Source organism: Ranitomeya imitator, chromosome 4 (genome assembly GCF_032444005.1).
Source record: "Ranitomeya imitator isolate aRanImi1 chromosome 4, aRanImi1.pri, whole genome shotgun sequence".
Taxonomy (NCBI): domain Eukaryota; kingdom Metazoa; phylum Chordata; class Amphibia; order Anura; family Dendrobatidae; genus Ranitomeya; species Ranitomeya imitator.
The window spans coordinates 19761465-19832869 of NC_091285.1; the positions used below are offsets into that span (position 1 = coordinate 19761465).

The 71405-nt window shown below is 44.5% G+C and overlaps 4 protein-coding genes across 5 annotated transcripts; 1 reads left to right on the plus strand and 3 right to left on the minus strand.

Moving 5' to 3' along the window:
• Positions 1–11077: 11077 nt before the first annotated feature.
• Positions 11078–16242, minus strand: NDUFB2 (NADH:ubiquinone oxidoreductase subunit B2). 2 transcript variants are annotated; one of them, XM_069763252.1, is made up of 4 exons: positions 16085–16242; positions 14113–14257; positions 12769–12854; positions 11078–11142 (listed from the first exon to the last, which is right to left on the minus strand). In XM_069763252.1, exons 1-3 carry the CDS (start codon positions 16171–16173, stop codon positions 12780–12782), a joined length of 309 nt encoding a protein of 102 aa, XP_069619353.1. In that variant the 5' UTR covers positions 16174–16242; the 3' UTR covers positions 11078–11142; positions 12769–12779. The 2 variants fall into 2 exon arrangements, with proteins under 2 accessions (XP_069619353.1, XP_069619354.1); XM_069763253.1 differs by lacking the exon at positions 11078–11142 and adding an exon at positions 11282–11345.
• Positions 16243–16622: 380 nt separating this feature from the next.
• Positions 16623–34700, plus strand: LOC138675210 (uncharacterized). The gene is made up of 12 exons (XM_069763249.1): positions 16623–16687; positions 18437–18698; positions 19562–19888; positions 20016–20113; positions 20651–20816; positions 20912–21140; positions 24168–24640; positions 24769–24850; positions 26561–26727; positions 27352–27512; positions 32086–32335; positions 33461–34700. The coding sequence occupies exons 2-12, from the start codon at positions 18498–18500 to the stop codon at positions 33683–33685; spliced, it is 2379 nt and encodes a 792-aa protein (XP_069619350.1). The 5' UTR covers positions 16623–16687; positions 18437–18497; the 3' UTR covers positions 33686–34700.
• Positions 34701–34776: 76 nt separating this feature from the next.
• Positions 34777–37489, minus strand: LOC138675212 (E3 ubiquitin/ISG15 ligase TRIM25-like). Its single transcript, XM_069763251.1, has one exon. The coding sequence runs from the start codon at positions 37472–37474 to the stop codon at positions 35840–35842; it is 1635 nt and encodes a 544-aa protein (XP_069619352.1). The 5' UTR covers positions 37475–37489; the 3' UTR covers positions 34777–35839.
• A 22688-nt stretch (positions 37490–60177) lies between these two features.
• LOC138675211 (E3 ubiquitin-protein ligase TRIM39-like) lies at positions 60178–62924 on the minus strand. Its single transcript, XM_069763250.1, has one exon. It carries the CDS (start codon positions 62903–62905, stop codon positions 61295–61297), a length of 1611 nt encoding a protein of 536 aa, XP_069619351.1. The 5' UTR covers positions 62906–62924; the 3' UTR covers positions 60178–61294.
• Between the last annotated feature and the right edge of the window lie 8481 nt (positions 62925–71405).

Here is a 71405-nt window from a genome sequence, read left to right on the forward strand (position 1 = left end):
GGTCCCTGGTATAGGAGATCCGAGGCATCTGGGAGGATCCACGGGTCCGAGATAGACATGCGTCTGAGCCATGTGAACCATGCCCTTTTCGGCCAAAAAGGAGCTATGAGGATAACTCGTGCCTTGTCTTCCCGAATTTTCCTGAGGACTGTCGGGATTAACGGTATTGGGGGAAATGCGTATGCCAGATGGAAGTTCCACTGGTATAGAAACGCGTTTACTCCCTCCGGGTGTTCTCTTGGGTTGAGAGAATAAAACTTCTTCACTTTCCGATTTTGTTTTGTGGCGAATAAGTCTATTTCTGGAACGCCCCAGTTGGCACATATTTTCCCAAAGACTTCCTGGTTCAGGGACCACTCCCCTTGATGTAATGAGTGACGGCTTAGGAAGTCGGCTACTTGGTTCTCTGATCCTCTTAAGTATGTTCCGGTTAGAGAGAGAAGGTTGCTTTCGGCCCACATAAAAAGCTCTTTGGCTTCTGCCATGAGGAATGGAGATCTTGTGCCCCCTTGGCGATTTATATAGGCTATCGTCGTGTTGTTGTCGGACAACACCACCACATGTCTTCCTTGTATCTCTTCTCCTATTTGAAGAAGTGCTTGCCTCACTGCCGACAGTTCTTTTAGATTGGAAGATGCTGCTGTCATTGAGGCCTCCCATTGACCCTGTAGGATCTGGTCTTTCACGTGAGCCCCCCATCCCCATGGGCTTGCATCGGTAGTGAGGACTACTGGATTTTGTATTGTCCATGGTACTGCTTTGATTAGATTTTTTGTTTCTAGCCACCATTGCAAAGACTCCTGAACCCTTGGGGATAGAAGAATCTTCCGATTCAGATTGTAAGGATTCCTCACTTGTTCGGCTAGTATCTGCCATTGTAATTCTCTTGTGTGGCTTTGAGCCCATCGCGTTGCTGGAATTGTCGCCGTTAGAACTCCCAGGAGCGACATTGCATTCCGTAGAGATATAGATCGTTGTTGAAACAGTCGTATTTTTTGTTGGATAGACTGGATTTTCCTTTGTGGGAGGATACACTCTTGATTGACGGAATCTAGTAGGATCCCGAGGAATTCCTGAGACTGTGTTGGAATAAGTTTTGACTTCTTCCGGTTTATCAGCCATCCTAATCTGGTTAGCACGTCTAGCACTCTTGTGATCGTTTTCTCGCAATCTTCTTTGCGGTTTGCTATTATCAAAAAATCGTCTAAATAAGGCACCAGTAATATGTCTTCTTTTCTGATGAAGGACGCTACTTCGGAAATAATTTTGGTAAACACTCGGGGTGCTATAGCTACCCCAAAGGGAAGACATTGATACTGTAGGTGGGTGGGGGTTTCTCCTAGGTTTACCAGTAGTCTCAGATATTGCTGATGTTGGACTGCGATCGGCACATGGTAGTAAGCATCGGTGAGATCGATTACTGCCATATAACAGTTTGGGTTGAGTACTTTTATCGCAGTTTTTAGAGTTTCCATTTTGAATTTGTCTATTTGAATATAACGATTTAGAGCTTTCAAATTGAATATCTCTCAATGAGCCGTCTGGTTTCGGCGTTAGGAACAAGGTGCTGTAGAACCCTTTCCCTATTTCCTGAAGAGGAACCTTCACTAATACCTCTTTTTGTATGAGATGAATTTCTCTTTCTAGCGTGGCCTGATTTGTTTTCCCTACATGGGTCATTATCACACGATTTGGTGGGAGGCTGGAGAACTTGAGTTTTAGACCTTCTGACAATAGGTTGGTTATCCATTGGGAAGCTGGTAGTGCCGCCCAGTGGTGGACAAACAATCGAAGTCTTCCCCCCCACCGGAATCCTGGCGTCATTGGTGTTTGGGATCAGACTTAGGGGGAGTCTTGTTGAATAGGAATCCCTTTTCCCTTCGATCCCTCCAAGGTCTGCCTCGGCCAGACCTGTCATCTGAACGACCGCGGGTCCCTCGGTATCCAGATCCCCGAAAGGACGAACGGGAAGTCTCCCACCGGCGCCTAGGAAAGGAAGGAGGTGGAAATCGTTTCTTTTTGTCTGACGCTTTCTCAAGAATCTCGTCTAGAGCTTTGCCAAAAAGATATTGTCCTTCACAAGGTACCCCACAAAGCTTGACCTTCGATTGGAAGTCAGCCGACTAATTCTTCAGCCACAATGCTCTACGACCTGAATTGGACAAAGCACAGGCACGTGCGGCACTTCTGACAGAATCGATTGAGGCATCTGCCAGGAATTTTGCGGCACCTTGAAGGGAGGGCAATGCCTCCAGTAGCCTTTCTCGTGGGCACTTATTTTTGATTTGGTCACTTAACTCTTCCAACCACTTGACCATAGCACGGGCCGTACAAGTGGCAGCAACCCCGGGTTTAAATGACCATGTTGATGCCTCCCAAGCCGATTTTAGAAAGGCATCTGCCTTTTTGTCAAGGGGGTCTTTTAGGGCTCCCATATCCTCAAATGGCAATGCTACCCCTTTAGAGGTGCTGGCTATAGCAGCGTCTAATTTGGGAGCCTTTTCCCACTTCTCACAGACCTCTTCATCAAAGGGGTACTTGCGTTTAAGGGCTTGAGGGATGGACATCTTTTTATTGGGCTTTTTCCACTCTTTTTTAATTAGATTAACTATATTATCATGGAAGGGAAAAACCTTACGCTTCTTCTCCTCTAAGTTACTGAACATGCTATCTTGAATAGATCGTAGCTCCTTTGGGGTTTCAACCCCCATAGTTGCTCTAACAAGTTTGAGCAGTTTCCCAATATCTTCGGATTGAAAATATGGGTGGCCATACTCCTCATCCGAGGAGTCTAAGTCTGAGGCATCAGAGGGGGTTAATGCTCCCGGCTCATCCCCTGAATCCATGCACGAACCCTGTTCACTTGTTGGAGGAGGGGGGGTTTCTCTTGTTGTGTGATGTTTCAGTTGTTCCTTAACTGTAGTTTTAACTTCTTCCCGTATTATTGTCTTAATATTCTGTAACAAGGAAGATGATTCTTCTGCCACTGTCTTGTCTATACAGGTCTGACAGATTCTTTTATTATATAGCCTAGGGAGCGTTTCCTTACATAGTGGACACCCCCTATTCTTTTGTTTGCAGGTGGCTTTTCTTCCCTAAAAGACACAGTATACAGGGTATCAGTATGTGTGGATTGCCTTACAGAGGCACTCACCCCTCCAGGACCCTGGATACCACGGTAACTTGTGCCTCTTCAGACATTCTGGGCGCAGGCATCTCAGGATCCATCGCTGATTCGGTCATTTTAGCAGGCAGACTCGCTTGCAGAAGAGAGACCAGCGACCATACCAGGTTGCTTCTGTTATATTGGAAAGGAGCGGTGTGCGCGCCTCTGGAGCAACTTCCGCCCGGAAGTGTCCAGCACACCGGCTCCTTTCGGCGTGTGACGTTACTTCCGGCGCGACCGGAAGTAGTCTTCCTTCACTTCGGCGGCCGGCGTCAGTGAAGGACACGCCCCCCGGACCTGCCTCCTGCCCAGAGCGGTCGCCGGGGAGTCCGGCGAGGGGAGAAACAGGCGCGCACAGAAGCCTCTTCACCCGGGCAGCACCGCACGCAGCGCCGCCGAGCATGGCTGGCCCCCCCCCGCGGACCTCGGCCTCCGGACCGGAATCGTCAGAGGGGTATCCCTCCGGAGGTAGGAGCTCTGCCACAGGCGTCCACCTGCAGGAACAGGAAACCAAAACTGAGGAGAGAGTGGCCGCCCCATTCTTTTATCTCTGCTGCAGGTTTCCTGTTCCTGGGGGCGGATACCATCTCTCATGTGCGGTGCTGTCATGGTGAAGGGAAAAATTAAAAAATTCTGGGCTAAATAATTATTTTTGAGGAAAGAAAACGTATTTATTATTTTCACGGCTCTGCGTTATAAACTTCTGTGAAGCACTTTGGGGTTCAAAGTGCTCACCACCCATCTAGATACACCAAGGTTACTTACTGGTAGCCGGTTTTTCCGGAGCCCATGACAGCACACCTGAGAGAGGGATCCGCCCAGTCGGGACAGGAAACCTACCGAAACAAAAGGGCGGTACCTCTCCCTCGCTTCAGTTGGTTTTCAGAGCATGAGAGGCCTCCTTGGTTAGTACACATGGTAATCCATCACCACATTATAATAATAACAAAAAACACCCAACTAAAAGTGCGCACCAAAGGGTGACAAAAGAGGGGAGGGAACATACAGGTGCTGTCATGGGCTCCGGAAAAACCGGCTACCAGTAAGTAACCTTGGTGTTTTCCAGTCTCCCATGACAGCACACCTGAGAGATTTTTGGAGAAAGGAACACCTTAGGGAGGGACCACCGCTTGCAGCACCCTTCTACCAAAGGTAAGGTCAGTTGAGGAGGATAGATCTAGCCGGTAGTGTCTAAAGAAGGTAGACGGTGAGGACCAGGTAGCGGCCTTACAGATTTGATCAATCGATACCTCTGCTTTTTCTGCCCAGGAAGTAGCCACGGCTCTGGTGGAGTGAGCCTTGATGCCTTCAGGGATCGGGGCACCATGAGAAGCATAGGATAAGGAAATGGCCTCCCTAATCCACCTAGCAATAGTACCCTTGGATACCCCATAACCCTTCCTGCTACCCTGGAAAGCTATAAATAGTGATTGATCCTTCCTCCACTGACTAGTCAGAGATATATACTGTAAAATAGCTCTTCTTACGTCAAGCGTATGAAATTTCTCTTCCCCTGGGTTTTTAGGATTATTACAGAAAGAGGGCAACACAATTTCTTGACTCCTATGAAATTTAAGAACTACTTTCGGCAGATATGCCGGATCCGGTCTGAGTACTACTCTGTCATCAAATATCTGTGTGTAAGGAGGGGAGATGGACAGGGCTTGCAAGTCACTCACCCTACGGGCTGATGTCAACGCTACCAGAAGTACTGTCTTAAGTGTAAGTATTTTTATTGAGGACTCCTGCAAGGGTTCAAACGGAACACTAGTCAGAGCCTCTAACACCAGATTTAAATCCCATGGAGGAACCCTCTGAATTACCACTGGTCTAGACCTACTACACGATTTAATAAAGCGGGACACCCATCTATTGGAGGCCAGATTACAGTTATACAAGGCTCCTAATGCCGACACTTGTACCTTGAGCGTATTAGTTGCTAATCCCAACTGCAACCACGCCTGTAAAAATTCTAAAATAGTACCCACAGGAGCTTTGTCCCCCAAAGGTTGCCCTGAAAAATCTAGAAACTTTTTCCATGTCCTGCCATATATCCTTGATGTAACTGGTTTTCTACTTTTCAACAAGGTGGAGACAAGCCCTGGTGAAAACCCCTGCCTACTCAGTAATGCCCTCTCCAATTCCAGGCTGCAAGATGGAAGCCCTTCACTTGAGAGTGGCATATTAGACCCTGAGTAAGCAGGTCCGGAATTTCTGGCAGGATCCATGGATCGGTCACTGACATTTGTCTCAGGAGGGAGAACCAAGGTCTTTTTGGCCAGAATGGAGCAATCAAAATTACTCTCGCCTGCTCCATTCTGATTTTTCTCACTACCGTCGGAATCATCGCTATTGGTGGAAACACATATGCGAGACTGAAATTCCATTGTATGTGGAGGGCATCTACTGCAAAGGGTTTTTCTCTTGGGTCTAGTGAACAGATGTTCTCTACCTTCCTGTTGTTTAGGGTGGCAAACAAATCTATCACAGGTAGGCCCCAAGCCTGCACTATCTGTTGAAACACTCGGGGATTCAAAGACCACTCTCCTTGTTTCAGTGTTTTGCGACTTAGGAAGTCTACTTTCGTATTCTCGACTCCCTTTATATGGAGAGCCGAGAGGGAGAGTAGGTGGCGCTCCGCTAGTTGTAGGAGGACAGATGCTGACTTCATCAGGGAAGGGGATCTCGTCCCCCCTTGGTGCTTGATATATGCGACTACAGCGCGATTGTCTGACATGACCCTGGTGTGATGACCCTGGAGGATGGGTAGGAAATGTTTCACAGCTTTTTCTACTGCCCATAACTCTCTCAGGTTTGACGCTTGTTGTGATTCTGATTGGGACCAAGATCCCTGAACTGAGAGAGTCCCCAAATGAGCTCCCCATCCTGAACCGCTTGCATCTGTGGTCATGATTTGATCTATCGGAGTTATCCACTGGACCCCTGATATCAAATGGTCTCTTACCGCCCACCATTTTAGGGAATCTGTTACATCTAATGAAAGGCGTAGTTTCCACTCTAAATGCCCTTTTAACCACCTCTGCGCTGACAGGACCTCCCATTGTAATTGTCTTAAATGGAACTGTGCCCATCTTACTGCCGGTATACATGAAGTCAGAGAACCCAACAGGGACATTGCCCTTCTCAATGTCATTACGGGGTGATGAATCGCTGACTCTACAAGATTTTGAATTTTGACCAGTTTTCTGGCAAAAGACAAAGCTGACGCCTGGAATCCAGGACTAAACCCAGAAAAGATTGCACTAGCTCCGGCGTCAACCTTGACTTGGCAAGATTTATTTTCCACCCCAACCGCTGTAGCGTTGATATGACTTGTTCTATTTGTGTTTGGCAATGTGTTGATGAGTTCCCTATTATGAGGAAGTCGTCCAGATACGGAACTATAACTACATTCTGAGAGCGGAGGAAGGACATGACCTCTGACAATTTTGTAAAAATTCTCGGTGCTATTGATAGGCCGAATGGTAGGGCAGCATACTGATAGTGCCTGAGACAGCCCTGTACATAAACCGCCACCCTTAGGTATTTTTGGTGGTCTTGATGAATTGGGACGTGGTAATAGGCGTCCTTTAGGTCTATGGCTGCCATGAAGCAACCTGGGAATAAGAGTTTTATGGCCGTATTTACTGACTCCATTTTGAAGGAGCAGTTTACTATTGACCGATTTAGATTTTTAAAATTGATAATAGTTCTCAGGGACCCGTCTGGCTTTCGTATGAGAAAAAGAGGAGAGTAAAAACCTTTTCCCTGCTCTTCCCCCGGGACCTCCACAAGAACCCGTTTTGATACGAGCTCCAGTACCTCTGCCTCCAAGGCTAGCTGCTCCTCTGGAGTCTTTCTTTGGGGCGTTAAAACAAAAGTTTGTCGCGGTGGAAAAACAAAATCTATTCTTAGGCCGTGTTCGATGACCTTTAGAGTCCAATGACTGGGGGAGATGTCTACCCAGGCTGGGAGAAAAGATGAAAGCCTTCCCCCCACCTCTGGCCTGGCGTCATTGGGAGGGCTTTTTTGCCGATGTTGAGGGACCTTTAAACATGTATCCAGATCCCCTTCTGTCTCTGGAGTCCCAATTCCTTCTATCTCCCGGGGGGCGGCCTCTACTAAATTTGCCCCTCCGAAAATAAGGCCTTCTAAAGTCCACAGGAAAACGAGGGAATCCCTTTTTCCTATCTCCTGCTTTCTCTAAAATGTCTTCCAATTTTTGACCGAAGAGGAAATGGCCGTCACATGGTATAGAACAAAGTCTATTTTTTGAAGGTAGATCCCCCGGGCATCCCTTCAACCAGAGAGCACGTCTAGCTGCATTGGATAAACTTGCAGCCCTAGCTGCCAGTCTTACAGAGTCTGCAGAGGAATCCGCTACGAAGGCAGCTGCACCTTTAGCCAAAGTTACATTGGGTAGAATTTCATCTCTCGGGGCTTTAGACTTCAGTTGCTCCTCTATCTGCTGCAGCCAGACAATAAGGGAGCGAGAGACACAGGTTCCTGCGATTGCTGGTTTCAAGCCCCCTGCGGTTGCTTCCCAGGTGTGTCTTAGGAACCCATCCGCTTTTTTATCTAAAGGATCCCTTAATACGCCAGAATCTTCTAAGGGAAGGGATAATTTTTTAGACGATCTAGCCACCGCACCATCGATTTTCGGAACCTTATCCCAAGTCTCAGAATCTTTATCCTCAAAGGGGTAACGTCTTTTAGAAGCCGAGGGAAGATTACCCGATTTTTCTGGTTTCCTCCACTCTTTTTCTATAAGGGCTTTTATTCTGGAATTGACTGGGAAGGTGCGTTTTCTCTTTTCCTCTAAACCCCCAAACATTATGTCCTCCAGGGATTTGGCCGCTTTCTCATCTTTAAGGCCCATTGAAGCTCTAACGGCTTTTACTAGCTTGTCCGTGTTCTCAGTAAGAAAGCACGGACGGCCCCAACATCACTATCAGAAGAGGAGCCAGAGGACTTAGGAGAAGAGGAGCAGGGAGATAACGGTTCCTCCTGACCTTCCTAATCAGAAGGAGATACCTCAGAACCCGAAACTGGTTCAGGGTGCTTACCACCCTTTTTCTTAAGGGCTGCTTTAACAGAGTCTTGTACTTCGGCTCTGATTATTGCTCTAAGACTAGAGGCAAAGTCAGGGCTTTCTTCCTGGATAGTCTTTTGAATACAATCTATACAAAGACTTTTCTGCCACTGAACTGCCAATGGGACATTACAGAGGGCACATTCTTTATTCTTTGTCTTGGAACTAGCCTTCCTCGGCGCCTGCCAAGTAAACAGAAAATGTAGCCCATTACCACCAGGGTGACATTCACGTAGATCACTCACCACCCGCTGACCATAAAGGGTACCGGATTCCGAGGCGGACTGGGAGCACGGGGAACATTCCTCCTGGATGTCGAAGAGTCCTGAGACGTCCGACTAGGATGATTGCTGCTCCTTCCACTTGAGCGGCTATTCTTCTTAGGATGATGACGAGCAGATGTATCGCCTGATAAGGGCTCTTGCTGCTGCTGCTGCTGTAATAGCTGCTGCTGCTCCATACCCTCCATCTCTGGAAACTGTATGGGAACGAGCAGCGATCTATTGCAGCCACCCCCTTAATAAGGGGTCGTTCCACAGCGCTCCCCGCCTCTTTCGGTAACAATTCTTGCTCCTCTCCCCCTCCAGAACACCGCCGGAGAGCTCACATAATTACCGGCGTTTCAATCCATGGGCGCCGCCATCTTGGATCCGGCGCACCTCTCTGACGTCACGCAGGCACGCCCATACCCAGCGTGCTCTGCACTGAACGCCAGCCGCGCACCCGGAAGTCGCTCCAGCAGAGGGGGAGAGAGCGGCGTGGCAGCCGCAGAATGGCTCGAGATCCGGACTGCGCTGGACCGACGCCCGCACGTGCGCAAGAGCCCGAAGGATCTGCGGACGGCGCTACCAGCGTCCCGAAGGCCGACATACAGGCGTCCTGCCTGCTCTTCAAGTGCCGGGACGGGAGTGGGTAAGTGGATCTTCTAACAACGAAAAAATAAAAACAAAAAAGTACCGCCGTGATTCAGCACAAGGGTTCCCGTCAGGACAGGAAACCCAACTGAAGCGAGGGAGAGGTACCGCCCTTTTGTTTCGGTAGGTTTCCTGTCCCGACTGGGCGGATCCCTCTCTCAGGTGTGCTGTCATGGGATACGGGAAAAAGTTCCTTTCGGGGTCTAGTTTCCAAAATGGGGTCACTTGTGGGGGGTTTCTACTGTTTAGCCACATCAAGGGCTCTGCAAACGCAACGTGACTCCCGCAGAGCATTCCATCAAAGTCTGCATTTCAAAACGTCACTACTTCACTTCTGAGCCCCGGCATGTGCCCAAACAGTAGTTTACCCCCACATATGGGGTATCACTGTACTCAGGAGAAACTGGAAAACAACTTTTGGGGTCAAATTTCTCCTGTTACCCTTGGGAAAATAAAAAATTGCAGGCTAAAAGATCATTTTTGAGCAAATATTTTTTTTTTAAATTTTCATGGCTCTGCGTTATAAACTTCTGTGAAGCACTTGGGGGTTCAAAGTCCTCACCACACATCTAGATTAGTTCCTTTGGGGGTCTAGTTTTCAAAATGGGGTCATTTGTGGGGGATCTCCAATGTTTAGGCACACAAGGGCTTTCCAAACGTGACATGGTGTCCGCTAATGATTGGAGCTAATTTTCCATTTAAAAAGCCAAATGGCGTGCCTTCCCTTCCGAGCCCCGCCGTGCGCCCAAACAGTGGTTTACCCAACAAATTTTAGGATCCATTTTTTCCTATTGCCCATGTGAAAATGAAAAAAATGAGGCTAAGAGATTTTTTTTGTGAAAAAAAAGTACTTTTTCATTTTTACGGATCAATTTGTGAAGCACCTGGGGGTTCAAAGTGCTCACTATGCATCTAGACAAGTTCCTTGGGGTGTCTAGTTTCCAAAATGGGGTCACTTGTGGGGGAGCTCCAATTTTTAGGCACACGGGGGCTCTCCAAACGTGACATGGTGTCCGCTAAAGAGTGGAGCCAATTTTTCATTCAAAAAGTCAAATGGCGCTCCTCCCCTTCCAAGCCCTGCCGTGCGCCCAAACAGTGGTTTACCCCCACATATGAGGTATCAGCGTACTCAGGACAAATTGGACAACAACTTTCGTGGTTCAGTTTCTCCTTTTACCATTGGGAAAATAAAAAAATTGTTGCTAAAAGATAATTTTTGTGACTAAAAAGTTAAATGTTCATTTTTTCCTTCCATGTTGCTTCTGCTGCTGTGAAGCACCTGAAGGGTTAATAAACTTCTTGAATGTGGTTTTGAGCACCTTGAGGGGTGCAGTTTTTAGAATGGTGTCACTTTTGGGTATTTTCAGCCATATAGACCCCTCAAACTAACTTCAAATGTGAGGTGGTCCCTAAAAAAAATGGTTTTGTAAATTTCGTTGTAAAAATGAGAAATCGCTGGTCAAATTTTAACCCTTATAACTTCCTAGCAAAAAAAAATTTTGTTTCCAAAATTGTGTTGATGTAAAGTAGACGTGTGGGAAATGTTATTTATTAACTATTTTGTGTCACATAACTCTCTGGTTTAACAGAATAAAAATTCAAATTGTGAAATTTTCAAAATTTTCGCCAAATTTACGTTTTTATCACAAATAAACGCATAATTTATTGACCTAAATTTACCACTAACATGAAGCTCAATATGTCACGAAAAAACAATCTCAGAACCGCTAGGATCCGTTGAAGCGTTCCTGAGTTATTACCTCATAAAGGGACACTGGTCAGAATTGCAAAAAACGGCCAGGTCATTAAGGTCAAAATAGGCTGGGTCATGAAGGGGTTAAGACGAGATATTAAATGGCTCATGACGATTGAGGCAATTTTAAAGTAAAAAAACCACAAGATCCATAAATAGAATTTACGTTTATTTACAAGAATCTGGAGGAGCGCCTCACGGGGAAGAGCCGGTACCTCTGCAAAAGAAAAGAAAAAGCGTTACAATACAAAGGCAGGTAAATCTAGAATTGCCCTATATCACATCCGCTCCGCCCCATTGTCAGTGCAGCGGAGGACAGCAATGACGTCTATTGTGAAACAATCCGCTCACCTGTCCGGGTGCACGACAAAATACTCCAGGAATAGCCACAGTCCAAACGATAGCCGGCACTCACATCTTCTAAAAAAAATAATTCATATTATTGATCCAGTGATATAAAAAGGCAAAAACATGGTAGAAAAAAAAACAATTAAAAAAGGGCAGAAATCTCTATTGCGCTCCCAAGCAACATGTGTCAGGCCTGCACGGTGCTTTGTCGAGCCTTGGCCACGCAGGTCTGAAACATGTTGCCTGTTTTTGTGCCTTTTATACCACTAGATCAATAAAGCAATTATTTTAAGATGATAAGAGCTCTGGCTATCGTTTGGACTGTTGCCAATAGTGACATCTAATAGATTTATGGGATGGAAAAACACGGCGTCCCCGGCTATACAATGGACTGATACCAGTTAGGACTCCTGTCTGAGCACAGCCCTCAGTGCGTGGACTGTTCGCGGCTCTCCCGATACGAGGATGGACAGTTCGGGTCGGGAGATCTGCAGACAGACCGCGCATCACGGTTCTTGCTGGGATCGAGGTGACAGATGTCTACGTGAGGCCCAAGAACAATGTTGTGACGGAAATCCTTCAATCTGTTCGTGACCACAAGCCGACATGGGTGGAACCTTCCTGCGATCGCTGTCAAACCTGGCGGAGAACCCATCTATGTCCCTTATTCACTTGGGGCCGAAACGGGTGATCATTAGAGGGTTAAAGCGACCTACATAAGCCTTAGGCTAGGTTCACATTGCGTTAGGGCAATCCGATAAGCGCATATCGCTAGCGGATTGCGCTAACGCAATGTTTATTTTGGGGCCGCGTTCACCGTCCCCGCTAGCGCAGATCCCCGATCTGCGCTAGCGAGGGACGGACCTCGGACGCTGCAAGCAGCGTCCGAGGTCCGTCACAAAAGAACGGCACATCGCTAGCGTGTGCCGAAAATGGCATGCGCTAGCGATGCGCTACAGGTACAAATCACATTGCTGTCAATGGGTGCGCTAACGGACCCGTTGCACGGTATTGTGACATTTTCGCCGTGCAACGCAGTCCGTTAGCGTTAACCCATTAACGCAATGTGAACCTAGCCTTATGGATGTAATAGAGACTATTAAAGGGAAGCGGTCAGCTGATTCAGGCTGCACAAACCTCGGACAGCATGAATCCAAAGAATGTAGTTAGAGGATCCGGCCGGGGACCATAGGCAGAGACTAGACTAGTCCGGCTCCATCCCTGGCCGGCTGTTCCCAGCACCGCTCCAGGAGATCACCGTAACAGAGAATATAATATATCCGCAATCATACTGCCGGCTCGGCTTTATTCTTGATGAATTAAGTGACTGGTTCCCTTTAAACAGGGCAGAGAGCAGCTCCTCTCCTGCACTCCCCGGCCTACTGATTTTAGGGGCTGTTGTGTAACCCAGAGCGTCGCCCCTCGGTGCAGAGTATTCCTCAGCTTAGGGGGCCGCCACTGCAGGATGTCTAAGGAGGTCACGCCTTGCTCTTACTGGAGAGAGCGTCACTCTTCATCTTCGGGGGGTATTCCCAGCTCCTCGTCAGTCCACTGTGAGGGGTCCGGATATGGAAAGTGACCCTATAGAAAAAATAAAATAAAGAGAAACTTTGTGACCTCCACGTGTGATCATTAGGTCTGATGAGGCTGCTGTAGGCTCCTCAATAGTCGCATATTACAGCACTCGCTGAAGACCCCAAGTCTTTCTGGTCCTAAAAATCTCTAAATCTTCTCCCAGTAGATTCTCGATCATCTCTGCCCTCCCTGCACTGGGGCAGGAGTTTGTGCCCTGCGTGTGCCATGCTCCGGCCTCTCCTGGGCCTCAGCCCTGTACCTCTATGTCTCCGGCACCCCGCTCACAATTTGGAATCCTCTCTATGGCAAGGCATAAGCCCTGCGCTTAGTATCCCGATGTTTACCCTGGTTACCCGGGGACTTCGGCATCGTTGGTCGCTGGAGAGCCGTCTGTGTGACAGCTCTCCAGTGACCACACTACGACTTACCAACGATCACGGCCAGGTCGTATCGCTGGTTGTGATCCTTGGTAAGTCATTAAGTGTACTGGTACCTTTAACCTATCAGGCCTGTGTTCTTTTGTGTGATGTCCTTTGTTTTAGTGATAAGGCAGAGGTGCATCTACATACTGAGTGAATATTGGCCCTCCAACCTAATGGAGGATATAGGTGTCCACTGTGGAAATCTTGAATCAATAGCCTCCATCCTGTTTGTGACCTATCATTATCTACACATGTACACAACTCCTGTGGGTTTCCATTATAAGCCAGTGCTCATGAGATAGACATTCTGTCTTCGGCCTATGGATATGTATATGGATACACAATGCCTGTGGTGTTCGGGTGACGAACCATTGTTCTGTGAATGGACATGTTGGAGCCAGCCCAAATGGAGTTGAACCTGTCCTACACAAAAACTTTCTTCCCAAGTAAGAGGACGCCATCTGCAGGAAGGTGATGATTACTGCAGCCAATGACAGTGTTCACATTGCGAGAAGACGATTGGACATTTGCAATGGTGGAGTCATGGCTTGTACGTGGGTGTGGATGTGTATTGGTTTAATATATATGTAAGGATCAGTTATGTATCTTCTCCTTCCCACATCCCAGTTTCCTCTACCCTCTCCTATTACCTCTTCCCTTTAATTGTACCCTTGTCCCTTAGTTAGACTTCCCTCATGTATGTCATTGTAAATACCTTGTTGGTAATAAACCCCCTTTTAAAGATCCAGTAGCTCTTGTTAATTAGTATTAACTGGCTCCCCAAAACTCAGCAGGTTCTACAGAAAGAAAAACGCATCCCAAAGTCAGCAAATTACTCTCACCAGCACTGCATCGGGGTCGTGCCAAAAATGCCAGAGAATCCAGAACCACATGAAGCCCCCGATCAGCTCGGCCTGAATGTTCTGGGACTTGGTCAGTTCCACCATTTCTCTGTATCGTGGCGCTATGTGAACCTCGCCCCCCGCACTAGGAGACAAGAGGAGCAAAAAACATGAAAAAAAGAGGGGGACGCAAAAGGAGGGGCAAGAGGAACAGGGAAAAAAGGAGAAGGGTAAAAAGGGGGTGTGGGGAGGCTAAAAAAAAGGGTGAAGGGGACAAAAGGGGTGGGGGTGAAGGGGACAAAAGGAGGGGGAAGGGGACAAAAGGGGGGGGTGAGGGGACAAAAGGGGGGGAGGGGAAGGGGACAAAAGGGGGGGAAGGGGACAAAAGGGGGGGGTGAGGGGACAAAAGGGGTGGGGGTGAAGGGGACAAAAGGGGTGGGGGTGAGGGGACAAAAGGAGGGGGAAGGGGACAAAAGGGGGGGTGAGGGGACAAAAGGGGTGGGGGTGAAGGGGACAAAAGGGGTGGGGGTGAGGGGACAAAAGGGGTTGGGGTGAGGGGACAAAAGGGGTTGGGGTGAGGGGACAAAAGGGGGGGAGGGGACGGGGACAAAAGGGGGGGAAGGGGACAAAAGGGGTGGGGGTGAGGGGACAAAAGGGGTGGGGGTGAGGGGACAAAAGGAGGGGGAAGGGGACAAAAGGGGGGGGAAGGGGACAAAAGGGGTGGGGGTGAAGGGGACAAAAGGGGTGGGGGTGAGGGGACAAAAGGGGTGGGGGTGAGGGGACAAAAGGGGTTGGGGTGAGGGGACAAAAGGGGGGGAGGGGACGGGGACAAAAGGGGGGGAAGGGGACAAAAGGGGTGGGGGTGAGGGGACAAAAGGGGTGGGGGTGAGGGGACAAAAGGAGGGGGAAGGGGACAAAAGGGGGGGAAGGGGACAAAAGGGGGGGAGGGGAAGGGGACAAAAGGGGGGGGAAGGGGACAAAAGGGGGGGAAGGGGACAAAAGGGGGGGGGAAGGGGACAAAAGGGGGTGGGAAGGGGACAAAAGGGGGGGGGAAGGGGACAAAAGGGGGTGGGAAGGGGACAAAAGGGGGGGGGAAGGGGACAAAAGGGGGGGGAAGGGGACAAAAGGGGGGGGGAAGGGGACAAAAGGGGAGGGGGAAGGGGACAAAAGGGGGGGGAAGGGGACAAAAAGGGGGGGAAGGGGACAAAAGGGGGGGGAAGGAGACAAAAGGGGGGGAAGGGGACAAAGGGGGGGGGGGAGGAGACAAAAGGGGGGTGAAGGTAAATGCATCTTAGAACAAAATTAACTTTGGAGTATAAACCTGCTACCGTTTTGTGTATGCAGTCCCCATGCACATCTCCACGGTAACAGACCACCATTTGATTTGGCTTGCGTTTCAGCTGGAAGGAACCATGGAAGTGCATAAGTCTGCATAGGGGCTGTATACACAAAACGGCAACTAAGGACGTCCACGGTAAATCCCCAAAATGAGCGTTTATGGTTTTACCCCACCCTCCTATGTCAGAAAAATATTATCCCGCTGTGATGTGCGTCCAAAAACCGTCGCCTTCCCTAGAAATACCCGCCCAAAAAAAGATTTCTGGCAGAAAAATGGCCTAAAATCAGCCAAAGTGCTGAAATCGTGAGGATTCCAGTCACTGACAGCAAGAGGAGATCTTACACAGAATCATACATGTAAGAAAAGGTTGGATTAAACGTGACCTGAAAATTCATGGAAACCCCCTTTAAATCCTCCATTACCCAAAGACATACTGATAGGGATTCTAGATTGTGAGCCCCATTGGGGACAGTGATGATAATGTGTGCAAACTGTAAAGCGCTGCGGAATATGTTAGCGCTATATAAAAATAAAGATTATATAAAAAATAAAGATTATTACCCAGAATTCCCGGCGCCAGCCCTTTTTGAGCGTCCTCCCCCCTCGTCCTCTGCCCCCCGCGGCCTCACTCACTTGCGGACCCCGGTTCTCCTCCTCACGGCCCCGCAGAAGAGGCGGCTCCCGGCTCTCAGCGCTCCCCCGAGCCGCACCAGCGACGCCATGACACCGCGAGCAGCAGCAATGTCACCTTCCGGCAGGACTGCGCCGCCGCCGCTGATTGGCTGCAGGAATTAACGAAATCTCGCGAGAATCCCGCATTTCCCGGACGCGACCATTACCAAAAAAGGGGGGCATTTATAATTTACTTCGTTCTAATATCGCTCTCCGATGATCCCTCTTTATACCTACAGTTTCCCTGCCCGGATAATTGCGTTTTAATTCAGTTTTAACCACTCAACGCGCGTTATAACACTAGAACAAAAATAACCGATATTGATACAAGTATTGATCTCATGACAGGAAATCTTAGTGCTGGCTGATTAGTAGATTTATATTATGGATTTTATGTAAGGATTCTGCTCCGAAATTGAATAGAACACCGTGCTTTTTAGACTGTAGTGCTCCCCTGTAAATAAGAATGGTATATCCCGTTGTCATGGTGTCTGTGTAAACAGAGCGTCGTACACATACCGTATGTCCGGGGTCCTGGCGCCCGGCGGTCCGAGATCTGAGCAGGTGAGTGTGACTGCTGCATACGGGTGTAATATGCGGGGCGCTGTGTATTGGGGTCTCAGGGTTCTTGGGGTCTAGTTTTGGCTGCCCAGTGTGTTATATGACATGAGGGATTTAATAGAGAAAGGGGTCACTTTAAGCTCTATGATAAATATGACGCCCAGGAGCGTCGCCCTCCGCAGGACCAGACGGGTCCGTGTGTTTTATGGATGAACCGATCATTTTGGTACTTTTACGTTATCCGGATTGTCGCGTCTCTCGCGGGTTGTCGCATAACTCCTCGGACCCCCCTTCCCCCGGAATCGGTTCTGAACCTCACGGGAGATGGGTCTTCATAGGAGGTTGAACTTAACACTGGTAGGCTATCGATCAACATGGCCGCCATGGGTTGCAGCCCCCCGGCCTGATGCACTGTGTCCTAGAAAAGTGTAGGAGACCATTCAGTCGGAGGATCCAACACAGATGACTATCCAGTGGGTCAGTTCTTCTAGTAGGTAGCTGAGATGGTTGCCATCAGGTCAGGTAGTCTTTATCCTGGTAAGCCACCAAACATAGGTGAATAACCAGGAGGTCAGTTCTTCTAGTAGGTAGCTGAGATGGTTGCCATCAGGTCTGGTAGTCCTTATCCTGGTTAGTAGTTAGCCACCAAACATAGGTGACTAACCAGGAGGTTGTGTCTTCCAGTAGGTAGCTGAGATGGTTGACCACAGGTCCGGTAGTCCTGATCTTGGATAACCACTAAACACAAGTGGCTAACCAGGAGGTTATGTCTTCCAGTAGGAAGCTGAGATGGTTGACCACAGGTCCGGTAGTCCTGATCTTGGATAACCACTAAACACAAGTGGCTATCCAGGAAGTTATGTCTTCCAGTAGGAAGCTGAGATGGTTGACCACAGGTCCGGTAGTCCTTATCCTGTTTAGTAGTTAGCCACCAAACATAGGTGAATAACCAGGAGGTCAGTTCTTCTAGTAGGTAGCTGAGATGGTTGCCGTCAGGTCTGGTAGTCTTTATCCTGTTAAGCCACCAAACATAGGTGAATAACCAGGAGGTTAGTTCTTCTAGTAGGAAGCTGAGATGGTTGCCGTCAGGTCTGGTAGTCTTTATCCTGTTAAGCCACCAAACATAGGTGAATAACCAGGAGGTTAGTTCTTCTAGTAGGAAGCTGAGATGGTTGCCGTCAGGTCTGGTAGTCCTTATCCTGGTTAGTAGTTAGCCTCCAAACACAGGTGACTAACCAGGAGGTTGTGTCTTCTAGTAGGTAGCTGAGATGGTTGACCACAGGTCCGGTTGTCCTGATCTTGGATAACCACTAAACACAAGTGGCTAACCAGGAGGTTATGTCTTCCAGTAGGAAGCTGAGATGGTTGACCACAGGTCTGGTAGTCCTTATCCTGGTTAGTAGTTAGCCACCAAACATAGGTGACTAACCAGGAGGTTATGTCTTCCAGTAGGAAGCTGAGATGGTTGACCACAGGTCCGGTACTCCTTATCCTGGTTAGTAGTTAGCCACCAAACACAGGTGACTAACCAGGAGGTTGTGTCTTCCAGTAGGTAGCTGAGATGGCTGCCTACAGGTCTTGCAGTCCCACCTGTGACTTGTGCAGACTTGCTTATCCTGTGTCGTGTATCCAGGAGACTGCATCCAAATAACAACACGGATGGGAGCATTGCTCCTCTCACTAAGTGCTGCGTATCTCTAGGAAGACGAGAGACGGCTTGTTTGTACGTTGCTGTTTTCCTCACTCTCTTAGAGACCGGTTTGGATTATGTGATGTGATCTTATGTGCTCACATCAGAAGACACACACGAGACATGTCCAGTCTCCACCATCCCAGCTGCTTCTGCTCCCGGTGTCCTGAGAACCTCACTGGAGCTGTGACATTCGCGGTGGGCACATTGGATGGAGACCCCGTGAAATTGAATCTTCTGAAGGATTATGTCTCCAAGGCACTCTACAACTTGGTCACCGGCTGGAGAGCGTCATCATTCAATGTCATCTACTTCTCCGAGGAGGTACGAGAACATGTCCTTCCATGATAAAAAAAAAAATACTTAAAATGATATCCTCAGGTTGGGAAGTTATTCCCTATCCCAAGGGATAACCTCCAGATCGCTGGGGGTTCAAACCCCACCGATGCTGAGAACTAGGTGAAAGGAGCCGTGATTAGACATGTGCACCTCCGCCACATCCATACTTAATGGGAGTGCCCGACGACCAGAAAAGTCCTTTGGCTATCTCCAGTGATTCCATTAAGAAGGAATTGATCAGGAAAGTGCATGGTCAACCACCAATCCATTCTCAAGAGTCTCGGTTCTCAGGATCAGTGGTTGGTCCAGTAGTCCCCAGTGATCGGGAAGTTATACATAACTTTGAAACTTGGGAATAACCCCTTTAAATTGATTGTCTTGTGATATCAATGCTCTATTCTTTGAATAGGTCATCAATACCAAATCGGTGGTGGTCCGGCACCCCACACCCTAAGCTGATTAGTGGGGATGACAGGTGTCAGACTCCCACCTATCTAATATTGATGAACCATCCCAAGGTTAGGGTGACAATATGGATGTCCTGGACAACCTCTTAGTCATCTTTATTCTTGATCAGATCCATTGGATGATCAGAAATGCCCATATGTACAGCTTCTGAAAATGTTAAAGGGGTTGACAATTGTGTGATTTCTGGGTGACAGACCACTAGGATCCCCCACCAAGGATCGAGAGAACCTTGTGTAAGAAGTAATAATGAGCATGTGCGACCACCACACCATTCAGGGTCTACAGACGTGGTGGCCGCATATGCTCACTACAGCTCCATTCAAATGGGGGATTCTTGGCTTGGGTAAGTTTGGTAACGAATCTAAACTACTTTCTGCTAGATCCATAAGTGGTGTGATCGCATGGTGACGTGGACCCCAGATACCGCCAATCAGGCTGTTTCATGGATCCGGACTCTTACCTGTGATTCTGGTGCTGACCCTTCTGAAGCTTTGGCTGCAGCTTTCGAGGACCCATCATGTGAGATGGTGTACCTTGTGATGGACACCCTACCACCCCGAGTTCTGCAGAACATCTACAACTTTCTGGCCAGAGATGAGAACCCCTGCTCTGTAAATGTGGTGTACCTGCGAGAGGAGCCGAATGACTGGACGAGAGAAGGAGCCTTCCGGACAATTAATCTGAAGCCTCTGAGATCTTCCTATATGGTAGGTAATAAAGAATGGCCACTGTGACCTGGGGATCTGATAGATCTTCTATATGCTACACCACATGGGAGAGCTGACAGACCTTTTATAATCTCCATTATAAAATATATAAATCCCTTGTTTTCAGACCAGAATTAATGGTCATCAGAGACCTCGTCATTATTGCCCATCATCATCATCTTCATCTTCCTGCACTTTCTCAACAGTCGTTTCCTCTGAACCTCAGTAAGTATCACTCCCATGACATTTACACCCTGTTTATATCCATGTAATATTCTAGATTTATATGCATTTTATGACATATCTTAAGGAGTAGCAGCAGTGAATAGAGATGAGCGACATCTTTGCCTATAATTTCCGAAATCCTACATTTGGCCATTTTGAGCCCTTGACCTCTAAAACTGTAGTACCTTTCCTTCCATGCTTTTGTACATGTTGAGTGCTGTATGTAATACATAGATGTCTGTCCCTCTACATCTGCTCCTCACTCCCTCTCACAGCATGCTGTCTTATAGCGAGAAGCTGCAGCCGCATCCCCCTCCTCCCTCTCTATTTACTGTACTACCCTAAAGTTATTTCTTAACGGCAGGCCGAGAAATGGGATCTGCATGTTAAGCTGAGGTAGAAAAGGTCTAAATTCACCAATGATAGTAACATGTGTACATCAATGCAATCCTATCATCTAGCACCATAATACCAAAAAATGAAGGAACTTACGTTGGGTTTGGGTCAGATATTTCCCCTTGATTTAATGTTTCTCAGGTTGGAACCAATCAACTGCTGTGTCCATCCCAAAGAACTTCCATCTCCCGTAAGCCCTGTGCAATTAGCACCGGAGGTATTGAGTTTGTTTAGAGGGGCCAGGGTATTGGCCCGCAGGGACGCTGATGGACTTTATTACATGGGGCACATTGCCCGAGAGGTGGAGGTGAGTATCAGCAACGCCTTACATCTCTGAAGTCCCAATCTCCATTGGATTGTCTACTAAGTCAACGATTGTGTCTCGCTTAATCACGACTTCAGGGCTTCAGTGACCGATTCCTTGTGGAGTTTGAGAAATGTCGCTCCTTAAAGGGTAAAAGTCAGTTCCGCATGCAGGAGACACCAGTTTGTGACATCATCCACTATGAAGATGCGAGGTGGAGACCCCTATCTCCAGGAGACCATGTCCTAGCACCAGCAGATGCTAAAATGGAGAACTATGGACCTGGTACTGTTCTGCAAGGAAAAGAAACCCGAGCGCGTGGATTAGGTATGAATGTGTGGGAGAGTATCGATCTAAAAACAAAGTACTTTAGTCTTCAATATTCATTCAAATGAAATTTTCACCTTTGAATACCTGTTTAAACATCTAGAACATCTCATTTGCGTATCACACTTTTGTTTTCGTACGTGTGATTTTCGTCGTCTTTTTTGCACCAAATTTATCAAAATAGTGCCCTTCAAGAATTTTACTCAAAGGTCAAAATTGGCTTTTTTGTCTGTCTTTATCTGGTTTTGCATCGACTTAGTGGAAAAAGACACATGTATCGAAAAATATCGCTAAAATAACTGGCGTACATAAAATCTACCCAGGAGGAACCGTAGTAAAGTTGTACCATGTTTTTGCGACTTTTAAAAAAAGTCGCATTTCATGAATCTGTCTAAATCATATGGAAGAGCCACATTGATGTAAAAATCGGGAAACTAACTAAACCACAGAGACAACTTGAAAGAAAGCAGAGATTGTTTGATGAATTTGTTGCAAATCAAAAAGTCACTAATTTAGAGGTATTCATGCCAAAAAAGGGCGGAAATGCAATGATGAATCAGATCCCTAATGTTTATGATGGTAATACTTGTTTTTTGTTATTTTGTACTGATCCTGAGTTACCTCCTGTATTATACTCCAAAGCTGCACTCACTATTCTGCTGGTGCAGTCACTGTGTACATACATTACATTACTGATCCTGAGTTACATCCTGTATTATACTCCAGAGCTGCACTCACTATTCTGCTGATGCAGTCACTGTGTACATACATTACATTACTGATCATGAGTTACCTCCTGTATTATACTCCAAAGCTGCACTCACTATTCTGCTGGTGCAGTCACTGTGTACATACATTACATTACTGATCCTGAGTTACATCCTGTATTATACTCCAGAGCTGCACTCACTATTCTGCTGATGCAGTCACTGTGTACATACATTACATTACTGATCCTGAGTTACATCCTGTATTATACTCCAGAGCTGCACTCACTATTCTGCTGATGCAGTCACTGTGTACATACATTACATTACTGATCCTGAGTTACCTCCTGTATTATACCCCAGAGCTGCACTCACTATTCTGCTGGTGCAGTCACTGTGTACATACATTACATTACTGATCCTGAGTTACATCCTGTATTATACTCCAGAGCTGCACTCACTATTCTGCTGATGCAGTCACTGTGTACATACATTACATTACTGATCCTGAGTTACATCCTGTATTATACTCCAGAGCTGCACTCACTATTCTGCTGGTGCAGTCACTGTGTACATACATTACATTACTGATCCTGAGTTATATCCTGTATTATACTCCAGAGCTGCACTCACTATTCTGCTGGTGCAGTCACTGTGTACATACATTACATTACTGATCCTGAGTTACATCCTGTATTATACCCCAGAGCTGCACTCACTATTCTGCTGGTACAGTTACTGTGTACATACATTACATTACTGATCCTGAGTTACATCCTGTATTATACCCCAGAGCTGCACTCACTATTCTGCTGGTGCAGTCACTGTGTACATACATTACATTACTAATCCTGAGTTACATCCTGTATTATTCTCCAGAGCTGCACTCACTATTCTGCTGATGCAGTCACTGTGTACATACATTACATTACTGATCCTGAGTTACCTCCTGTATTATACCCCAGAGCTGCACTCACTATTCTGCTGGTGCAGTCACTGTGTACATACATTACATTACTGATCCTGAGTTACATCCTGTATTATACTCCAGAGCTGCACTCACTATTCTGCTGATGCAGTCACTGTGTACATACATTACATTACTGATCATGAGTTACATCCTGTATTATACTCCAGAGCTGCACTCACTATTCTGCTGGTGCAGTCACTGTGTACATACATTACATTACTGATCCTGAGTTATATCCTGTATTATACTCCAGAGCTGCACTCACTATTCTGCTGGTGCAGTCACTGTGTACATACATTACATTACTGATCCTGAGTTACATCCTGTATTATACCCCAGAGCTGCACTCACTATTCTGCTGGTACAGTTACTGTGTACATACATTACATTACTGATCCTGAGTTACATCCTGTATTATACCCCAGAGCTGCACTCACTATTCTGCTGGTGCAGTCACTGTGTACATACATTACATTACTAATCCTGAGTTACATCCTGTATTATTCTCCAGAGCTGCACTCACTATTCTGCTGGTGCAGTTACTGTGTACATACATTACATTACTAATCCTGAGTTACCTCCTGTATTATACTCCAGAGCTGCACTCACTCTTCTGCTGATGCAGTCACTGTGTACATACATTACATTACTGATCCTGAGTTACCTCCTGTATTATACTCCAGAGCTGAGCTCACTATTCTGCTGGTGCAGTCACTGTGTACATACATTACATTACTGATCCTGAGTTACCTCCTGTATTATACTCCAGAGCTGAGCTCACTATTCTACTGGTGCAGTCACTGTGTACATACATTACATTACTGATCCTGAGTTACATCCTGTATTATACCCCAGAGCTGCACTCACTATTCTGCTGGTGCAGTTACTGTGTACATACATTACATTACTGATCCTGAGTTACATCCTGTATTATACCCCAGAGCTGCACTCACTATTCTGCTGGTGCAGTTACTGTGTAAATACATTACATTACTGACCCTGAAGTTACATCCTGTATTATACTCCAGAGCTGCACTCACTATTCTGCTGGTGCAGTCACTGTGTACATACATTACATTACTGATCCTGAGTTACATCCTGTATTATACACCAGAGCTGCACTCACTATTCTGCTGGTGCAGTCACTGTGTACATACATTACATTACTGATCCTGAGTTACATCTTGTATTATGCCCCAGAGCTGCACTCACTATTCTGCTGATGCAGTCACTGTGTACATACATTACATTACTGATCCTGAGTTACATCCTGTATTATACTCCAGAGCTGCACTCACTATTCTGCTGGTGAAGTTAATTTACCTTGTGTTGATATACATTCTTTGTTAGCTTTTGACAGCACTGGGGTCCTGGTGACTTTCTGGAATGGAAAGACTAAGCAAGTTCCTCCTGGCCTGGCCATATGGATCCCTCAGACTTTAGGTGACCGCATCACCTTGGAGCTCTATATTCCTCCAGAAACTCGAAAGAAGCTGATAGAGACTTGCACCAGTTTCCCCTTTATGGGCACTAGTGATTATCACCAAGTGTCTCAGGCAGAAGAGAAATTTGTTGGCTCTGGGTCTCATACTTGTCACTATTGTGGTCCCGATACTGGTGTTTGTCAAAAGTGTCATGTTCCCGAGGAGTTATGGGTGGCTCTCAGGAATTCACTGAACCACATTAACCGGATCACGGCAACTAAAGAAAAATCTACCCAAAAGGACAAAGCTCCCCCCAAAAATGAAGAACCTGACAAGGAAAAACCCAAACTCCAGAGGAAGAATGTACGGTACCAGGGATTCCACCAGATAAGTAGACATGTATGTTTAGGCTGTCAGTTGACCAGAAGTCCCGTACTGTTTATCACATTGGTGTTTTTAGGAATCGAGGAATTCTTGCAGACGGAAGGCGGCTGACACTTCTTCTTAGGTGATTCTTTTTGTTTCAGAAGGAACCTCTCATCCATAGTAGAGACACTCAAACGGAAAACCTCATCGACCCTCTGGAAACGTCTTATAATAGAAGAGAAGGTAACTATAAAATGTACACCATCTGAATTCTAACTGGTCAAATCCTACTTTACCCGACATCATCTGTTGGAAGGTCCCCATACCTATTAGATACCAAAAATTGGAAAGTTTGTCTGATTTTAACTGTTTGGGGTGAGAAACGTCAAAAAGATTAGATTGGTTTGGAGGTGACCACTAGGACATTTCCCGTTTGAAAAGCAAAAGGACTAAAGCTGGTGTGACGACACAGCATCCAGACGTCTGTTTTCAGTAGGCCAAGAGACATAGGCTATTATTCATGAGTCTGAATGTTGACTCGAAAATTGATGTGTTTTTCTTTCGGTAGGTCAAGAATCATAGACTATTGTTTAAATTTTTGTTGTTTATGAATTGATGAATGGCTGCTGTTTACATCTTATATCAGCTCCTACGGGTTATTGTCTGCTATTTTTGCAAGACAGGGACATAGGGCACTATAAAAAAGATGTTTGCTAATATGTTGATTACCCATTGTATAAGTCCAAGTAGTTTGTTGACTTGCAAAACAGAGAAGGACGAACTATGCAGATTGATTAAATGCTCACATGATGAGAGTTAAAGTCATCCCACCTCTCCCCTGACATGAGAATGATGACCTGAACCACAAATGTGGGTATTTTGCTGGGATGTTGTATATGTTATTGTCTGTTGGTAGTTTAATAAAGTATTGTCACACTGTGTTACCCTCTCACTCAGTGTTGTCGGAGTAGTATTCTGCCCATGGGAAAGTGGGAGGAGCCCTGGTCTTTTCGATCTTTCTTAAGACAGCCGGGCCAATGGAGGAGAGCACCCACTGACCCTCATGTCTCCATATTTGGTGGTACCAGTGGGATGTGTCCTGGTCCATGCAGTATCGGACGAGTGCATCCACTGACCCCCACACGTGTCTTCACAGCTGGCAAATTCACATTAGATGGCTGTTGGATGAACAATGCTTGAGCCGATTATTTGGTTGACGACCATCTCAGTTGACTCTCTCATACACAGGAGTGCTCTTTCATCTGAGAACTCCTGTGTTCTCTATGAGAAAGCCACCGAGTGACACAACGGCTGGTACCTTACCTCAGATAGAACAATCCGAAATCAGTCATGTCTGATCGACATCTCTCCAAATAATCAGTCAGCTGGCGATACCACACACATCAGACTGTCGGCTAAACCAGTTGGCCATGTGTACGGGGGCATTAATGAGGTCTCTTCCTAAGCAGCAGTTAGTAAGTGATTGATTGGGCACTGACCACCGGAACGAATGATAGAAAAATAAAAATATTATTTATGTAAAGCGCTGCTGAATAAGAAATATAAAAATAAAGACTATTATTATTTACGTTCTCAAGGTCAAAATTGCTTGGGTTTAAAGGTTAAAAATGAGTTCTCTGCATTTCACTCAATATGGTTCTCTTAAAATAAGTTGATCTGGCCTAAGATCGCTGGTGATCGTCTGTGGAGGAAATCAAAAGCCAGTGTTCAGTTTTACTGCAGCACCACCAGTGGGGAAATGAAGCATTACACGGTGCTTATTGAAATCAGTGGGTTGTCCATCTAATGCTTGGACGTGCTGGGTCCTCCAGGGTACGTCATGGAGGCACTGAATAAGGGAATCCTTTTTATGATATAATAGTACCCTAAATATGAAATATCAATTATATAAAGGGCTTTTTGTTTTGTTTTTCTTTTTATTTTATCTCATAGACGTGGGTATAATGGGTTCATCACTTAAACCCTCATCGTCAAAACTCGGCAACGTGACTCATCTCCAGAAAACTTTGATGCGCATTGAAAGAGCAATGAAAGAGGATCGCAGGACTATGGAGTCTGTGATTCTTGATCGGAGACCACGTTCTACCCCTCTAAAACTAGTAAGTTAAGGTGACAGGTTTACCGAAGACCTATAGGACGATAAACATGGGTACCGTCATCATCTTTTTTTCTCCATCGCCTTCATTTACAGCCATGTTCTTCTCTATACAGCTGTATGTGTCGTCACGGTTACAGACTACAAACAAACCGTCTGTAGTCAGATGCTGTCATCATAAACCCTTCATTCTGCTGAACGTTGTGCTGCACAGCACAGCTCCAACAATGGAATAGTGGCCACGGCCGGGTACTGCACATCCATCCCCTATTAATTTAAAAGGGGGGTGGATGATCAATACCCCGCAGCGGCCACTATAGAGCTGACGTAGCTGCGCTGTGCAGCTCTGTGACTGAGCAGTTCCAGCTGCCGCCAACACCGGGAACAGCTGATCGGGGCACCGGGTGTCGAACCAATCAGACATTGATGACGTTTCCCAAGGATAAGCCTTCAATGTAAAAGTAGTGGACAACCCCTCTAAATCCTAGGCCAAACAATACAAATCTAAGCATTCTTTCCCCCTTTTGGATAAGACTTATTGTCACGTGAGAGATATGGGGTTGAGCTTTAGGTTGGGGTTCATCCCACACATTTAAATCTCAACACTGTATATGTTTTATCTCTCTAGAATTATGAAGCTAAAGTCAGGAACAATCAGGAACTGAGAGAACAAAAGGAAGAGGAGACAGCAGAACTACAGAGGACGCGAGTGGAGGAAAGACAGAGGAAGAGGGAAGAGAGGATGCGGGAACTGGAACAGAGAGAACTGATGCTTCAGGATAACAGACGGTATAGAGTTGTACATCCGTGATTATTAATAGCAACTCTCTCAATGTTATGGATTCTCAAATTGCTATAATATGCTTATATATATGAAAATATAACTCCTATAATAGTGCCCTCTATGTACAAGAATATAACTACTATAATACTGCCCCCTATATACAAGAATACAACTAATAATACTGCCCTCTATGTACAAGAATATAACTACTATAATACTGCCTCTATGTACAAAATATAACTACTATAATACTGCCCCATATGTACAAGAATATAACTACTATAATACTGCCCCTGTGGATAAGAATATAACTACTATAATACTGCCCCTATGTACAAGAATATAACTACTATAATACTGCCCCTATGTACAAGAATACAACAACTACAATACTGCCCCTATGTACAAGAATATACTATAATGCTGCCCTTATGTACAATAATATAACTACTGTAATATTGCCTCTATATACAAGAATATAACTACCATAATACTGCCCCGATGTACAAGAATATACCTACTATAATACTGCCCCCTATGTAGAAAAATATAACCACTATACTACTATAATACTGCCCCCTATATACAAGAATACAACAACTATAATACTGCCCTCTATGTACAAGAATATAACTACTATAACAATGCTCCTATGTACAAGAATACAACAACTATAATACTGCCCTCTATGTACAAGAATATAACTACTATAATACTGCCCTATGTACAAGAATATAACTGCCATAATACTGCCCCTATGTACAAGAATATAACTACTATAATACTGCCCCCTATGTACAAGAATATAACTACTATAATACTGCCCCTATATACAAGAATACAACAACTATAATACTGCCCCTATGTACAAGAATATACTATAATACTTCCCTTATGTACAAAAATATAACTACTGTAATACTGCCTCTATATACAAGAATGCAACAACTAGAATACTGCCCTCAATGTACAAGAATATAACTACCATAATACTGCCCCGATGTACAAGAATATAACTACTATAATACTGCTCCTATGTACAAGAATATATCTACTATAATACTGCCCCATGTACAAGAATATAACTACTATAATAATGCTCCCTATGTACAAGAAAATAACTACTATAATACTGCCCCATATACAAGAATATAACTACTATAATACTGCCTCTATGAACAAGAATATAACTACTATAATACTGCCCCCTTTGTACAAGAATATAACTACTATAATACTGCCCCCTTTGTACAAGAATATAACTACTATAATACGGCTCCTATGTACAAGAATATAACTACTATAATACTGCCCCCTATGTACAAGAATATAACTACTATAATACTGCCCCCTATGTACAAGAATATAACTACTATAATACTCTCCTATGTACAAGAATATAACTACTATAATACTGCTCCTATGTACAAGAATGTAACTACTATAATACTGCCCCTATGTACAAGAATATAACTACTATAATACTGCCCCCTATGTACAAGAATATAACTACTATAATACTGCCCCTATGTACAAGAATATAACTACTATAATACTGCCCCTATGTACAAGAATATAACTACTATAATACTGCTCCTATGTAGAAGAATATAACTACTATAATACTGCCCCCTATATACAAGAATATAACTACTATAATACTCTCCTATGTACAAGAATATAACTACTATAATACTGCCTCTATGTACAAGAATATACAGTTAGGGCCAGAAATATTTGGACAGTGACACAAGTTTTGTTATTTTAGCTGTTTACAAAAACATGTTCAGAAATACAATTATATATATAATATGGGCTGAAAGTGCACACTCCCAGCTGCAATATGATAGTTTCCACATCCAAATCGGAGAAAGGGTTTAGGAATCATAGCTCTGTAATGCATAGCGTCCTCTTTTTCAAGGGACCAAAAGTAATTGGACAATGGACTCTAAGGGCTGCAATTAACTCTGAAGGCGTCTCCCTCGTTAACCTGTAATCAATGAAGTAGTTAAAAGGTCAGGGGTGGATTCCAGGTGTGTGGTTTTGCATTTGGAAGCTGTTGCTGTGAGCAGACAACATGCGGTCAAAGGAACTCTCAATTGAGGTGAAGCAGAACATCCTGAGGCTGAAAAAAAAAGAAAAAATCCATCAGAGAGATAGCAGACATGCTTGGAGTAGCAAAATCAACAGTTGGGTACATTCTGAGAAAAAAGGAATTGACTGGTGAGCTTGGGAACTCAAAAAGGCCTGGGCGTCCACGGATGACAACAGTGGTGGATGATCGCCGCATACTTAATTTGGTGAAGAAGAACCCGTTCACAACATCAACTGAAGTCCAGAACACTCTCAGTGAAGTAGGTGTATCTGTCTCTAAGTCAACAGTAAAGAGAAGACTCCATGACAGTAAATACAAAGGGTTCACATCTAGATGCAAACCATTCATCAATACCAAAAATAGACAGAAAAACACCTCAAGAAGCCAGCTCAGTTCTGGAAAAGTATTCTATGGACAGATGAGACAAAGATCAACCTGTACCAGAATGATGGGAAGAAAAAAGTTTGGAGAAGAAAGGGAACGGCACATGATCCAAGGCACACCACATCCTCTGTAAAACATGGTGGAGGCAACGTGATGGCATGGGCATGCATGGCTTTCAATGGCACTGGGTCACTTGTGTTTATTGATGACATAAGAGCAGACAAGAGTAGCCGGATGAATTCTGAAGTGTACCGGGATATACTTTCAGCCCAGATTCAGCCAAATGCTGCAAAGTTGATTGGACGGCGCTTCATAGTACAGATGGACAATGACCCCAAGCATACAGCCAAAGCTACCCAGGAGTTCATGAGTGCCAAAAAGTGGAACATTCTGCAATGGCCAAGTCAATCTCCAGATCTAAACCCAATTGAGCATGCATTTCACTTGCTCAAATCCAGACTTAAGACGGAAAGACCCACAAACAAGCAAGACCTGAAGGCTGCGGCTGTAAAGGCCTGGCAAAGCATTAAGAAGGAGGAAACCCAGCGTTTGGTGATGTCCATGGGTTCCAGACTTAAGGCAGTGATTGCCTCCAAAGGATTTGCAACAAAATATTGAAAATAAAAATATTTTGTTTGGGTTATGTTTATTTGTCCAATTACTTTTGACCTCCTAAAATGTGGAGTGTTTGTAAAGAAATGTGTACAATTCCTACATTTTCTATCAGATATTTTTGTTCAACCCTTCAAATTCAACGTTACAATCTGCACTTGAATTCTGTTGTAGAGGTTTCATTTCAAATCCAGTGTGGTGGCATGCAGAGCCCAACTCGCGAAAATTGTGTCACTGTCCAAATATTTCTGGCCCTAACTGTAACTACTATAATACTGCTCCTATGTACAAGAATGTAACTACTATAATACTGCCCCTATGTACAAGAATATAACTACTATAATACTGCTCCTATGTACAAGAATGTAACTACTATAATACTGCTCCTATGTACAAGAATGTAACTACTATAATACTGCCCCTATGTACAGGTATATAACTACTATAATACTGCTCCTATGTACAAGAATGTAACTACTATAATACTGCCCCTATGTACAAGAATATAATTACTATAATACTGCTCCCTATGTACAAGAATATAACTACTATAATACTGCCCCCTATGTACAAGAATATAACTACTATAATACTGCCTCTATGTACAAGAATATAACTACTATAATACTGCCTCTATGTACAAGAATATAATTACTATAATACTGCTCCCTATGTACAAGAATATAACTACTATAATACTGCCCCCTATGTACAAGAATATAACTACTATAATACTGCTCCTATGTACAAGAATATATCTACTATAATACTGCTCCTATGTACAAGAATATAACTACTATAATACTGCCCCCTATGTACAAGAATATAACTACTATAATACTGCCCCCTATGTATAAGAATATAACTACTATAATACTGCCCCCTATGTACAAGAATATAACTACTATAATACTGCCCCCTATGTACAAGAATATAACTACTATAATACTGCTCCTATGTACAAGAATGTAACTACTATAATACTGCTCCTATGTACAAGAATGTAACTACTATAATACTGCCCCTATGTACAGGTATATAACTACTATAATACTGCCTCTATGTACAAGAATATAATTACTATAATACTGCTCCCTATGTACAAGAATATAACTACTATAATACTGCCCCCTATGTACAAGAATATAACTACTATAATACTGCTCCTATGTACAAGAATATAACTACTATAATACTGCTCCTATGTACAAGAATATAACTACTATAATACTGCCCCCTATGTACAAGAATATAACTACTATAATACTGCCCCCTATGTACAAGAATATAACTACTATAATACTGCCCCCTATGTACAAGAATATAACTACTATAATACTGCCCCCTATGTACAAGAATATAACTACTATAATACTGCTCCTATGTACAAGAATATAACTACTATAATACTGCCCCCTATGTGCAAGAATATAACTACTATAATACTGCTCCTATGTGCAAGGTAATCGGTCACATTATTATTTCAGGATTCGTTCACAGCAAAGAATCTTGTTTGACTTGGAGAAGAGACAAGACCAGGAGGGATTGGAGGTTCAGCAAGCAGAATGCCGCAGAGCAACAGCTGAAGAGAGGAGCCGCAAGAAAGATGAAGACGTGAGAAAGGAGTGGAAGAGGGAGGATAAGAAAGTCCAGTTCTGGAGGGACCTTCGGCAGCAGAGAGAGAATCTAGATCTGGAGACGATCCATAAACAGCAGGAGAAAGATGAGAAGTATAAGGTGAGAACAGTATATATTACGAGTGTGGAATTATTTGTCATTAGATAGGCAATTATCTAATACTAGGTGGTGGCCTGATTTTAACGCATCGGGTGTTTTAGAATATGTATGTAGTTTATGAAGATTTAAGAATAATGCAATGAATACACAGGATTTTCCTGGTAAAATATATGAACTTGTTCAGTAAATGTAACTGAACTACGTGGCACTGTGACAGAACTTGTTCAGTAAACGTGACTGAACTACGTGGCACTGTGACTGACAAAACGTGTTCAGTAAATGTAACTGAACTACGTGGCACTGTGACTGACAGAACTTGTTCAGTAAACGTGACTGAACTATGTGGCACTGTGACTGACAGAACTTATTCAGTAAACGTGACTGAACTACGTGGCACAGTGACTGACAGAACTTGTTCAGTAAACGTGACTGAACTACGTGGCACTGTGACTGACAAAACTTGTTCAGTAAACGTGACTGAACTACGTGGCACAGTGACTGACAGAACTTGTTCAGTAAATGTAACTGAACTACGTGGCACTGTGACAGAACTTGTTCAGTAAACGTAACTGAACTATGTGGCACAGTGACTGACAGAACTTGTTCAGTAAACGTAACTGAACTACGTGGCACTGTGACTGACAGAACTTGTTCAGTAAACGTAACTGAACTACGTGGCACTGTGACTGACAGAACTTGTTCAGTAAACGTGACTGAACTATGTGGCACAGTGACTGACAGAACTTGTTCAGTAAACGTAACTGAACTACGTGGCACTGTGACTGACAGAACTTGTTCAGTAAACGTGACTGAACTATGTGGCACAGTGACTGACAGAACTTGTTCAGTAAACGTGACTGAACTACGTGGCACTGTGACTGACAGAACTTGTTCAGTAAACGTGACTGAACTATGTGGCACTGTGACTGACAGAACTTGTCCTGTCGCTGATTGGTCACGGGCAGCTGGCGCAACCAATCAGCGATGCGAAATTTCCATTACAGACAAACAGGCAGAATTAGACGATTATATAGTAGATGTTACTAAGATTTTGTAATTTCTTCTGCATTATTCATAATTCATGTAATTTCATTGCTTAAAAATTCTGTTTTCCCAATCTCATAGGAGCTGCTCCACAGCCAGATGATTACACGACAAAGACAACAAGAGGCTGCTCTCCAGGACCGGAGAAGACACCAACAAAGGCAAGAAGGATCCAAGAGCAGAGTCTCCAAGAGACTGGAGGAATTCTACCAGCTGACTGAGCGGGAGTCCCAGAGGGACAAGGATTTACAGCAACGTCTCAAGGAGCAGAATCTGCAGGCGCTTCGATCAGCCATGGTTCTTTGACAAGATCTGCTTGTGTTTTGTTAAAGGGAAACAAAGTGGCTCAGTGGTTAGCACTGTTGATTTGCAGCACTGGGGTCCTGGGTTCAAATCTAAGGACAACATCTACAAGGATTTTGTATGTTCTCCCTGTGGTTCTGTGGGTTCCCTCCGGGTTCTCTGGTTTCCTCCGACACTTTAAAGACATACTGATTGGGAATCTAGATTGTGAGTGATGATGATGTCTTTAAAGCGCTGCGGAATATGATGGCACTAGCATAATAATAAATACACAAAATGCTACTGACAGCCATTCACACGATGAGCAGAGAGTGTCCTTAGTGTGATAACATGGGAAGCCTTAATAATAGGACCTGTTATTTTCCGTAAAGGTGTAATTTTTACTTGGGGTAAATGCCGCCTTTCTCCTGAATTCGGCGATGTTTTTCATTTCTTCCTGCGCCTCTCCGTTCCTGAGATATTGCCTCTTCTTCCCTGCATAGATTTTTATCCAAGTGGGTGTGGTTTTTAATTTTTGAATTTTTTAATATTGCGCCCATTTGGCTAAAAAAATACCGGTAGATTTATATGTAGGCAAGAGAGGGTCATATCTCAGGAACGGAGAGGCGCAGGTAGAAAAGAAAAACATCGCCGGATTCGAGAGAACAGCGGCATTCACACCAGGTGAAAAAAACCAACATGTTTATGGCAAGTGACAGGTCCTCTTTAAAGGGATTGTCTAAAATTTGAAGAAAAGGTTCTGCTTTTCTTGAAACAAAAATGACTCCTTTCTTGTCCAGTCGGGTTTTGCAGAATTGAAGTAATAGGGGTTGAGTGGTAATAGCAGTTTCTAGATTTTCGCATTATGGACAACTCCTTTACAGATTAGGATCAACTTAAATGATCTTCTGCATTATTTCCGGGGGCACCACGAAGACTATAACACAGTCCCGCTGTTTTCACGAGTCCTGTAGGCTTTTAGTAGCGTCCACGCATTACACCTCCTCATTAGACATCCATATCAGTATTTTTTTGGGTGGTCCCAGCAATCAAAAATGTATCAGCTGTCATTAGGGTGTCACTCATTATACCACTAACTCCACACTATTCAGCTTTTTATCACCTTTATTAGCATGATTGTATGTATAAAGCGGCATATGCCCTAAAGGGGTATTCCCATCTCCAAGACCCTATTCCATTACGTAGTAGGTTTAAAAATAACAATATTAGCAAATACTTCCCATATGAAATATAGTATAGTTCACCTGATTAGCTATGTCGCTTACCCCACGTGCAGGGCATTGCAGTAGCTTAAGTATCCATGGTTACGACCACTCATATAGTGACAGTTAGTTGCTAGTCGTTATAACCATGGAAACCTAAGCTAAAGCAATGCCCTGTACATGAGGTAAGGGACATAGCTTATCAGGAGAACTACACCATATTTCTAAAAGCAGTCGAGTGGTCAACCAGCTTTTCCAAAATCAAATATTCAAGTGGGAAATGTACAAAAAAAATCAAAAAACCCCAATATATTAATTTGATGTGAAACTCCACCAGTAGCATCAATGTGTATATAGTTATATTGTGAATTATATAGCGCTTTTTCTTATTTTTAAACTTTTTTTAAATAAAGCAAAAACAATATGACCTATAAATGAACAAAATTAAATCAATCAGCAGAAATCAGTGTTATGATAATGGCAAATACTCATGTACACTCTTGGTCCTAAGAAGACAACCCTTTTCTAAGAGAAAGTCAATGTAGCAATCAGTTGATCACCGTGGGTGTTATTACTTAAAGTGAATGTATAATTTTAGACTATAATTTATAACTAATTAAATCGAGATAATAATGCACATTGGATACAGGAAATTGTGTTCTGAAGGTGACGTACTGACTTTTATAGGAACAATGTGATCGTGCTCTGTGGCCTGTGCAGGGGTCATTGTGCAGAGAGGTCTACAGCTGTGTCCATCACCTATTGTCGACCATGAATCCTGTATCATCTGTTACCTTTATTGTAATCCTGTCTGTGATGGTTTAATGACTGCTGGAAAGGGATTTCTGCAGAACAGTAAGTCAGTCTCACTGAGGCTCCGCGGCCAAAGTGTAAACTCAATTTTTTGTATTTAGATAATGCATAGAAAATGGTAAAAAATTTTACTACAAAAACTTCACTTTCTCAAGTTGCATTTCTTGTAAGTTATTATCTTCAATGAGCTATCTATGTAGCACCCATAAATATTTACCCAAAATACACATAATGCAGCATGGAGGGGCTCAGAGAAGGTGGCAGTGAAGGTGTGTAAGTGTCTGATGGGGTCACACAGATCATAAAAGGACAACTGCCCGGCCTCATAATCCAGACATATCCTGACTCTATCACTGGAGATCTTGTCAGGTAACGGGGTCTCTTTACTGTCATGTATCACTGAATACTGATTATTATTATATCTCCTCAAACACCAGGATTTGTTATTATCTCCAATCACTGACTGGCGCCCCCTCCTGTCCATACTGGGATAACACATCCCCACCCTCCAACACCTTGATCTCCTGCCCTCCACATCCCAGTAATGTCGTCCTGAGGTAAATCCTCTCCTGCTCATCACCTGATTATAATCCTGGAATCTCTCTGCTGTTTCTGGACGTTTCTGCTTCTCTCGTGTCCCAGTTGCAGTTTTCAGGTCGTCTGATATAAGGATATAATTAGCAGCTGTGGTTATATCCAGTAATATGTCTGCAGGATCCTCCACATAGATCCCGCTCCTTATACCTGATATTACCTCACATAATGTGTGTAATGTGTGTGAGATCTCAGCCACATCCAGATCATCTCCATCATGGAGCTGTTTATCATGTCCTCCTGTGTCCTCATCACCTCCTTCCTCCTCAGGATCACACAAGTCACCGGTGTCTGGATCCTGTAAGACAGTCAGTGGATCCGTCATGTTACACAGCTCCTCAATGTGTCTCATCTTCCTGGACAGCTCGTCCTTCTTTATTTCCAGCTGATGGATCCGAGCAGACAGTGACAGTGACTCTTCCTTCTCCTGCCTGGAGATCTCACTCAGGACCTTCTTCTCCAGGTCGTCCACCCGTCTCCTGATGTCTGTACACAGGGCAGTGACTCTCTCGGCTTCTCCAGATGCTTTTTCTTGAGCTTTTCTCCTGCTCTTCTCCAGACTCCGGACTCTTTCCTCAGTCTTTTCTCTCTTTGTGATCAGTTTCTGGAGAACATTTCTCCATATTTTCTTTTTCTTCCCTGAAGCCTCATCCAGTGACTCCATTTTATGTCCATTATGTTTCCCAATCAAACTGCAGGACACACAGATACAGACGGCATCCTGAGTACAATAATACTTTAAAAGTTCCTTGTGGACAGAACATTTCCTTTTCTCCAGAGAAGTGCTGGGATCAGATAAGACGTGTTCTGCTGATTTGCTGTGAGATCTCAGGTGTTTATCACACAGAGAAGCCTCACAGTGTAGACAGGATCTAACAGCAGGTACCGGAGAGTCCACACAGTAAGTACAGCAGATCCCGGTGATCTCCTCTCGTTCTTGCTGAGTAATCAGGAAACGTTCTGTGACATTATGGAGATTTATGTTCCTCATCAGTGTCGGCCGCTCCTGAAACTCTTCTCTGCATTCAGGACAGGAATAAACTCCAGACCCGTCCTGTGTATCCAGCACACGACCAATACAGACCCGGCAGAAGTTGTGTCCACATCTCAGCATTACAGGGTCCTTAAAAACAGATAAACAGATGGAGCAGAGCAGCTCGTCTCTCAGATCAGCAGACGCCATGGCTGACGGAAGAAATGAAACTGAAAGTGTCTATTACACAATACTTAGCAATGTTGTAGTTACACCCATTCACTACACTCCTTGAAGGGAATCTGGCACCAGATGATTTTTGATACCCCTCCTGAAAGAATCATGATGTAGGGGCAAAGACCCTAATTACAGCAATTTATCACTTCCTTTATTGGGCCCTGTATTTTTTTTTATTAGCCCCTTCACGACATTTGACATAAATATACGTCATGGTGGGGAAAGTGTTCACGCAAAATGACATAAATTGATTGCAAAACTATGACATAAACTCATAGCTGACCTTCCACATCACGGACAGGTACAGGGCGCGCACAACCTCGGGGCCATTTAACCCTCTAAATGCTGTGATCGATATCAATCGCAACATTTACGAGGCTGGGAGAGGGAGGGGTGCTCCTTGTCCCATCAGATTGGCGCCCCTGCAAAGTTATCGCAAGGACCCTATAGTTGCCATGGCAATGAGGGGTCGTCCTGACCACATCCTGTTCACCCAGCTACCACAAGCCTCTTAGACCATACTTAGAGCATTGTGTAAGAGGCTTGCAGCAATGCAGCACTGACAGGTATAATGCATTGCATACATGGCCTCACAAAACCCATTCATACAAAGAAACACAAACACTAAATTTTTTGGATAAAAATGGCCGTGTAGTTTATTCAGGGTTACATAAGTTAAATAAATAAATACCAATAAATACTTCAATAAAAACTCAATTCCCATATTACTCCAATAAACCAATCCACCCATACATGGGTGATTTTCCCACCAGGCCAAGGCTCAGCGAGCCAAGGCCCCCCCAAAACCACACAGCCATTTTTCTATTATTGACTGTAAGTCAAGGTTAAAAATATCCAACCCAATATCCGATAAATGAACTAAATCAGGCCTATAAAGGCCTGGTAAAAAACCTTCCAAATCCCTATGCCTAAAAGAGAAACCTGAAATTAAAGGAAAGAATTTTTCCATAGATTTGTTGACTCTTCTCCGAATTTTATCAAGAAAAGAAAGATGATTGTTATGCCATAATAGTCTGGGGATGATCTCGGAAAAAAACAAAAGAACAAAGGGGCAAAATTTGCCTAATACTAATAAAATCCGATCTCATGGATGCTAGCAGGTCAAGAGTCCTGATTTTACCGAGATCATTCCCAGACACATGAAAAATGATCAAATCAGGAGAAGGATACTTAATCAACCATTTATTAACTTGCTCTCCCACTGAAAACCATTTCAAACCTCGAACTCCAAACCACCAAACCTGAATATTGGAAGGATTAAAAGATAAGTTCTCTGTGTAAATTCGCTGACTAGCCCTCTTCTGGGCCCAGAAGACAAAAGAATGTCCCACTATCCAGATTACTAACGGACCTAAAAGAAAACCAAAATTAGTAATCATAGAGATCATGTCTAATATACAGTTTGAACCTCTTGGAATTCCATCTACCCATCTCCTTTATTCCAGACTCAGAAATTCCAGCCCTTGCGGCCTCAGTGGCCGCTCCAATTCTAAAAGAATGGGAAGTAATTTTGAGATGCTTCAGATTCAAAAAATTCAGACATTTTTTCAAAACAGAATTAAATTGAAATACTGTAACCGGTGATAGATCTCTATGAATAAATAATGAGCCCTCAATTAAAGGTCTAGTTTTAATCCAATTAGACATCAAATTGACAGGGCAAATGGACGGATCAGAGGCAGAGTGAATTTTCAACCTAGCACCTCTACCTAACTGATCTGTCTTAGATTTTCTAATAAAAAGAGTTAAAAAAGCTTCGTGAATTTGAACATCTAATAACATGAGCCCGGAGGGTTCAGTTTTTTTGGCAGAAACTACCTCACCAATGCGAAGCGCACCAAAAATGGACAGAGAAAAAATTGCGCTGAATAAAAGGGCCTCATTAGAATTTACACAAACGTAAGTGAGGCTAGAGCATAAATCCTTGAGAAGAGCCAAAGATATAGGCCTTCTAGCATCAGGTATAAAATTGGACTTTTTGAGGCCCTTCAAAAACTGTTCCACTGCAAAGAAACTTGTTAATGGAATGTTGCCAGAAAGTTTGAGGAAAAAAGAAACCCCAGCAAGGCATTTAGCTATAGCTGAATAAGACAGACCCATTTGAGCCATGTCAGCAGCAAATTTCAATGCTGCTGTTGAGTTAGGAACCAATGGGTCATAACAATTCAAATTGCAAAAATTATTCCATTTACGCCATGCGGCTGAATAGTCAGCCCACGATCTCACAGATAATGAATTTTTAATAAAATGTGGCATTAAATTGTAAACCCGTCCCATATTGCAGGAGATAAGAAGGTTGCTTCTGGGTCCGCCTTGGGAACCTGCAGAAAAAAATGTGACCACTGACGATTAAGCAAAGAGTCCGTCAAGCCTAAAAATTTACTCTGAACTAGAGTAGCCTTCAGCCATATATTACATTTAAGACATAGGAACACCAATTGTCTCAAGATTTTAGCTATTTTTTTAAGACAAAGTATTAATGGCAAAAACTACCGCTTGGTTAGAGGAAAAAAATAAAATTCTAGAGTTCTGCATTAGCGACCCCCAAGGAGAGCTGAATTGCAAACCAAACGCTCAGATACCCAACATGAAGGCCATTGGAAAGAGGTCCAATGAGAAATACAAAAAATGCTACTGCCGAGCTGCTTGTCAAAAGAAAAAACCAACGGAAAAGAATCAGCTGCTACAAAGGATGACTGCCACAAAGATCTGCCATTAAATTCCGACAGAAAGGAGAGCCATAATCTAGCATCCTCTTTGAGATCAGAACGAATCCTGATATGACAATGAGGTGAAGATACGCCTTTGATGGCATCATATAAACTTCTGCAAAAAACCCGACCAATGGGGATAACTCGAACTGCAAAATTCAATAATCCAAGCAATGACTGAAGATCTTTAAGCGTCACCTTCTCTTTTGACAAAAATTCAGACAAAGCAACGCGAAGTTTCAAAACTTTTTCCATAGGAAGACGCGACTCCATTTTTTGGGAATCCAAAGTAATTCCCAAAAATTCAATTATTCTGGAAGGACCAACTGTCTTTTCGTGAGCAATAGGAACCCCGAAAAAATCGCACATCTGAATAAATTTGTTAAGGGCATTTTCACATGCGGGGGAGCCGAAAGGACCAATAAACAAAAAATCGTCTAAATAGTGGAGAATACCCACGTCCTTGCAACTCTCTTCTATAACCCAATGAAGAAAAGAGGAAAAACTTTCAAAATAAAAACAGGACAAAGAAAAACCCATGGGTAGGCACTTATCGAAAAAGAAACAGTCATCAAAATAAAAACCTAAAGAGTTAAAACCGGACGGATGAACGGGGAGGAGACTAAATGCAGACTTAATGTCCGATTTGGACATCAAAGCATTGCAGCCGAATTTTTTAAGGATCTCTAATGCAGAATCAAAAGAAGAGTAAGCTACTGAAACTAAGGACTTATCCACCTCATCATTCAAAGAAGAACCTGCTGGGTGGGATAAGTGATGAATCAAACGAAAAGCCAGAAACTCTGCCAAGTTGAATTTCACTGATAATTTTATCCCTAGCAACATCTTGATTGGCCTTTAAGGACGGCAAATTAGGAACGACTAAACAACCCTCCCCTTTAAATTGAGGTACGAAAAATCCTTCTAAAAAACCAGAAAACAACAATTCACTGATCACTCGATCTGGAAATTTGCTTAGCCATGGGGACATGTTTGCCAGGTTCACTGGAGTCTGCGCTTTTAGTAATGTGCTCTTTAGCAGAGGACTGCTGAGCGGCTTGCTTCTTGAAGCATTTAACCATTGGGTGCGAGTTTCCACAGAAAGAGCATTCGTGACGAAATCTACAATTATTGTTCCATTTGCAAAAGGAATCATTATAAGCGAAACAAACACCCCGCTTCAAAGTGCTAGCGGGGGGCTGTTTCATACTGCTATTTCTCTGTGGAAGCATAAGGTTAATCCACAAACCAATATCCTTCACTCCCCAATGTAACTCGGGGTGAACTGACAGTTTATGCCTGAAAGCTTCATCATAGTTCAGCCAAGCGAACCCGCCGAAATTCCGATAAGCTTCCAGTATAATATCTAAGTGTTGGAATAATTTGCTACAGAGATGGGGAGATTTTTCACCCAACACTGCGGCAAAAATGGTAAAAGCCTGAACCCAATTGTTAAAAGATTTATAGCTAGTGCGTTTAATTTCATCAGAATCAGCTTTATCCTCCTTTTTATCAGGTTTAAAAAGCTGATATTTCTTGGGAATAAAGAAAAAATATCTACATATTGATTATTCCAAATAAGCTCTTTAACAGAAGAGCTCAAGTGGAATCCCAAAGGAGATAATTCACAGGTCAAAGCTTCCTTAAAAGTATTAACAGGAATAATGTTGGCGGGCAACGTGTCAGAGACTGCAGCACTATATGTACCTGACGTGCGTGCAGTAGAAGGAATAACTTCCTTCAACGTATCCGCCAACACTTTCCTAATGATATTTGTGAGCTGTGAGTGAGGGACAGACGTAGGTAAAATAACAGTCTCACCCCTCGATGAATGTTGTCCAGTCTTAGGATCTCTGCAGGAGCTGGAGCTCAAGCCCTCCATGTTGGGCGAGCCCATGCGATCCGCTGTTGCAGAAGGCGACTCCTCTTCTTCGTCTTCTGACTGCGACGCTGGAGCGTCCCGGATAGCGTCGCGGATCACCGACGTAGATACTGACGCTGCTGCGGGAGCCGCTGACACCGCAGCGCTTTTACGGCCGCGGTGAGGTGCAGACCTCCCGTCTGGAACAGCTGATGCGGACGGGGCCCCGTTCCGGTGCTGGCTGCGGAGGTCTCGCGCCGGGCTGCGAGACTTCTGTGACGGTCGGCGTCGCGACTTCCCCCTTACTTCCTGTCTTGATCGGCCGGAAGCAGGAGGCGACGCCGAAGGAGAATAGGGAATCCTCTGTCTTCTGAGGCGCACAGAAGCCGGAGATGTCGGCGGGGCTGGAGAGGCTTGACACGCCGGCTGGAAGGAAACTTCTGGAGGAGGAGGGAACGCCTCAGCTGCCGCGGAGGAAGGTTCTATAGCCAAGCAGCGCTGAAGCCATTCCGCTCCACCCTCAGCGCCGGCTCTGGTCAGGAGTTGCTGCAGGAGATCTTCCATCCTCAGGTGCTTCTTCTTCTTTTCTTCTTCACCGGCAGAATGACTAAATCCCCTGAAACCAGGGTTTTTATACACAAATCTTTGGGCGCCCAGCACTTCAATAACCAATCAAAATAGTTAAAATTAGGTGCCAGGCAGAACATACACAAACATCTGGGCGCCCAGCACTTCAATAACCAATCAAAACAGTTACCAGGCAGACCAAAAGGAACTGGATAAAATCAGTTTCTCCTCACCTCATCTGACTGACCTGACCTTTAAATGACCCATAGAAAAATTGCCATATTAAAACCTATAGGGTCTATGAGGCCATGAGACCCCCGCCGTATTTCTTCTGGGTTCACGTGGGGGGCTAACATTATACCAGGGATCAGACTAATGAAAGTTAAAGTCCCATAGAGGGACTAAGTAAAAAAAAAATATAAAAATATTTTAAAAAATAATAAAATTAAAAAAAAATAAATAAAACTATTTTGTACAGTGCTATGTTATGTATACTGCATATAAGGGAAAAATGTGTACGGTGCGCATAGAGTGCCGCTATCTCTGACGTTTTCCATGTACAGATATGTACCGAAGAACCTGTGTGTTACTTACATGACCTATCACATGTTTTATCAAAGGGGATTATGTCACATGTCGCGTGATACATTGGGGTGGGGAGCTACGCATTCTAAACCCGAGGCCATGGCTACTCTTAATCTGCCCCTGATTGGGTAACATTTATCCTGTTGTCTACACTGAGCTCTGACACTGGGGTTTACGTGTAAATCTCTGAAACATGTGATTCAGGCGGAATCCATGCCGGAAGATTCCTATAATAAGGCAGAAGGAGTCACTGTAGACGCCGTCTGACCCTTGATCCGGCGGTGTCCATCTTTTAAGCGTACATGAAAGAAGGACACAGCTGAACAGAGGCTGATGAATTCCAGAGTATGGAATCATCCAGGGTTTAATCTGAATCCCATAATTCGGACGTTTAGATGGGAACCAAGATGTAAGTGCTCAGCGTAGAGCACAGGATAAATGTGATCCAAAATATTATGTAAAATGTTCCCAATAAAAGCTTCAACTCAATCCACAAAAAAGCAAGTCCCCAATCAGGTCCGTCATGTGTCAATGGAAATATAGGAGCTTCCACATTCCTGGTAGAACAAAGGTTCTGGACAAGCGCTATGGCTCCTCACTCAGCAAGTGATATCCAGTGACGTCTGCTCTACCAAATTCAAATGTTCCTCTCCCTTCTGAACCCCAGTGTGCCTAAACCACATTTAGCGTCCACATGTTTGGCATTTCTGTAGCAACAAAAGCCTGCTTAATTTATGGGTGCATGTCTCCTGAAGCACGAGTTGGGCATAATGTATTGGTCACTACAACGTACTAGTCAATACAATGGCAACTTGCAATTTTCACTTGGCAACATCCACTGCTGCTTGTTTCTGGAAAACACCTATGGAGTCAAAATACTCACTATACCTGTAGAAAAATTCTCCAAAATGAGGTCACTTGAGGGGGGCTCTGTATATGGAGTCCGCAAACTGTTCTACGATAATTTGTCAAACGTTCAAATAGAGCTAAGTCCCTCCTGAGTCTCGCCGTGTGGCTAAGCAGTTCTGTACAGACACATATGGGGTATTTCCACTTTCAGCAGAACATTTGTGAAAAATTTTGGTGCCATTTTTACCCATGTCTCCTTGTGAAATTGTAAAATTTGGGGCTAAAACAGCAATTTTATGGTAAAAATGTAATTATTCATTCTTCACCACCCAATGGTATAACGTTATGTGAGGCGCATGTGGTGTCAATATGATCACCGCACCCTTAGATTAATTCATTGGGGGGTGTAGTTTGTAAAATGCAGTCACATATACAGGGGTTCTGCTGTACTGGAATCTTAGAGGCTCTGCCAATGTGATACGGTACCCTAAAACCAGTGCAGCAGAAGGTACTCCAATATGGCGCTCCTTCCCTTCTGAGCTGTGCAATGTGCCTCAAATATAGATTTCGAATACATATGGGGTATCGGTGTACTCTAAAGAAATTGAGTAACAAAGTGTACCATTCATTTTCGCCTTTTGAAAATTAAAAACTTGGGGCAAAAATAATATTGTCTATTTTCTCCTGGTACCCTTGTGAAAATGCAAAATTTTGAGCTAAATTAACATTTTTGTGGAAAAGGTAAAATTTGTATTTTATTTCTTCCAGATTGCTTTAATTCCTGTGAATCTCCTGAAGGGTTAATAAACTTCTTGAATGTGGTTTTGACCTCATTCAGAGGTGCAGTTTTTAAAAATGGTGTCACTTTTGGGTATTTTTGTCATAAAGGCCCCTCAAAGTGACTTCAAATATGATTTGGTCCCTAAAAAAAAAATCGGTTTTGTAAATTTTGTTGGAAATTTGGGAAATCGCTGATCAACTTTTAACCCTTCTAACTTCCTAACAAAATAATATTATGTTTTCAAAACTGATGCAGGTGTAAAGTAGACAAGTGGGAAATGCTATTTATTAACTATTTCTGCGTGACATAACTCTTTGGTTTAAGGGCATAAAAATTAAAAGTTTGAAAATTGCAAAATTTTTGCCAAAATTTTCACACATAAACGCAAAAAATATTGGTCTAAATATATCACTAACATGAAGTGTAATGTTTCACAAGAAAACATTCTCAGAATCGCTGGGATCTGTTGAAGCGTTCCAGAGTTATTACCACACTGGTCAGAATTGAAAACAGGCTGGGGGTGAAGGGATTAAAATCTGTAGTAGTTCTCTGAATGCTGAGCTTTTTATAACCCCGCCCACACCACTGATTTGCAGCTTTCTGTCTACACTTCGTGGTTTCACGTGAATTCAAACATTTTGAGTTTCTATTTGCCGTTTGAAGAAAAAAAAATTTGACCAGCGCCATTCCTTACACTAGTGAAGCATCAGAAAGCGGGAAAATATCACTTTGCGTTGCCGTGTGGGCCATCCCATAATGCCCTGCATGTGTCACATCTTCTGGATTATCACACTTTGCACAGTGCTGGTCAGAACCTCGGTCATCAGAGTTCACCGGATACCAGTGGGACACGGTTTGTATAGCAAAGTTGTTTCCATCTCTAGAGTCACTGGTAAGTCTCCGTACACACATTGCTGTTTTATCGCGTTTTTTTTCTGCTCAGATTTGTCACACAAGCTGAAGGATTTACTAGTGCCAGCAAAGTGAATGAGATTCTTGAAGTCTCACGCACACCTTGCTTATTTTTAACTTCCAAATTTGCAACAGCTTGTTCATTCGTTCAGTGTTTTTGCTGCAGATTTCACCCAGGAATGGGAAAACATATGAAAAACTTATGCAAAAAACGGGTAAAAATGCATCAAAATAGGTAAAAAATTGTGCATAAAAAGCTCTTATGGTCAGCAGGGTCCTCTCTCTCTCCTTTAGAGTGTAAGCTCTTATGGTCAGTGGGGTCCTCTCTCTTCTGTAGAGTGTAAGCTCTTATGGTCAGTGGGATCCTCTCTCTCCTGTAGAGTGTAAGGTCTTATGGTCAGTGGGGTCTTCTCTCTCCTGTAGAGTGTAAGCTCTTATGGTCAGTGGGGTCCTCTCTCTCCTGTAGAGTGTAAGCTCTTATGGTTAGTGGGGACCTCTCTCTCCTGTAGAGTGTAAGCTCTTATGGTCAGTGGGGTCCTCTCTCTCCTGTAGAGTGTAAGCTCTTATGGTCAGTGGGGTCCTCTCTCTCTCCTGTAGAGTGTAAGGTCTTATGGTCAGTGGGGTCTTCTCTCTCCTGTAGAATGTAAGCTCTTATGGTCAGTGGGGTCCTCTCTCTCCTGTAGAGTGTAAGCTCTTATGGTTAGTGGGGACCTCTCTCTCCTGTAGAGTGTAAGCTCTTATGGTCAGTGGGGTCCTCTCTCTCCTGTAGAGTGTAAGCTCTTATGGTCAGTGGGGTCCTCTCTCTCCTGTAGAGTGTAAGCTCTTATGGTCAGTGGGGTCCTCTCTCTTCTGTAGAGTGTAAGCTCTTATGGTCAGCGGGTCCTCTCTCTCTCCTGTAGAGTGTAAGCTCTTATGGTCAGTGGGATCCTCTCTCTCCTGTAGAGTGTAAGCTCTTATGGTCAGTGGGGTCCTCTCTCTCCTGTAGAGTGTAAGCTCTTATGGTCAGTGGGGTCCTCTCTCTCTCCTGTAGAGTGTAAGGTCTTATGGTCAGTGGGGTCTTCTCTCTCCTGTAGAGTGTAAGCTCTTATGGTCAGTGGGGTCCTCTCTCTCCTGTAGAGTGTAAGCTCTTATGGTTAGTGGGGACCTCTCTCTCCTGTAGAGTGTAAGCTCTTATGGTCAGTGGGGTCCTCTCTCTCCTGTAGAGTGTAAGCTCTTATGGTCAGTGGGGTCCTCTCTCTCCTGTAGAGTGTAAGCTCTTACGGTCATTGGGTTCCTCTCTCTCCTGTAGACTGTAAGCTCTTATGGTCAGTGGTGTTCTCTCTCTTCTGTAGAGTGTAAGCTCTTATGGTCAGTGGGGTCCTCTCTCTCTCCTGTAGAGTGTAAGTTCTTATGGTCAGTGGGGTCCTCTCTCTCTCCTGTAGAGTGTAAGCTCTTATGGTCAGTGGTGTTCTCTCTCTCCTGTAGAGTGTAAGCTCTTATGGTCAGTGTGATCCTCTCTCTCCTGTAGAGTGTAAGCTCTTATGGTCAGTGGGGTCCTCTCTCTCTCCTGTAGAGTGTAAGCTCTTATGGTCAGTGGGGTCCTCTCTCTCTCCTGTAGAGTGTAAGCTCTTATGGTCAGTGGGGTCCTCTCTCTCTCCTGTAGAGTGTAAGCTCTTATGGTCAGTGGGGTCTTCTCTCTTCTGTAGAGTGTAAGCTCTTATGGTCAGTGGGGTCCTCTCTCTCCTGTAGAGTGTAAGCTCTTATGGTTAGTGGGGACCTCTCTCTCCTGTAGAGTGTAAGCTCTTATGGTCAGTGGAGTCCTCTCTCTCCTGTAGAGTGTAAGCTGTTATGGTCAGTGGGGTCCTCTCTCTCTCCTGTAGAGTGTAAGCTCTTATGGTCAGTGAGGTCCTCTCTCTCCTGTAGAGTGTAAGCTCTTATGGTCAGTGAGGTCCTCTCTCTCCTGTAGAGTGTAAGCTCTTAAGGTCAGTGGGGTCCTCTCTCTCCTGTAGAGTGTAAGCTCTTATGGTCAGTGGGGTCCTCTCTCTCCTGTAGAGTGTAAGCTCTTATGGTCAGTGGGGTCTTCTCTCTCTTGTAGAGTGTAAGCTCTTATGGTCAGTGGGGTCCTCTCTCTCTCCTGTAGAGTGTAAGCTCTTATGGTCAGTGGGGTCTTCTCTCTCCTGTAGAGTGTAAGCTCTTATGGTCAGTGGGGTCCTCTCTCTCTCCTGTAGAGTGTAAGCTCTTATGGTCAGCGAGGTCCTCTCTCTCCTGTAGAGTGTAAGCTCTTATGGTCAGTTGGGACCTCTCTCTCCTGTAGAGTGTAAGCTCTTATGGTCAGCGAGGTCCTCTCTCTCCTGTAGAGTGTAAGCTCTTATGGTCAGTGAGGTCCTCTCTCTCCTGTAGAGTGTAAGCTCTTATGGTCAGTGGGGTCCTCTCTCTCCTGTAGAGTGTAAGCTCTTATGGTCAGTGAGGTCCTCTCTCTCCTGTAGAGTGTAAGCTCTTATGGTCAGCGGGGTCCTCTCTCTCCTGTAGAGTGTAAGCTCTTATGGTCAGCGAGGTCCTCTCTCTCCTGTAGAGTGTAAGCTCTTATGGTCAGTGAGGTCCTCTCTCTCCTGTAGAGTGTAAGCTCTTATGGTCAGTGGGGTCCTCTCTCTCCTGTAGAGTGTAAGCTCTTATGTTCAGTGGGGTCCTTTCTCTCCTGTAGAGTGTAAGCTCTTATGGTCAGTGGGGTCCTCTCTCTCCTGTAGAGTGTAAGCTCTTATGGTCAGTGGGGTCTTCTCTCTCCTGTAGAGTGTAAGCTCTTATGGTCAGTGGGGTCCTCTCTCTCCTGTAGAGTGTAAGCTCTTATGGTCAGTGGGGTCCTCTCTCTTCTGTAGAGTGTAAGCTCTTATGGTCAGTGAGGTCCTCTCTCTCCTGTAGAGTGTAAGCTCTTATGGTCAGTGGGGTCCTCTCTCTCCTGTAGAGTGTAAGCTCTTATGGTCAGTGGGGTCCTCTCTCTCCTGTAGAGTGTAAGCTCTTATGTTCAGTGGGGTCCTTTCTCTCCTGTAGAGTGTAAGCTCTTATGGTCAGTGGGGTCCTCTCTCTCCTGTAGAGTGTAAGCTCTTATGGTCAGTGGGGTCTTCTCTCTCCTGTAGAGTGTAAGCTCTTATGGTCAGTGGGGTCCTCTCTCTCCTGTAGAGTGTAAGCTCTTATGGTCAGTGGGGTCCTCTCTCTCCTGTAGAGTGTAAGCTCTTATGGTCAGTGAGGTCCTCTCTCTCCTGTAGAGTGTAAGCTCTTATGGTCAGTGGGGTCCTCTCTCTCCTGTAGAGTGTAAGCTCTTATGTTCAGTGGGGTCCTTTCTCTCCTGTAGAGTGTAAGCTCTTATGGTCAGTGGGGTCCTCTCTCTCCTGTAGAGTGTAAGCTCTTATGGTCAGTGGGGTCTTCTCTCTCCTGTAGAGTGTAAGCTCTTATGGTCAGTGGGGTCCTCTCTCTCCTGTAGAGTGTAAGCTCTTATGGTCAGTGGGGTCCTCTCTCTTCTGTAGAGTCTAAGCTCTTATGGTCAGTGGGGTCCTCTCTCTTCTGTAGAGTCTAAGCTCTTATGGTCAGTGGGGTCCTCTCTCCTGTAGAGTGTAAGCTCTTATGGTCAGCGAGGTCCTCTCTCTCCTGTAGAGTGTAAGCTCTTATGGTCAGTGAGGTCCTCTCTCTCCTGTAGAGTGTAAGCTCTTATGTTCAGTGGGGTCCTTTCTCTCCTGTAGAGTGTAAGCTCTTATGGTCAGTGGGGTCCTCTCTCTCCTGTAGAGTGTAAGCTCTTATGGTCAGTGGGGTCTTCTCTCTCCTGTAGAGTGTAAGCTCTTATGGTCAGTGGGGTCCTCTCTCTCCTGTAGAGTGTAAGCTCTTATGTTCAGTGGGGTCCTTTCTCTCCTGTAGAGTGTAAGCTCTTATGGTCAGTGGGGTCCTCTCTCTCCTGTAGAGTGTAAGCTCTTATGGTCAGTGGGGTCTTCTCTCTCCTGTAGAGTGTAAGCTCTTATGGTCAGTGGGGTCCTCTCTCTCCTGTAGAGTGTAAGCTCTTATGGTCAGTGGGGTCCTCTCTCTTCTGTAGAGTGTAAGCTCTTATGGTCAGTGGGGTCTTCTCTCTCCTGTAGAGTGTAAGCTCTTATGGTCAGTGGGGTCCTCTCTCCTGTAGAGTGTAAGCTCTTATGGTCAGTGGGGTCCTCTCTCTCCTGTAGAGTGTAAGCTCTTATGTTCAGTGGGGTCCTTTCTCTCCTGTAGAGTGTAAGCTCTTATGGTCAGTGGGGTCCTCTCTCTCCTGTAGAGTGTAAGCTCTTATGGTCAGTGGGGTCCTCTCTCCTGTAGAGTGTAAGCTCTTATGGTCAGTGGGGTCTTCTCTCTCCTGTAGAGTGTAAGCTCTTATGGTCAGTGGGGTCCTCTCTCTCCTGTAGAGTGTAAGCTCTTATGGTCAGTGGGGTCCTCTCTCCTGTAGAGTGTAAGCTCTTATGGTCAGTGGGGTCCTCTCTCTCCTGTAGAGTGTAAGCTCTTATGTTCAGTGGGGTCCTTTCTCTCCTGTAGAGTGTAAGCTCTTATGGTCAGTGGGGTCCTCTCTCTCCTGTAGAGTGTAAGCTCTTATGGTCAGTGGGGTCCTCTCTCCTGTAGAGTGTAAGCTCTTATGGTCAGTGGGGTCTTCTCTCTCCTGTAGAGTGTAAGCTCTTATGGTCAGTGGGGTCCTCTCTCTCCTGTAGAGTGTAAGCTCTTATGGTCAGTGGGGTCCTCTCTCTTCTGTAGAGTGTAAGCTCTTATGGTCAGTGGGGTCCTCTCTCCTGTAGAGTGTAAGCTCTTATGGTCAGTGGGGTCCTCTCTCTCCTGTAGAGTGTAAGCTCTTATGGTCAGTGGGGTCCTCTCTCTCTCCTGTAGAGTGTAAGCTCTTATGGTCAGTGGGGTCCTTTCTCTCCTGTAGAGTGTAAGCTCTTATGGTCAGTGGGGACCTCTCTCTCCTGTAGAGTGTAAGCTCTTATGGTCAGTGGGGTCCTCTCTCCTGTAGAGTGTAAGCTCTTATGGTCAGTGGGGTCCTCTCCCTCTCCTGTAGAGTGTAAGCTCTTATGGTCAGTGGGGTCCTCTCTCTCCTGTAGAGTGTAAGCTCTTATGGTCAGTGGGGTCCTCTCTCTCCTGTAGAGTGTAAGCTCTTATGGTCAGTGGGGTCCTCTCTCTCCTGTAGATTGTAAGCTCTTATGGTCAGTGGGGTCCTCTCTCTCCTGTAGAGTGTAAGCTCTTATGGTCAGTGGGGTCCTCTCTCTCCTGTAGAGTGTAAGCTCTTATGGTCAGTGAGGTCCTCTCTCTCCTGTAGAGTGTAAGCTCTTATGGTCAGTGGGGTCCTCTCTCTCCTGTAGAGTGTAAGCTCTTATGGTCAGTGAGGTCCTCTCTCTCCTGTAGAGTGTAAGCTCTTATGGTCAGCGGGGTCCTCTCTCTCCTGTAGAGTGTAAGCTCTTATGGTCAGTGAGGTCCTCTCTCTCCTGTAGAGTGTAAGCTCTTATGGTCAGTGGGGTCCTCTCTCTCCTGTAGAGTGTAAGCTCTTATGTTCAGTGGGGTCCTTTCTCTCCTGTAGAGTGTAAGCTCTTATGGTCAGTGGGGTCCTCTCTCTCCTGTAGAGTGTAAGCTCTTATGGTCAGCGAGGTCCTCTCTCTCCTGTAGAGTGTAAGCTCTTATGGTCAGTGGGGTCCTCTCTCCTGTAGAGTGTAAGCTCTTATGGTCAGTGGGGTCTTCTCTCTCCTGTAGAGTGTAAGCTCTTATGGTCAGTTGGGTCCTCTCTCTCCTGTAGAGTGTAAGCTCTTATGGTCAGTGGGGTCCTCTCTCTTCTGTAGAGTGTAAGCTCTTATGGTCAGTGGGGTCTTCTCTCTCCTGTAGAGTGTAAGCTCTTATGGTCAGTGGGGTCCTCTCTCCTGTAGAGTGTAAGCTCTTATGGTCAGTGGGGTCCTCTCTCTCCTGTAGAGTGTAAGCTCTTATGGTCAGTGGGGTCCTCTCTCTCTCCTGTAGAGTGTAAGCTCTTATGGTCAGTGGGGTCCTTTCTCTCCTGTAGAGTGTAAGCTTTTATGGTCAGTGGGGTCCTCTCTCTCCTGTAGAGTGTAAGCTCTTATGGTCAGTGGGGTCCTCTCTCTCCTGTAGAGTGTAAGCTCTTATGGTCAGTGGGGTCCTCTCTCTCCTGTAGAGTGTAAGCTCTTATGGTCAGTGGGGTCCTCTCTCTCCTGTAGATTGTAAGCTCTTATGGTCAGTGGGGTCCTCTCTCTCCTGTAGAGTGTAAGCTCTTATGGTCAGTGGGGTCCTCTCTCTCCTGTAGAGTGTAAGCTCTTATGATCAGTGGGGTCCTCTCTCCTGTAGAGTGTAAGCTCTTATGGTCAGTGGGGTCCTCTCTCTCCTGTAGAGTGTAAGCTCTTATGATCAGTGGGGTCCTCTCTCCTGTAGAGTGTAAGCTCTTATGGTCAGTGGGGTCCTCTCTCTCCTGTAGAGTGTAAGCTCTTATGGTCAGTGAGGTCCTCTCTCTCCTGTATAGTGTAAGCTCTTATGGTCAGTGGGGTCCTCTCTCTCCTGTAGAGTGTAAGCTCTTATGGTCAGTGGGGTCCTCTCTCTCCTGTAGAGTGTAAGCTCTTATGGTCAGTGGGGTCCTCTCTCTCCTGTAGAGTGTAAGTTCTTATTTTTCTCTCTTCTCCCTCCATGTGTATTTTATAAGCAATTGAAAGCTTTCAAGTATTAATATTTGTGCAAATTTATTGACCTCAAATTGAATTTTTTGGAAAATTTTGGCACAGTCATATTTTTTGCTCATCTCTGCAGCAAGATTTTTTTTCATTTCTGAAAACCATATTTTTTTTGCTTATTTTTTCTATAAATTTAGCCACATGAAGGCTTGTTTTTTAATGGCATGAGTCTATCTGTTAACATCATTATTTTGGAGATTAAATTAGGGAATACATTTTTTAAATTAATTTTTTTGACGACAATAGAAATAAAACAGCAAATACCAATTCCTCATCTTCTGGGGGATTTCTTTTTCAGCCATTCCCTTTGTGATAAATATAAATGACTTTATATATTTATGATGCAATTTGTTACAATTACAGCAATGCTCCCTTTATACAGTTTTTATGATTTATCACATCACCACATTACTAGTAACATAAGATTTTTATTTTTCCATTGATGCAGCCTTATAAAGTCTTCATTGTACAACGACTTGTTGAAATCAATGGTACATTTTGGAACACAGATTACTTATATTGACTAAATTATTATTTCAAGGTCCAACTTTTCAGCCTTTTTTCTTTCTGTTTTAAGAGTGCCTTGCACCAAATGTTTCATGTTGAATTGGACACACAATGTAATGGTGGATGCAGAGCGGAATAAAATGTTGTTTTGTGTTGTTGTTTTTTTAATCTTGCCTGTCTGTGGCTGAGCTATTAGCAACCAAAGTATCTGCCACCTAATGAGCTAATTATTTATAAATCCAATTGGATGTTATCAGTTAGTAGTCATTGGGGGCGTGTACTTCTTCTCCCTCTACAATGCTGATCAATCATAAGAAGGCAGTCACGCTCCTCTACCATAGCTTAGAGCAGGTTTCTCAGTTTGTTACATGTAATGATCTCCTGGTCTAACCTCCTGCATGCTTACAAAATGCTGGGAGAATAGAACAGGTGACTAACACCTTTTAGATAAGGTCCCAATAGTCATTGTGGAAGAAGGAGAAACACAGCTGAGTTTAGCTATATTCAACTATTTTCTCCATACAGGAGGTGTCTTGAAGCTATCACCAATAAGCGCTGTTATATGAAGTATCACCCTCATATTGAACATATGGGATTGATTCTAACTGGGGAAGAGAGAAAGAACTGTCACTTCCACCGCCATTGAAGTAGGACTTCACAATAAACCTATGGAATTAGAATCATAGAATCATAGAATGTTAGAGTTGGAAGGGACCCTCCAGGATAATCGTATCCAACCCCCTGCTCAAAGCAGGATTCACTAAACCATCCCAGACAGATGTCTGTCCAGCCTCTGTTTGAAGACTTCCATTGAAGGAGAACTCACCAACTCTCGTGGCAGCCTGTTCCACTCATTGATCACCCACACCATCAAAATGTTTTTTTCTAATATCTAATCTGTTTCATTCCATTGCTTCTAGTCTTTCCATGCGCAAATGAGAATGATCCCTCTACGCTGTGACAACCCTTCAGATATTTGAAGACAGCAATTCTCCTCTTAGCCTTCTTCTTTGCAAGCTAAACATTCCCAGATCCTTTAAAGGGAACCTGTCACCCCGTTTTTTGAGATTGAGATATAAATACTGTTAAATAGGGCCTGCGCTGTGTGTTACTATAGTGTATGTAGTGTACCCCGATTCCCCACCTATGCTGAGAAATAACTTACCAAAGTCGCCGTTTTTGCCTGTCAATCAGGCTGGTCAGATCGGGAGGGCGTGGTGACATCGCTGGTTCTTCCTCAGCTTTACGTTGGTGGCGTAGTGGTGAACAAGCAGCGCGCGATCTGCGCTGTCATCCCTTTCGTCGGTGGGGGCGGCCATCTTCCTGGGGCCGCGCGTGCGCAGATCGAGTGCTCTGCTGCACGGGGCTTCAGGAAAATGGCCGCGGGATGCCGCGCGTGCGCATTAGAGATCGCGGCGGCCATTTTCCCAAAGCCGAGATGCAAAGCAGGGAAATTAATGAAAAAAACATTAAGAAGACTAAGATGGTCATCACCACCTCTCATGCAAGTAGTGTGTACTGTAAACACCAAGGTATAAAAATACAAATATCATCTCTAAACTGAAACTATCTATGAGGAGACCCTCAACAGCCACCAACAGATGAATAAGCCGTGAACAAGAACTGTTGAAAAAATTCTTTACACTGTCACACCCTAAACTTTGGCATCCAAGTAACCTTACACCGATAGAAGAACCAACTACAAATATCTCCTTCTGGGTCGTCTAATACATTCAGTTTCTCTGTTGCAGCTACTAAGCTGATAGATACAAATAATCTTCATCTCAATGGCTCACAATTCTTGAAATGATCCGGGGTCAGAATATTTTAGTCTTCTCTATATCCAGCTTTATAAACATTTATCACCAGTGCAGCAAAAAAAGATTATCTGTCTTTTTCTTTTCATGGTGTTGATTTAGCCGACCGGCTCAGCCAGTCTGTCCAGTATAAAGAGCAACGAAGACCAGGAACTTGGAGCGAGGAACCGGTGTGACCGAGGGTGTTTAGGAGGGAACATGGAGTGGAGACCTGGGAGGTTTGAGATGGATTAGGATAGAGTAAGATGGTGCTGTGGAGAGACGGTGAGGGCCTACTCTTTAGCAGGCAATTTTTCCTAGAGACAAAAAACAACATGAGGTGGGAAAAAGGAAAACATGGGTTTGGGCCGGGTCAGGAGTCCCCTATTTGGTGCCAATCTGTCCCTTATTATGAGGTCTTCTGACTTCTCCAAAGATTGTGATGGAAATTAGGCCTTAGAACATTTGACAGTAAATCAGTGTTGGATTGTCAGAAACCCTAGGCCGAAGCTAGATTCCATCTCCTCTAATGAGGTGTAATGAGGTAATATTTCACTGGCCACCTCAGGCACCAGAAAGGCTGGGGGGCACCAATGTCTTCAGTAGTACAAGTAGCCCCGAGTCTAGATTCTTAGCAGCAGACTTCCCTTGTAAGGAGCCATATAGATGGTCCGACAACGGCCTTTAAATGCCCTCCAATCTGCAACATGCAAGCCAATACAGTTGTTTGTTGATCGTGCTTAAAGGGAACCTGTCACCCCCAAAATCGCTGGTGAGGTAAGCTCACCGTCATCAGGGGCTTATTTACAGCATTCTGTAATGCTGTAGATAAGCCCCCGATGTATCCTAAAAGAGGAGAAAAAGAGGTTAGATTATACTCACCCAGAGGCGGTCCCGCTGCGGTCCGGGTCCGATGGGTGTCTCACCATCGATTTTTGGGGGTGACAGGTTTCCTTTAATGCGAACCACAATACTATATGCATAGAACGATGGTTCTGTGTGCATAGAACATCATGTTATCAGCAGCACATCTCCTCTTGACTCAGTACAATGTGCTGCCGAGCGTGATAATTTGTAAACTTGCTGAAAAGTCATCTCACTGATGAACAAGTGTATTTTTCATTAGTCAGATGACTGCATACCTGTTTAATAATCATGAAACGGGCATCGATTGGCACACCTGTTCCCAATTATCAACCTGTATAAATAGGCCCTAAGGGCCCTTTGCCACTATCTTTCCATCTTCCTGAGGAAGTCATCTCAAGAAACGTGCGTTGGGGTGGCGGGAGATCCCACATTGTACACTATTCAGCACATGTAAGTTCTTACTACTACTTTGTTTCCTTATTGTGATGCACACTTTTTTTTGCAGCACTTTAGACTTTATTAAGGATCATTCATATTAATTAGCTACATCTATATTAACTTTCCCCTGCTCTACTGTGGTCTGATATTAAGCAGGATCTCTGCATTTTCTCTGTGATATTGCAACCTCTGACTATTTCTATGTGACTTTCCTGGCAACATATCTAATATCCATATTTTCCAGGATATCGTGTCATTTGACATCCTGATTGTGTACACAATACAAGGTTGTGATACGGATCATCAAAAAATACATCCCTATGCTTAATCAGGATGACAAATTACAATATTCTTACATTTCGTCATCTGTTCAGGGACTTTTGCTTATTTGCAAGTTGAAACTGTGTAGGAATTTATGTCCATTTGTTTAGCAGTTTGTAAATTATTATTGTATATACAACTTGTCTCATTCACTCACTATTGTTTTTAATGAACTTGTCTTTATCTTTCTGTGTCATGGGTTATCATTCCAACAGGTGATTTCACTTTGAATTTGGAATTAACAACCCCACGTGGTGAGTGATGTGTCAGTGCGGCCTGGCAGTGACATATATATAAGTAAGGCCAATACACACTGATCCACAACCATGAATAAGACTCTTCTGAGCTGAAACGCGTAGGTTGTATTCACACAGGCCAGAGCCGAATATCACCATCATTTTATTCATTTGATTCTGCAATAAATACTGGGCATTTTATTCACTTTCCTGCCATCACGCTGGATTCTTTTCTTTGTGCATTTTGAAGACTTTGGGTCATAAAAAAAGTCAGCGAATACGACAAGACAAAAAAAGAACAGTGACTTCAATAAATTAGAAATGATGACTCTAGTCTATATTTTTCTTAGATGATGGTACATTGTGGAGTGGAAGAGGGAGGATCAGAAAGTCCAGTTCTGGAGGGACTTTCGGCAGCAGAGAGAGAATCTAGATCTGGAGATGATCCATAAACACCAGGAGAAAGATGAGAAGTATAAGGTGAGTACGGTATACAGCTCTGGCAAAAATTAAGTACCCACTGCAAAATGTTCAGTTTGTCTGATTTTTCTCTTTATAGGTATATTTTTGAGTAAAATGTAAATTGTTCTTTTATTCTATAAACTACTGACAACATGTCTCCGAAGTTCCAAGCAATACATTTTGTATTCATTTTCTGAAAATCAGAAATGGTCAAAATAACAAAAATATGTATTGCTTGCAGACCTCAAATAATGCAAAAAAAAAAACAAGTTCAGAATCATTTAGAAACAACAATACTAATGTTTTAACTCAGGACGACTTCAGAAATCAATATTTTGTGGAATAACCATGATTTTTATTCACAGCTTTCATGCGTCTTGGCAGCTTTCCACCGGTCTTTCACGCGGCTTTTGGGTGACCTTATCTCACACCTGGTACAATAATGTCAGCAGTTCTTTGTTTGATGGCTTGTGACTATCCATCTTCCTCTTGATTACATTACAGAGGTTTTCAATGGATTTCAGGTCTTGAGATTGGGCAGCCATGACAGGGATTTGATGTGGTGGTCCTTCATCCACACCTTGATTGACCTAGCTGTGTGGCATGGCGCATTGTCCTGCTGGAAAAAAAACAGTCCTCAGAGTTGGGGAACATTGCCTGAGCAGAAGGAATCAACTGATTTTCCAGGATAACCTTGATTCATGCGTCCTACGCAAAGAACAACCTGCCCAATTCCAACCTTGTTGAAGCATCCCCAGATCATCACTGATCCTCCACCAAATTTCACAGTGGGTGCAGACACTGTGGCTTGTACGCCTCTCCAGTTCTCTGTCTAACCATTAGACAACCAGGTGTTGGGCAAAGCTGAAAATTAGACTCATCAGAGAAGATTACCTTACTCCAGTCCTCTATGGTCCAATCCTTATGGTCTTTGGCAAACTTTAGCCTGGCTCTCCTTTGCTTCTCATTGATGAAAGGCTTTTTTCTAGCTTTACGTGACTTGAGTCCTGCCTCTAGGAGCCTGTTACGAACTGTTCTTGCCGTGCACTTCACCCCAGCTGCCTTTTGCCATTCCTTTTGTAGGTCACTTGATGTCATCCTGCGGTTGCTGAGTGACATTCGAAGATGACAGTCATCCCGGTCAGTGGAGAGTCGTTTTCGCCCTCTGCCGGTCTGTAGCTTTGTTGTTCCCATTGTCTGCTGCTTGACCTTGTTTTAATGGACTGCCGTCTTATAAATATTAAGGATGGAGGCAATATGACGCTCACTGTGTCCCTCTGCTAATAAAGCCAGAATTGAGTTCTTCTTTTCCTCACTCAAGACTTTTCTTTTCAACTCCTTTGGCATGGTTATAAGTTATTTGTTCATTCCTGTTACTTTTGGGATATTACTCTTGTTTTGCCATCCAGCTTGTCCTATTGCAGGATGATTGTGAACACCACAGACGGGTTTTTTATACTTTCCTTCGTTAAATAAGATTTGGTTCAGGTGATCACCTAATCAGAAGCACATTAAGTGGAATGAGGTGAACTATGGTTGGAATTCAACTGACACTGGAATGGAATGGCCGTCAGACATGGAGAGAAGCTGATTTTTATACAACTGTGCAGTGGTCTCTTAATTTTTGCCAGAGCTGTATATTTATGAGTGTGGAATTATTTGTCATTAGATAATTGCCTATCTAATATGCTACTAAGAATTTGTCATTTATTCTGCATTATTCGTAATTTATATAATTTCGTTTTAAGCAATTCTGTGATCTATTTTCCCAATCTCATAGGAGCTGCTCCACAGCCAGATGATTACACGACAAAGACAACATGATGCTGCTCTCCAGGACCGGAGAAGACACCAACAAAGGCAAGAAGGATCCAAGAGCAGAGTCTCCAAGAGACTGGAGGAATTCTACCAGCTGACTGAGCGGGAGTTCCAGAGGGACAAGGATTTACAGCAACGTCTCAAGGAGCAGGATCTGCAGGCGCTTCGATCAGCCATGGTTCTTTGACAACATCTGCTTGTGATTTGTTAAAGGGGAACAAAGTGGCTCAGTGTTTAGCCCTGTTGCTTTGCAGCGCTGGGGTCCTGGGTTCAAATCAGGCCAAGGACAACATCTGCAAGGAGTTTGTACATTCTCCCCGTGTTTCTATGAGTTTCCTCCGACTCTCCAAAGACATACTGATTGGGAATCTAAATTGTGTGTGATGATGATGTCTATAAAGTGCTGCGGAATATGTCGGCACTAGCATAATAAATACACAAAATGCTACTGACAGCCATTCATACCATGAGCAGAGAGTGTCCTTAGTGTGATAACATGGTAATCCTTATTAGGACCTGTTATTTTCCATAAAGATATAATTTTTACCTGGTGTAAATGCCTCCGTTTTCCTGAATGCAGCGATGTTTTTCTTTTGGTCCTGCGCCTCTCCGTTCCTGAGATATGGCCTCTTCTTCCCTCCATAGATTTTTATCCAAGTGGGTGTGGTTTAAAATTTTTGAATTCTTGAATATGGCACCCATTTGGCTAAAAAAAAATAGATTTATATTTAGGAAAGAGAGGGTCATATCTCAGGAACGGAGAGGCGTAGGTAGAAAAGAAAAACATCGCCGGATTCGGGAGAACAGCGGCATTCACAACAGGTTAGAAAAAACAACAACATGTTTATGGCAAGTGACAGGTCCTCTTTAAAGGGATTGTTTACAATTTGAAAAAAAGGTTCTGCTTGTCTTGAAAAAAATCACTTTTCTCTTGTTCTGTCGGGTTTTGCAGAATTGAAGTACTAGGGGTTGAGTGGTAATAGCAGTTTCTAAATTTTCGCATTATGGACAACTCCTTTAAAGATTAGGATTAACTTAAACGATATTCTGCATTACTTCCGGGGGCACCACGAAGACTATAACACAGTCCAGCTGTTTTCACGAGTCCTGTAGGCTTTTTAGAAGTGTCCATGTGTTACACCTTCTCATTAAACATCTATACTATTATTTTTTTGGTGGTTCCAGCAATCATAAATGTATTAGCTGTCATTAGCATGTCACTCATTATATCACTAACTCCACACTATTCAGCTTTTTATCACCTTTATTAGCATGATTGTATGCAAAAATTTGACAAAGGGATAATCTAACATCAAGGTATAAAGCGGCATATGCCCTAAAAGGGTATTCCCATCTCCAAGACCCTATCCCAGTACGTAGTAGGTGCAATAATAACAATATTAGCAAATACTTTCCATTTGAAATATATGTATAGTTGTATAGTTCACTTGATTAGCTATGATGCTAGGGCATTGCAGTCACTTAGGTGTCCATGGTTATGACCACTCATATAGTGACAGATAGTTGCTAGTCGTCATAACCATGGACACCTAAACTAAAGCAATGCCCTGTACATGAGGTAAGGGACATAGCTTATCAGGAGAACTACATTATATTTCTAAAAGCAGTCGAGTGGTCAACCAGCTTTTCCAAAGTCAAATATTCAAGTGGGAAAAAAAGCAAGAAAACCCCAATATATTAATCTGATGTGAAACTCCACCAGTAGCATCGATGTGTATATAGTTATATTGTGAAATATATAGTGATTTCTCTTATTTTTAGACTTTTTTAATAAAACTGAAACAATATAATCGATAAACCATCAAAATTAAATCAATCAGCAGAAATCAGTGTTATGATAATGGTAAATACTCATGCACACTCTTCGGCCCAAGAAGACAACCCCTTTCTAAGAGAAAGTCAATGCAGCAATCAGTTGATCACCGTGGGTGTTATTACTTAAAGTGAATGTATAATTTTAGACTATAATTTATAGCTAATTAAATCGAGATAATAATGCACATTGGATACAGGGAATTGTGTTCTGAAGGTGACGTACTGACTTTTATAGGAGTAATGTGATCGTGCTCTGTGACCTGTGCAGGGGTCATTGTGCAGAGAGGTTTACAGCTGTGTCCATCACCTATTGTCCACCATGAATCCTGTATCATCTGTTACCTTTATTGTAATCCTGTCTGTGATGGTTTAATGACTGCTGAAAAGGGATTTCTGCAGAACTGTAAGTCAGTCTCACTGAGGCTCCGCGGCCAAAGCGTAAACTCAATTTTTTGTATTTAGACAATGCATAGAAAATGGTAAAAATGTTTACTATAAAAACTTCATTTTCTCATGTCACATTTCCATTAAGTTCTTATCTTCAATGAGCTCTCTATGTAGCACCCACTAGTGTGTACCCGAAATACACATAATATAGCATGAAGGGGCTCGGAGAAGGTGGCAGTGAAGGTGTGTAAGTGTCTGATGGGGTCACACAGCTCATAAAAGGACAACTGCCCGACCTCATAATCCAGACATATCCTGACTCTATCACTGGAGATCTTGTCAGGTAACCAGATCATTTCGCTGTCATGTATCACTGAATACTGATTACAATTATGTCTCCACAAACTCCAGGACTTGTTATTATTTCCAATCACTGACTTCAGCCCCCTCCTGTCTATACTGGGATAACACATCCCCACCCTCCACCCCCCTGATCTACTGCCCTCCACATCCCAGTAATGTCGTCCTGAGGTAAATCCTCTCCTGCTCATCACCTGACTATAACCCAGGAATCTCTCTGCTGTTTCTGGACGATTTAGTTCCTCTTCTGTCCAGGTTGCAGTTTTCAGGTCGTCTGATATAAGGACATTATCAGAAGCTGTGGTTACATCCAGTAATATGTCTGCCGGACCCTCCACATAGATCCCGCTCCTTATACCTGATATTACCTCACATAATGTGTGTAATGTGTGTGAGATCACAGCCACATCCAGGTCATCTCCATCATGGAGCTGTTTATCATGTCCTCCTGTGTCCTCATCACCTCCCTCCTCCTCAGGATCACACAAGTCACCGGTGTCTGGTTCCTGTAAGACAGTCAGTGGATCCGTCATGTTACACAGCTCCTCAATGTGTCTCATCTTCCTGGACAGCTCGTCCTTCTTTATTTCCAGCTGCTTGGTAAGAGTAGACAGTGACAGTGACTCTTCCTTCTCCTGCCTGGAGATCTCACTCAGGACCTTCTTCTCCAGGTCGTCCACCCGTCTCCTGATGTCTGTACACAGGGCAGTGACTCTCTCGGCTTCTACAGCTGCTTTTCCTTGAGCTTTTCTCCTCTGCTCCTCCAGACTCCGGACTCTTTCCTCAGTCTCCTCTCTCTTTATGATCAGTTTCTGGAGAACATTTCTCCATATTTTCTTTTTCTTCCCTGAGGCCTCATCCAGTGACTCCATTTTATGTCCATTATGTTCCCCAATCAAACTGCAGGACACACAGATACAAGCCGCGTCCTCAGTGCAGTAATATTCCAGGATCTTCTTATGGACAGAACATTTCCTTTTCTCCAGAGAAGTGCTGGGCTCAGATAAGACGTGTTCTGGTGATTTGCTGTGAACCCTCAGGTGTTTATCACACAGAGAAGCCTCACAGTGTAGACAGGATCTAACAGCAGGTACCGGAGAGTCCACACAGTAAGTGCAGCAGATCCCGGTGATCTCCTCTCGTTCTTGCTGAGTAATCAGGAAACGTTCTGCGACATTATGGAGATTTATGTTCCTCATCAGTGTCGGCCGCTCCCGAAATCTTTTTCTGCAGTCAGGACAGGAATAAACTCCCGACTTCTCCTGTGTATCCAGCACACGACCAATACAGACCCGGCAGAAGTTGTGTCCACATCTCAGCATTACAGGGTCCTTAAATGTAGATAAACAGATGGAGCAGAGGAGCTCGTCTCTCAGATCAGCAGACGCCATGGCTGACGGAAGAAGGAAGAAATGAAACTGAAAGTGTCTATTACACAATACTTAGCAATGCTGTAGTTACACCCATTCACTACGCTTCTTGAAGGGAATCTGGCACCAGATTTTTTTATACCCCTCCGGAGAGAATCATGATGTAGGGGCAAAGACCCTAATTACAGCAATTTATCACTTCTTTTATTGGGTCCTGAATTTTTTTATTAACCCCTTCACGACAATTGACATAAATATACATCACGGTGGGGAAAGGGTTCACGCAAAATGACATAAATTAATTGCAAAACTATGACATAAACTCATAGTTGACCTTCCACTGTCACGGCCAGGTACAGGGCCCGCACAATCTCCAGGCCATTTAACCCTCTAAATGCTGTGATCGATAGCAATCGCAGCATTTAGGAGGCTGGGAGAGGGAGGGGTGCTCCTTCTCCCATCAGATTGGCGCCCCTGCAAAGTTATCGCAAAGACCCTATCGTTGCCATGGCAATGAGGGGTCGTCCTGACCATATCCTGTTCACCCAGCTACCGCAAGCCTCCTAGACCATACTTAAAGCATGGTGTAAAAGGCTTCTGGCAATGCAGCACTGACAGGTATAATGCATTGCATTCATTATACCAGCGATCAGACTAATGAAAGTTAAAGTCCCATAGAGGGACTAAGTAAAAAAAAATTAATAAAAATATTTTAAAAAATAATAAAATTAAAAAAAATAAATAAAACTAATTTGTACAGCGCTATGTTTTGTATAGTGCTGCATATAAGGGGAAAATGAGCACGGTGCGCATAGAGTGCCGCTATCTCTGACGTTTTCCATGTACAGATATGTACCAAAGAACCTGTGTGTTACTTACATGACCAATCACATGTTTTATCAAAATGGATTATGTCACATGTCGCGTGATACATTGGGGTGGGGAGCTACGCATTCTAAACTCGAGGCCATGGCTACTCTTAATCTGCCCCTGATTGGCTAACATTTATCCTGCTGTCTACACTGAGCTCTGACACTGGGGTTTACGTGTAAATCTCTGAAATATGTGATTCAGGCGGAATCAATGGCTGAAGATTTCTATAATAAGGCAGAAGGAGTCACTGTAGACGCCGTCTGACCCTTGATCCGGCGGTGCCATTAAGCGTACATGAAAGAAGGACACAGCTGAACAGAGGCTGATGAATTCCAGAGTAAGGAATCTTCCAGGGTTTAATCTGAATCCCATCATTCGGACGTTTAGATGGGAACCGAGATGTAAGTGCTCAGCGTAGAGCACAGGATAAATGTGATCCAAAATATTATGTAAAATGTTCCCAATAAAAGCTTCAACTCAATCCACAAAAAAGCAAGTCCCCAATCAGGTCCGTCATGTGTCAATGGAAATATAGGGGCTTCCACATTCCTGGTAGAACAAAGGTTTTGGACAAGCGCTATGGCTCCTCGCTCAGCAAGTGAAATCCAGTGACGTCTGCTCTACCAAATTCAAATGTTCCTCTCCCTTCTGAACCCCAGTGTGCCTAAACCACATTTAGCATCCACATGTTTGGCATTTCTGTAGCAACAAAAGCCTGCTTAATTTATGGGTGCATGTTTCCAGAAGCACGAGGTGGGCATAATTTATTGGTCACTACAACGCACTAGTCAATACAATGGCAGCTTGCCATTTTCACTTGGCAACATCCACTGCTGCTTGTTTCTGGAAAACACCTATGGAGTCAAAATCGTCACTCACTACACCTGTAGAAAAATTCTCCAAAATGAGGTCACTTGACAGGGGGCTCTGTATATAGAGTACGCAAACTGTTCTACGATACCCTCAACAGGGCAGTGCAAAGTACGCCTGCGCCGGAGCCGTTGCTGAAGATCAGAAGAGGACGTCTTGTAATGAAGATGGGAGGCGCCGCAGCGGACCAGAGACACCCGTTTGACCGGACCAGCAGCGGGACCGCCCCTGGGTGAGTATAACGTCTTTTTCTCCTCTTTCAGGTAACATCGGGGGCTTATCTACAGCATTACAGAATGCTGCAGATAAGCCCCTGATGCCGGTGGGCTTACCTCACCCGCGATTTTCGGGGTGACAGGTTCCCTTTAATTAATTGGGGGTGTACTGTAGTTTGTAAAATGCAGTCACATATCCAGGGGTTCTGTGGTACTGGAATCTCAGGGGCTCTGCCAATGTGACACGGTACCCTCAAACCAGTGCAGCAGAAGGTACTCCAATATGGCGCTCCTTCCCTTCTGAGCTGTGCACTGTGCCTCAAACAAAGCTTTTGAACACATATGGGGTATCGGTGTACTCAAAAGAACTTGAGTAACAAATCGTACCATTCATTTTCTCCTATTACCCCTTTTCAAAATTAAAAACTTGGGGCCAAAATAACATTTCAGTGGAAAAAAATGGTAATTTTCCATTTACTCAGCCTAATGTTATACAATTTTGTAAATTAAAAATGCTTATTACAACTCTAGATGAATTCATTGATAGGTGTAGTTTCCAAATTGGGGTCACTTGCGATGGTTTCTGCTGTTTTGGCATGTCAGGGTCTCTTCAAATGTAACACGGCATTCACAATCTATTCCAGCCAAAATTGAGCTACAGAATTCAATTGGTGCTCCTTCCCTTTCTGAGCCCTGCCGTGTGTCCATACAGCAATTTTCCCCCATATATAGGGTTTCGGCGTACTCAGGAGAAATTGCAAAAGAAATTGTATGATCCATTTTCTCCCGTTACTATTGTGAAAATAAAAATTTTTGGACAAAATCATTTTTGTGTGAATTTTTTTTTATTTTTTTTTAAGTTTGAACGTTATAACATTCTGTGAAGCACCTGTGAGTTAAAGGTGCTCACCACACATCTAGATAAGTTCCCTGAAAGTGTAGTTTCCAAAATTTGGTCACTGGTGAGGTGAAATTTATCCTGTTATCATTATGAAAATGCAAAATTTGAAGCTAAAAAAAAAAATTTTCTGGTAAAAATGTAATTTTTTTATTTTCACGGCTCAACGTTATAAACGTCTGTGAAGTACCTGGGGTTTCAAGGTTCTCAATACATATCTAGATAAATTCCCTGAGGGGTCTAGCTTCCAAAATGATGTCTTTTGTGGTGGTTTTCCACAGTTTAGACACATCAGGGGCAATCCAAACGCAACATGGTGTCTGCTATCTATTCCAACCAATTTTGTGTTCCGAAAGTCAAATGGTGCTTCTCCCCTTCCGAGCCCTGCCATACTCCCAAACTGTAGCTTTCCCCACATATGGGGGATCAGCGTACTCAGTAGCAACTGCATAACAAATTTTATGGTCCATTTTCTCCTTTGACCCTTGTGAAAATGCAAAATTTTGAGCTAAACTAACATTTTTGTGGGAAAAACTAAAAATTTTTCTTTACTTCCACATTGCTTTAATTCCGGGAATCACCTGAAGGGTTAATAAACTTCTTTAATATGGTTCTAAGCAAAAAGACAGCATGAGGTGGGAAAAAATAAAACGTGTTTGGGCAAGGTTTAAAAAATTAGGCAAAGATATGTGTATGAAAAAAAAGATTGATGTAAAATGATCTTCAGACCAGAATTTAGATGGCAGTCTGTCTGGGGACAATTGATAAGTTGGTCTTGTTGTTATGGTAGTTGGTCAGTTAACGGCCAATGTGGTGTATCTCAGAGGCTGGCAAACTATTAGTTGGTGAGGAAATGGCTATAGTTATAATGCTGCACCACTATTTTGAGTACCATTCTTGGTTGCAGTTGCATAGTCTGCACCTAACAATTACATTGCACACCAGTGAAGCACAGTCCAAGGTCACTAGTTGGCAAACAACTATCTGTAAGGCTACGTTCACATTTGCGTTCTGTCAGGCTGCGTCGGGCGCAGCCGCGGCGACGCATGCGCCATGCGCCCCTATATTTAACATGGGGGGCGCATGGACATGCGTTGTGCTGCGTTTTGCGACGCATGCGTTTTTTTTGCCGCAAGCGAGGGGCGCAGAAAACGCAGCAAGTTGCATTTTTTTGCATCCAAATTTCAGCAAAAAAGGACGCATGCATCACAAAACGCTGCGTTTTAGCGTGCGTTTTGTTGCATTTTTGTTTGCGTTGTGCGTTGCGTCTCCGACGCAACATCGCACAACGCAAATGTGAACGTAGCCTAAGCCCCCAGTAGAAGACTGTAGAGCAGCCAGCCATGCTGCATAATGCCGAGATCCCTATTTGGTGTCAATCTGTCCCTTATTATGAGGTATTCTACCGTCTCCAAAGATTGTAATGGAAATTAGGTCTCAGAACATTTGACAGTAAATCAGTGTTGGGCTGTGAGTAATCCTAGGCCAAAGCTAGATTCCATCTCCTCTAAACTGGTAATGAGGTAATACTTCACTGTTCACCTCAGGCACCAGAAAGTCTAGGGGCACCAATGTCTTCAGTAGTGCAAGTAGCCCCGAGTCTAGATTCTTAGCAGCAGACTTCCCTTTTAAGGGGCCATGTAGATGGTCCGAAAACGGCCTTTAAATGCCCTCCAATCTGCAACATACAAGCCAATACGCAGTCGTTTGTTGATCATGTTTAATGCCAACCACACTACTATATACATGGAACGATGGTTCTGTGTGCATAGAACATCATGTTATCAGCAGAACATTTCCTCTTGACTCAGTACAATGTGCTGCCGAGAGTGATAATTTGTAAGCTTGCTGAAAAGTCATCTCACCTGACGAATGAGTGTTTTGCTCATTAGTCAGATGACTGCTGATTAGTGTTGAGCGATACCTTCCGATACCCAGAAGTAACGGTATCGGATTGGATCAGCCGATATCCAAAAAATATCGGATATCGCCGATACCGATACCCGATACCAATGCAAGTCAATGGGACACAAATATCGGAATGTAAATAAGCCCTTTCTGTCCTTAAACATCCTGTTCCGGAGGGGGGAAGAGTGTGGGCGGTGCGTGGGCGGACACTGTGAGTGTCTGTGCGGGCGGGGTCTGTGCGGGCCTGCCAGGGATGTGCACCTGAGTACCGGGACTCTCTGGGGTCTGTGCGGCGTGCGGGGTGTCTTTGTGCGACGTGCAGGGTGTCTCTGCAGCGGGTGGGGTGTCTGTGCGGCGGGCGTGGTCTCTGTCCGGCAGACGGGGTCTCTGCGGGGCATGCAGGGTGTCTCTGCAGGGCGTGCGGGGTGTCTCTGCAGGGCGTGCGGGGTGTCTCTGCGGGGCGTGCGGGGTGTCTCTGAGGCGAGCGGGGTGTCTCTGCGGTGTGCCTCTGAGGCAGGCGGGGTCTCTGTGCAGCGGGCGTGGTCTCTGTGCGGCGGGCGGGGTCTCTGTGCAGCGGGCGGGGTCTCTGCGGGGCCTTCGGGGTGTCTCTGCGGGGCGTGCGGGGTGTCTCTACGGCGTGCAGGGTGTCTCTGCGGCGTGCGGCTTGTCTCTGTGCGGCGTGTCTCTGTGCGGGGTGTCTCAGTGCGGGCATCGTCCGATGGGACTACAAATCCCATTGGACGATGCCTGCTACACTGACAGTGATTGACACATTAGCCAATGATGGAACAGTAGTAGTCCCATCATCCGGCTAATGTGTTGAATGAAAGAAAAAAAAATACTCCATACATATTCCATACAGTACATTCATACATTACATACAGTACATTAAACATAGAGTTCTTACTCACCATTACTTGTCATTTTGATCCCCGAAGCCAGTGTCATCTGTAAAAAAAGGTGAAAAAAACAAACAACCAATATACTCCCTGTCCGCAGAAATCCACGAGCCACGAGTGTCCCACGACGATCTCCCGTGGAGAACGGCAGCAACAGCTGTTGCAACCGCTTTCCAGGGGCCCCAGAAACACAATGACGGAGGAAGGGATTCCTCCGCTGCTGTAAAAAAAAATAGTCCCTAGCCTCACTTATGGCATTGCTGCATGAGAAATTTTCCCACGCAGCAATTGCTATAAAGTAAGACTTTGAACTTTAGTAACCTCAGTGATGCACTGCAGGAGCCATTGTCTCCTGTCAGTGTGTCACTGAGGGTGCTATAGAGTAGTGACATCACCAGATGTCACTGTTCTTTAGGGGAGATCGTCATGGGACACTCGTTATTAATTGGACTACGGCGGCCAGGTAGTATACGGTTTATTATTTTACGTTTTTTGCAGGCGCTGAAGTATGGTAAGTATGGTTAAATGAAGAATATTAAAATACTTTTTCCGAATGTGTGCGTGCTTTATTAACCCTTTCTTACTATTGGATTAATAATGGATAGGCGTCTTATTGATGCCTCTCCGTTATTAACCCGGCTTAATGTCACCTTACAATAGCAAGATGACATTAACCCCTTATTACCCCATATCCCACCGCTACACGGGAGTGGGAAGAGAGGGGCTATGTGCCGGAATTAGCGCATCTTACTGATGCGCCATTTCTGGGGCAGCTGCGGACTGGTATTTGTAGCTGGGGGGGGGGGGGCAATATCCATGGCCCCTCTCCAGGCTATGAATATCAGCCCGCAGCTGTCTGCATAGCCTTTCAGGCTATAAAATATAGGTGGACCCCAGATCATTTTTTTTGGGGGACCCCCTATTTTAATAGCCAGTAAAGGCTACGCAGACAGCTATGGGCTGGTACTCATAGCAGGCTACAAATATTGGCCCCCGGCCGTCGGTTTTCCCCCTCTGGCGCAGAAAATTGCGCGGGAGCCCACAACGTTTTTTTCGTATTTTTTTTTTAATTCAACACTCATTAAGGCCTCTTTCACTCTTGCGTCGGTACGGGTCCGTCGCTATGCGTCGGGCCGACGTACCGACGCACGTTGTGAAATTTGTGCACGATGTGGGCAGCGGATGCAGTTTTTCAACGCATCCGCTGCCCACTCTGAAGTGCGGGGAGGAGGCGGAGTTTCTGCCGCACATGCACGGTAAAAAATGGCGGGCGCGACGGCCAAAAAATTGTTCACTTGAACGTTTTTTCATGCCGACGGTCCGCCAAAACACGACAGATCCGTTGCACGACGGACGCGACATGTGGCCATCCGTCGCTAATACAAGTCTATGGGCAAAAAACGGATCCGGCGGAAAAAAAAGATACGGTGGAAAAAAAACGGATCCTGCAAATGTGCTCGCAGGATGCGTTTTACCCATAGACTTGTATTAGCGATTTTTTTTTTTTAATTCAACGCTCATTAAGGCCTCTTTTACTCTTGCGTCGGTACGGCTCCGTCACTATGCGTCGGGCTGACACACCGACACACGTTGTGAAATTTGTACACGACGTGGGCAGTGGATGCAGTTTTTCAACGCATCCGCTGCCCATTCTGAAGTGGGGGGAGGAGGGGGCAGAGATTCTGCCACGCATGCGCGGTCGAAAATGGTGGGCGCGACAGCCAAAAAAACATTCACTTGAACGTTTTTTTTCGTGCCGACGGTCCGCCAAAACACGACAGATCCGTTGAACGACGGACGCGACGGGTGGCCATCCGTCGCGATCCGTCGCTAATACAAGTCTATGGGTAAAACGCATCCTGCGAGCACATTTGCAGGATCCGTTTTTTTTCCACCGTATCTTTTTTTTCCGCCGGATCCGTTTTTTGCCCATAGACTTGTATTAGGGCTGTACATATATATGAGGGGCTTCTGCTGGGCTGTATATGTATGAGAGGCTTCTGCTGGGCTGTATATGTATGAGGCTTCTGCTGGGCTGTATATATATGAGGGGCTTCTGCTGAGCTCTATATGTCAGAGGCTTCTGCTGGGCTCTATATGTATGAGAGGCTTCTGCTGGGCTGTATATATATATGAGAGGCTTCTGCTGGGCTGTATATGTATGAGAGGCTTCTGCTGGGCTGTATATGTATGAGAGGCTTCTGCTGAGCTATATATATATGAGGGGCTTCTGCTGAGCTGTATATGTATGAGAGGCTTCTACTGGGCTGTATATGTATGAGATGCTTCTACTGGGCTGTATATGTATGAGAGGCTTCTGCTGGGCTGTACATGTCAGAGGTTTCTGCTGGGCTCTATATGTCAGAGGCTTCTGCTGGGCTATATATGTATGGGAGGCTTCTGCTGGGCTGTATAAGTATGAGGGGCTTCTGCTGGGCTCTACATGTCAGAGGCTTCTGCTGGGCTCTATATGTATGAGAGGCTTCTGCTGGGCTGTATATGTATGAGAGGCTTCTGCTGGGCTGTATATATATGAGGGGCTCCTGCTGAGCTGTATATATCTATAATATAACGCTGGGAGCGTCACTCTGTCCGAAGCCTCGATAGACTGCGCAAGCGCAAGCGCCGGCGCAGTCTGGGCCTCACAGACCGACGCTCCCGGGAGATTGCGGTGTGCGTTCACACTGAACGCACACCGCGATCTCCCCCGCAGAAGCAGGGATCGCCAGGAGGGTGAGTATCGGACATATTCACCTGTCCCCGTTCCATCGCTGAGCGGCGCCATCTTCCCGGTCTCCTCGGCCTGTGGCCTTCAGTTCAGAGGGCGCGATGACGCGCATGCGCGCCGGCGCCGCCCT

Coding starts and splice junctions, on each gene's coding strand:
- LOC138675211 (XM_069763250.1), bottom strand. CDS start 62,905: ATGGCGTCTGCTGATCTGAGAGACGAGCTCCTCTGCTCCATCTGTTTA.
- LOC138675212 (XM_069763251.1), bottom strand. CDS start 37,474: ATGGCGTCTGCTGATCTGAGAGACGAGCTGCTCTGCTCCATCTGTTTA.
- LOC138675210 (XM_069763249.1), top strand. CDS start 18,498: ATGTCCAGTCTCCACCATCCCAGCTGCTTCTGCTCCCGGTGTCCTGAG. Junction 18,699..19,561: donor TCATCTACTTCTCCGAGGAG/GTACGAGAACAT, acceptor ACTTTCTGCTAG/ATCCATAAGTGGTGTGATCG. Junction 26,728..27,351: donor GTTCTACCCCTCTAAAACTA/GTAAGTTAAGGT, acceptor TTATCTCTCTAG/AATTATGAAGCTAAAGTCAG.
- NDUFB2 (XM_069763252.1), bottom strand. CDS start 16,173: ATGGCGTCGCTGGTGCGGCTCGGGGGAGCGCTGAGAGCCGGGAGCCGC. Junction 14,258..16,084: donor AGGAGAACCGGGGTCCGCAA/GTGAGTGAGGCC, acceptor CTTGTCTCCTAG/TGCGGGGGGCGAGGTTCACA. Junction 12,855..14,112: donor ACGACCCCGATGCAGTGCTG/GTGAGAGTAATT, acceptor TTTTTTCTATAG/GGTCACTTTCCATATCCGGA.